Genomic DNA, 72089 nt, shown 5'->3' with positions numbered 1-72089 from the left:
AAGAAATGAGGTGACACTTGTTTACCTGATCAACATGCGATGATGTTCAATTTACAGTAAGATAAAACAGCAACAGTTTGATAAACTACTTTGGTTAAATGACGCTTTCAGAGCTATTGTTAATTTTCTTTCAATGCTGACCTTAAAAAGCCGCGGGAACACGTTGGCTGGTTGGCCCCTGATGACAAAAAGGCGGGAGTTGAGTTTCCGAAGGTTGGCATCCAGATCCTCCAAACACTGGAGGAGGAACCTGAAGGGGAAAAAGGGGAGAGACAAAGCAAAAGGAAAATGTCACAAAACATGTACAATTGATCTACAGTTTACACTTCAAAGTCATGAAGCAAACAAAGTTTTGCTACGCCTGCTTCACCGATGACTTATCTAACATTTTGCCAGAAACAAACATTTACTCAAACCAGATACTCAAAAACAAAACAAAAAAAAATAAATCTGAGCTTCTATGCCTTGTGAGAAGCCATTAAGTACTGGGCTGCAAGCAACAGTAATGTCCCAAAAATTCAGGGACTTTCTTGCCTAAACTGCTACCTGTGTTTGCACTGTGAAATAAAGGTGAAAGGAATTCAACTTTTGTTCATTTCTTACGATTTATGGCATTATAACTGTGTCATATTGGACAAAAGACATGTTTACGTCCTCTCTCCATCTATCCATGGGTCTACTGTTTCCATAGAGGTGCAAGTCTTTACACTGCAGTGAAAAAGAGCCCACACTGGTTAAAAAATGATGCTCTCTTTTGTGACATTATCACACATATGAAAGTTTTTGTGGTTTAATTTTTAATCTCAGATCATTCACTTTGTTGCATTTTCAATTTGCAGTTGTTTGTTTGGCACTAACTCGACGTCATACTCTAAAGGCCTGACAAAAAAGGAATATCACCTTGTTTTGTATGGTAACCGCTGGAATAGCGTATGCTGAAAATAGAATGTGGTAAGAGTGTGTGTCTGAAAATACAGGTTGTGTGTGTGTGTGTGTCTGTGTTTTGGGCTTTAATGACACAGATGACCACCCAGTAAGAACAAAGTTTTCAGACACATTTGAAGATTTAATGGATCTACCAACATCAGAATGACAAAATAAAACCTCAAAACTATCAAACTAATGATTCAACTCTGAAATAAAAACAAAAATGAAATAATCTGTCACTTGATATGTTGCTTTTAAGAACTCCAGGATGGGTGTGCAATTTAGTCTACAGTTCACCTTACATGAACACTTCCATTCGTGTATACTTTGACAAAATGTGTGGGACAATAACCACGACAATCTAAAATGTTAGAGTGTTGTTGTTGTCTCTGCAGAATTGTCGGAAGGTCATTTGTGACGCACGTTGTCATCTGCCATTCGAGCAGACCAATCACAGAGTGCTTACTGACGTTCCTGATGATACAGGCTGCAATCTGTGACCTCTTAATCTGTGTGTAAAAAATTTTATTTGACCTATTTTATATTCTGAGTGTTTTGTATTTTACAACCTGGTATAAGTTTTACTTCTCTAAATGAAGAATAATAGATCAACATGTTTTTTGCCTTTATTATTTTTCACTTTAACCATCTCAAGATTGGTTTTGCTGCATTACCATGTCAGTTTTAAATTCTCTTCATCTTGTTTGAAGTCTGGCAGTAATTCATTTTAGTTTTATTATACTGGCTCACATCAAATATCTGAATTGGTTTCTAGATTATTTGAGCACAATAAGGTGTCTGTCTATCAGACAAAAGTTTGTGACAAAGTCACAACAAAAGAACAGCATAGATCTGTTATGTATTTTGAAATATGAAATAGTTAATTATGCAAAGAAACACCAGCAGGTACAAAGTTCAAAATTGTTAGCTACAGAATAGCTGAAATATGAATAAAAAATACTGAATATTAAATGTAATCAGCTGCCACATTAGTTATTCCTTAATCTTTAACCCTTCTCACCCCAAGGCGTCTTCAAACTTTTGCCACATTCTTTCTCATTGTGGGTTCATTTTTTATGACAATATTAATTCATGCACTTCTGAGGAAATACCACAACCATGACTAGTACAGATCAAAACTCCAAAACGCATTTTTGTGTAGGTGTAATCAATACTGGAAAAAACAGTTCCTCTACATAAATATTTCATTGGTTTATTAATTTTTAAAATGTGTTTGCATACTTGTCTCTTGTCTGTTCAGCCCAGTTTAGGAAAAAAAAAACATCCCTGAATTTCTGTCATGTAAATATAGGTCAGAGTTGAGTCTGTCATGGCCTCACAGATAGAATTTCTTGTCTTTTTCAGAATTTAGTCATAGCAAACAGCTTATTTTGGGCATTTTTTTTTAGATGAGATAAGTAGAATAAAGTAATGTTGAATAAAGATCCGGTGGATTCAAAAGTCTGATGATTTTGGCTTTGATAAATTGTGGCGGTTTTGTAAAGCCAACATGTCTAGGGTTAACTAGAAGAAATGTGATTATGTAAAACACATCAAATATAAAGAATGAGGATGACTGATTAAGAGTGAAACAAAAATTAAAACTGTACGTGTTAACCCTCCTTAAAGTGTCAGTGCAGTCCTTCTATTTAAAACTACATCTCATCCAAACCTTTCAAATTGGATTAATCAGGTGACCGGTTCGCCTTCTGTGAGTTTCTATCCAGATGTCTGGTTTCCATTCACAGAAGGTTGCAGTCCATTCATACAGTTAACTGCCCTGTAGCCATCTGCCACTTACACCTGTGCAACTGTTCTAGTGACTGGCATAGTTTGAGTGTACACAGTTTATTCTTGACAAATTTCCATCAATGCATTAATACTTATGATTCTATTATATGACATATTATTCTGAAATATGCAGCTTTGTATAATGACTGTGTCTATCTTTGCTACTTTAAGTATGCCTTGGTGCTAGTTTTTTCCGTTTCCAAAGCAAAAATTTAGATGCATACCTTTAACTGGTATACCTATACTATGGTATCAGTGCTTTTACTCAAATAAAAGATCTGATTATCTGTTCAACCACTGCCCAAATCTCAAGGTTGGAATTAGGTCTTGCAACGTCTGGATTTTGCTGAAGGTAATATCAAGATGTTCTCTTTATCTTTCACCTACATTTTCTCCAAAGCAGTCATTCAACCTTAGGATGCACATTGTAGTTCAAAGTAGAAACATTTTCAATTTGTGCAGGTAGATAATTGACTGACTTTATGTTATTGACAAACTTTCATCTCTTTGCATTTTCTTGCATTCTTAACATGCTCTCAGAGGTTGTACAGCGATGTACTAATCTGAAGTTTCAACTTTGTTCCTGAGAAAGATAGTCTATTGTGCAAAGGCCTCTGGGTAGCACAATATTTCTATAATATTTTATGAGCCATTTCAAGTTCTGTAAAGCCATATTTTATTTAGATTTTTTATTTTATATTTATATGACTATGGAAAGAGCAAAGGCAGCGATGTATTCTGCTAGTTAAACAGCCTACTCTTATGGCAGGCTGACCGACATTACACTGGTATTTCCTACCTAATAGTACTGCCAAACTGTTTTTGGGTCATGGAGTGAGTGAGTGCGTGAGTGAGTGAGTGAGTGAGTGAGTGAGTGAGTGAGTGAGTGAGTGAGTGAGTGAGTGAGTGAGTGAGTGAGTGAGTGAGTGAGTGAGTGAGTGAGTGAGTGAGTGAGTGAGTGAGTGAGTGAGTGAGTGAGTGAGTGAGTGAGTGTGTTTCCTTGGCTGGTGGAAAATTACATTGACGAGGTAGGGCAAAGGAAGCATTCTGACTAAATTCTGAACTAAATTACTCAAAGCTTAAATGTCAACTGAGCATCGTCAGAACACTCTAATGCATCGTCTTTACGAGTCTTTACAAGCACCAGTCTAGATAGTGTTTCAGTCGTGTCTGACCCGCAGTTCGGATGTATTAACAAAATCAGGCAGGATCGCAGACAAAGCAGACAGTTGGCGAGCTGAACAGACAGCCAGTCAGTGACGCGATGTTCTGCTCAGTTCTGCTCCGTCCTGTCTGACCCCACTGGCCTAATCATTAAACCAGAAGAGTTCTCATGCACAGGCAAAGCTCCATTTGCTCTCAATCCGCACACAGACATGCAGAGCTGGGCGGCAAAGTCGTGCACACTTAGAGCACGTGCCTGCGTGTGCACGAGCTTCTCACAGTTGGCAATCCTGCGTAGACGCTTTCATAACTGACCGTCTGGGTGAGTCTTTTTGTTGACTAGTTCAGACTATGGCTCAACTCAGCGTTTCATCTGCTTGTTTGTAATGATTTTAGAAACTAAGAAGCTCATTATCAACTTCATCTTATCCAATGGTGTTTTCAAGAAAGATCTGAGAAGATTCACCGTTTCATGATTCAAACAAACACACAACTAAGGCCAAATAACCACAAGAGTCATAATAAGCACCAGACACTAAGGCTTCAAAGTTTGCCAGTGGTATGAAAGCATCTATGGTTCATCATATTTTGATGATATTGTAAACATTTGGTCAGAAAAACTAATTCTGATAAGAAAAAATTAATTTTTTGACAACACAAACACTAAAAACAATGGACTGAGGACTGATGTCAAAGCTGACACATTAAAGGGTCTATTTTCTATCAACAACTAGATGTGAAAGACTGACCTTATTTACTGCAAAATAAAAAAAATGAAACACTGAAAATCTAGTTCCAAATACATGAAGAGGTAGCAATCGGTTACAGTGTGATGACACAACAAATGGTTTTGTGGTTACACTGCTGCATTATTTTGCACGTACGCAGAACTCAAAGCAACACCGAATACTAATAAGTCATTTGTCTAAGTTACGGTTGCACGTAAACACTCAACAAATTTCTGAAATTGGACTACATCAATGCATCTCAAGTAGAACTATGCAACTGAGCTATGATTTTAGAAACACTGAGGTCAGGAGTCTAAACTCTCTCTCTTCGGAGAAAGATTTTAACAAGCCATAAAAAAAAAACTTTCCCAGGTTGATGCAAAGATATGAAAGCATTTCTGGTGTTTCCACAATTTAAATTTCTCAAGTCACTTTAACCCACAAATTCACAATTTATTTAGGGAATAACAACTACATCATAGCTACAGCCCTGAACTGAGCCAAACTGAGCAGTGATCCGACAATCAACCTAAGTGTGAAAAGGAAAGGCAACGTGATTTGTTGAGAGAGCCAGGTTTTTTTATTTCTTTGCTTTTAGTGATATAAGCATCATCAGTTGGTCCACAAATTATCCATTTTTCTCACTCTTTTTTGTTTGTGTCTGCCCTCCTTCTATCTCAGTGAACAAAAGCCATTAAGATAAAAGAAAGAAGCTCAAGTCATTCTGGGTGATGTGTTATCAGCTGTCATCTATGTGTGTGCATGTGTGCGCTTGTGAGCATGCACATGAATCCACACGTGCAATAGATCAGCGTGTATGCCCACGTGCACTCATGCAAATCTTTTTGTGTGTGCATGTGAGCCCACACGCACATACGTCCATGCGATTATGAGTGTGTATGTGTTCATGAGCGCGTATGTGAGCATTAGTGTGAGCTTCTCCACTGGAGGCCTGTTTGTGTCTGTGTGTTGCTAGGGTAGCTACTTCCTCATGATGTTTCTGGCTGCTTACCAGTTGGTGTGCGTGTGCATGCTTGTGTGTGTGTGTGTGTGTGAGTGTCGGTGTGTGTGTGTGTGTGTGTGTGTGTGCGCGTACACACACCCGTCCTTATATAACTGTTCTGCCCTACATCCGTTAGAACAGACACACTCCACTGCGACCGCACTACAACACAATCCCTTAGCCTAGTAACCTCATTCCTTTCCTTGTGCACACCCATACACAAACACTAAGAAGAACACACACATTTATCCTGTCTTTCTGTGTATATATATATATATATATATATATATATATATATATACACACACACACATACACATCTCAGGTAAGAGCAGACAGAACAATAACTGAACGTTCGCGTGTAAATGAGAAGCAGTAAACCTTTCAAAAAATCAGACGTTTTCTGACGTCACTGTACAAAAGCCTATTAAATTCAACTTTGATGTTATTTCTAATGGAAAAGTTTCTGTTATTTAACCCATATGACCCAAGAAGCCTGTAAGTACAAGCAAAGTTAAAAAAACAACATTAAAGTGTGAAACAACTCTTTAACTTTGGGTTTTACTTCATAGCTTCAGGATGAGTATTATATCTGAGGCTGACAAATACTGGGTTACGATGTGACTGAGTTTTTGCAAAGTTTCCAAATCATCTGAGGGGAAGTGATTGATTGAGTCTTTAGGCAATTTCAGGTCAGTGCTTGGAGTACTCTACCACCTCCAAATAGTCAAAGTTGGAGGTGCATTTATGTACATAACTGCTGCATCATATCTGAGTTTCAAAAACGATGAACCCTTTGATTCTTTAGATCAGGGGTGTCAAACATGTGGCTCGTGGGCCAAAACAGGCCCGCCAGAGTGTCCAATCTGGCGAGATGACTTTGTACAGTGTAAAAATGACAGAGAAGACATTAATTGGAATTTGTAAATTTGTAAAACTGTAAATTTAAAATAATTCCTAGATCTTGACAAGTTGTTTTAATCATAAAGTAAAATACTATATTGTTCATTGTTCTTTTGTCATTTTGTTTCTCATTTTTGTCTTTTTTTGTCTGACTTTTATCGTTTGTCTCACGTTTTTGTCGTTTTGTTTCTCGTTTTGTGTTTCCTTTTTGTCTCGCTTGTGTTTTTTGTCACATTTTTGTCATTTTGTTTTGCTTTATTCATTGTTTTGTGTATCATTTTTGTCATTTTGTTTCATATTTTTGTCTCATTTGTGTCATTTGTCCATTTTTTTTTGCTGCTTTGTAACCTGTGTCAATTTTTTTTGTTTTTTTTCATGTTGTTTGTCTCATTTTTTGTCATTTTATTTCTTGCTTTTGTCGTTTTGCGTCTCATGTTTGTAATATTTTGTCTTGTTCTGGGTTTTTTTGTCTTTTTTAAAGTAAAATAATATATCACTCATTTCCAGATACCTGTGACTGAATGTTTTGTGCTTTTGTAGACACTCTGTGATCTGTAAGTTGTAATGTGTAAATGACAAACTGAGGCATAATGTTGTTGAAATTGAATTTATTTGTCTTTAGAAATTTCAGGTTCTTCATAATGTTTTGTAAAAAGATAATTCCTTAAATGTGAATATTTTCAGAATGTACTTTTTTGTACTAAAACAAAGGAAAAAATTTGGAGTTGTCGTTATTTATTGGTTATTATGCTGTGATTTTACTGGTCTGGCCCCTGGACTAAAATGAGTTTAACACCCCTGCTTTAGATCATGTCATGTTCAATGCACTCTGTTAGGAATGTTAAGGATTAATGGTTTATTGATTACCTGCAGCTAACGGCCAGACATTGATGAACATGCATGTCAAAAAATAGAGTTTCTATTGTACCTGGTTGTGCCATTAGATGGGACCTCTTAATATTCAATACTGTAGCAAACTGAGGCAGCGGTAGCTCAGACTGCAGAAAGTTCTGGGTTGGCAAGCAGAGAGTATTGTGGAGCTGTAACTTAAATCAGATTAAGATTTTTTTTTCTTTTATGCCTACTAGCCCACATGTTCTGCATGAGCTAGGTTAAGCCAAAACAGTGGCCATTTCTCAATATGCTTACTAGTCCGTACTTGCGTTCTTGTAGACTTGTGAAATGTCATCAGTTGGAGACCAAGTACTGCTCCAATTCAAAGCACGCATCTGGCCAAGTACTGATGAAATACCCAGATGTGTTCTAATTCCACCCACATTATCAAGGATGCATCAGGATTGAACTTGTGTGGACTTGGGGCAGCCAGGTAACCCATAATATATTTTGTGTCGAACAGTGGCAAAGGCTGAGGAGAAAGCTTTGAGAGGTAACCCAAGCTTTTTTGGGAATACTGCTTTTAACCTACAGTAACAGTGCGCAAGTACAGACTTGTGTACTCGGTACTGAGAAATGGGCAGTGCTCCTGTAACCCACCAATACATGCAGCCAAGTTGTGGCAGCAACTTTTGTCAAATTTTCTCCTGATCATTCCTAGATCATATTCAGACATATTCTCACCAAGTAATTAGACTTTGACATATTGGTGACAAACTTGACATATGGACTTAGGATGCTTTCCTCAGGATGTTTGAATAATTTTGTCCCAACTTGTGTCTACATTTGTCTAATATCTGCTCTGTGTAAACACAACCTACAGCAAATGTGAATAGCACGTCACAGATGAGTAGTTCAAGGATGGCAGAAGAGTTCAAAATCCAACGATTCTTTCAGGTTTTATGGTAACTGGCTCCGATAAAAAGGCATAATTTTGTCCATTTTTGAAAAATAGCATGTCATTCAAACTCACTGATGGGTTTAGGGTTCAGAAGGTTAAATAAGATACTAGTAGGAAAAATATGAAATGCGCACTTACTGCACTGGAATTATAAGTTCTTGTGAATGGAATTATTTTGCTACATTATTATGAACAGGTATCCATCTCTTTATTAATACTATACAACATAACATGTTTTCCCTGGGATAAGACATATAATCAGTGTAACTCTCTAATGTGCGGGTGTGAATGTTTGGAGTAAGTGTTGGTAGTGGAACACGCATAGAGTGGAAGCAGAACTGAGAAAACAGTTCCATGCTATCTACCTGTTTGTTATTCAGTCAGCCACAGCGGGGTGTGTAAGTGTTTCAACCATCTAAAATTCTAAGATTCGACCATTTATTTGGAGGATGAGAGCTGTCTTTTCTCTGTATCACAGCCAGAAACAAAAACACTGCTTTCATAACCACATTGTCCTCTTTGGCCTCTGGGAAGTGGAAAGTGTGTCAGAACAGTCCTATTCGCCACCAAACAAGAGAGGCTGTTTATAATTCAGACCCCATTCATACAGAGTTGAGTAAATCTTAGGCTATCCTTGAAGCAATCGCGTTTGCTGCTAAACTATACGACTGCAGAAACTAAAATCTTGTATTAAGTCGAGAATTACTTCGAGTATTGTGATTTTTGCCAAACAAATGTCACTGTATAATACACAACAAACAACTGAAATCATATCCTGCTTTTACTGTAGAATAAACTCAACTCAAGCTCAAATGAACTTTTAAACCATGTACTTTTAAATCATTTTTCTGTAGTTTAGCCATTACACCATGTCATAAAGTCTAATTCTGATGTTATGATGTCAAAAACACTATGTGAAGTGTGAGAGCTTTAGAAGTGTTGCCTTGTGCAGAAACAAAGTGCAGTACAGTCTGTTAAGGGATTGCCAAGCCTGCATGCTTTCGCAGTCCAATAAATTTACTGATTCACAGTGTAGGTCTCAACAGAAAAGATAACTTGGTAACTTTTAAAACCCTGGCTCTTGAACTTCGTGTCGCTGGGAGAGACAGGACGTCGCTAGTGTTCAAAGTGAAAGGACAGCTGGTGGCCTTGGATGGAGGCAGAGAAAAATCTGACGACGTATATTACTCAGATTGTGCGTATTAGTAGATAATGAATGACGACTTGTGATATTTTCAAACAGGTATACTGCGCTGTATGGTTCTCATTTATCTTTGCCTGTACCTCCGCTGTCTTGCAGCAGTGTGCATCCGGTGGGTAACAGGCCATGCGGGAAAGCCTCCTCACAAGTAGGTCATGATCACATAACCGCTCAGAGGTTTCATGCACTGGCACACTAACCTACATCTTTTACAGAGATGTTTCTCACATGTTTCCATTAAATGTGAAAACAATTGATTATTCTCACGTATGCTGACTGTTGCCTGACTCCCGGTCTCTATACTCCTATGTAATGCATCACCACAGCAGAGTACGTCCTCCATCTGTTGCCTGCTCCCTGTGGCTCCGTCTCTTTAGTCATTTAAGCTATCCTGACTCAAATCTGGAGAATAATTTGTGATATATCACACTGACATTGCATATTTTTGACTTGTTCAATCACTGAATAAATGTATTTTGCTTACTTTGGTGAGGACATCAGTTGGAGATGTCAATAAAGATTAGATCTTGTTTTCCAGGCATGTAAGCAGAACCTACACCTTGAAGATTTCTCTCAAATTTCAGCAGATGGTTATCTGTTAATCATCTGGCCTTGATGCGAGATGCTTCAAAACACTGAGCATATGGGTCAAGAATGCACAGAGGTGCAGAGAACCAATGTGAAAACAACTACTCAATGCACAATTTACATCCGAAATATTTACAGACGTTAATAATAACCAGCTAAGTAGCATGTAATCTCTGAATTAGAAAAAAATACTTACTTGTTTGTAAGGCATGATTTTAAAAAGTATTTTTTAAAAAATGCCAAAATTACACCATTTATCATGTGAAGAAATTGTAACAAAACACACAAAAACATAAAAAACATCAGATTGTCCACTTATCATGGTTGACTTTCTTTTTTTCAGTTTTTAAAATATGTTTTATATGTACGGACATTTTTTTTCTAGTGTTGGTTACATTGGTAGGCAATTGGAATAATGTTGTACCTGAGAATTCGGTACAACATTCAGTTTTTTGTTTTTTTTGTGCCATTTTTGAGTTCTGCCTACTTATAGCTGTATATGATATATGATTTCACTAAGATGAAAAATAAATCCACTGTGAGTAAGAATGTGACTGCAAAAAAATGCCAAAATCTGCTTGGAGTCCAGACAGTTAAAACGAACATGTAGGAGTTGTGGTATTTATTTAAATAAGATGCAGGATTATAAAGGCTTATAGTGCAGTGACAATGGCTAAGTTGTTTTCATTTACTAGACTGCTGACTGACTGGACTACACATAGCAGTTGGTCAAAACAAGAGATGTGGTTTGCAACACTGACATCAAACTTTATCCCACCTTTAATCACACTCTGGATAATGGTAATGTGATGCTGCATACAAAAATTATATCTCCATTAAGTTCTTTTTTTTAAATTGGATTTAATTTTCTTCATTCTTTATAATCATGAGACCAGATGAAAAGGGAATACATTTAGCAAAAAAAAAATGCAGTAAAGAAAAGCCAAATTACAAATTATACATATTTTACAAAGCATCATCAGTTTACTGGGGAGCAATACCATTGATTTCAACTCATTATGAGTTTCATTCACAAAACGGAATGGTTCTGGGAGCATTTTAATCCCAGTGTGACAGACCTATGAGACATTGTAAGTCGCAGTTTAAGGTAAAAATAACAGTGCTAATCGGATGCTGCGCTGGTGAACACAGACCTGCAGGTGTCACGGCAGCTGTACAAGTGCCACTGACTGGACTTATGATGGCTATTTGTGCTGCAGACATCTGCTAGGTCTAATCTGAGTGCTGTGTGTGCTTTTAAACAGGGGACAAACCAAATGAGTTGCTAAACAATTTTAAATTTCCATCATACGGACATGAAAATCATGAAAAACATCTGTGTGTGCCTATCAAGAGATCAGTGACCTCCTTTCTGGTTGATTTGTCTTAATTGTAGTCTCAGTGGCTCATCTTGTGACCCATAACGCAGATTTCCAGCCACTTGCAGATACTAGATACTAGCCTTGAGTCTGACAGCTGTGTGTTCGCTGTATGTCACTGCCTTAGCTCAGATAAGTGGGTCACATTCTCCAATTTTCTGCCCGCTGCAATTGACGAAAATGAAAAAAGATGCCTTCTTTTCCTCAGACCAAGAACCTCAACATCACAAACTTTACACTTTAGATTCCACATTTCCTGAACTGAAACTTTTACAGCACAACACATTAAATAAATGAGTCATACTGTTTTTGTTTTTTTTTGTTTCATCCAAAGTGCTACTGAATCATTTAAAATTGCCTTGAGATATGTTCTTCCTCAACTGGCCTGGTCTCACTTATGAGTCCATTAAAAAGTCATGCTGCACAGACAGGTGGAAGAGTTCAGGCATACAGCAGCTTCATTCCAACAATGAGCTAGAAAAACCATCACTGCACATAGGCAAACTCTTTAAACCTGCCAGAACCGTTAGTTTTTAACTTTCCAACAATCATTGAAATACTGATCCAAAAAATTATCCAAATCTAAGCTTAAAGTCGTGAAATGTTATCAAAATCAGTTAATTCTACGTGTCTCATTTAAAAAAGTTGACAAAACCTAACAGTTTTCTCTAATAATATGAGTAACAATAAATTTTACACTCCTTGGTACAACTTTAGATACATTCTAAGCTGCAACCAACAGTCACATGACAAAAATGTAAGGACTTTCTGGCTGAAATCACAGCAGATCAGAGGAGCAGGTAAGTATAGAAACAACTTAAACATCCCAGTAGCAAAATATCTCTAGCATGCAGAGATAGATTTTTCTCCCAGTATTGGTAACAACTGTGCACACTTGGAAAACTATTGATTAAAGTTTTTTTTTTTGGACATTTGGGCACAACAAATAATCATTAAATTTTTTTCTTTTTTATGATTTACAGCAACTATAAAACTGTGTCATACTGCACACGAAACATTTTACTGTTCTCCTTACTTTCAGACATGACTGTGCTGTTTCCATGAAGGATTTTATATTGCAGTCCACATGTAGAAATGTGAGCAAATGAATTAACACACAGAAACCGGTGAGGGTTCAGAGGATTTAGATATGCTGACGAAAATAAAGAAATAGACCTTCTAGCCAGTGACTTAGACAATATGTTTTGGAATCTACTAGTGGCGAAGCGACATGTGCATCATTGATGTGTATTTCCTGCCTAGATACAGCCACCACAGCTGATCGGTTTACATTTTTAGTATCAAAATCAGCTGGATAGCACTGGCTCACTGCCCTCTGTATTGACTGGTCTGTCCACGGACTACAAATAGAACTTCAGAGCAAAAATGGGCCAGCGGGCAAAGAACAGTGGAGTGACATCCTCCCCTGCAGAGTATGGTACAATGACATACAAATAGCCTTCATGCTCACGTGAACTCACATGTGCTCAACATGGGGTTGAGCTTGATCTAACAGGGGACACACTACCAGTCTGCGGTTGCACACACATACACACACTGAGTTTATCACACACCATTTATCCCAGGAGTTGGTACACCTATTCCACTAACCTACTTCTAAGTGCCCTCCCACCCTGCAGCCTTCTTCATTTAAGGAAGGACAGACCCCTGCTGGAACCTATTCATCCAGCCACTGAGTCTTAAGTCTACCTGCAGGCTGACCTCTATAATGGGGATTATGTGTACAGAGACTAAAACAAAAAGGGCAACCTGTGGCTATGAAACCAGCTGAGCAGGTGCTTTCAGATCAAAGCTGTGAATCCTTATTTATTTTATCTGTTTAATCCACTTGAATGAAGGAGTCTTTTTTACTGTGATGCGTTAAAAATCGAGCACTTAAGGGCCAAAAAAAAAAAAAAAAAAGCCATTCCATTATCTGGTTGTATTTCATCTGACTCATGTAGCAGCAAAAGACAAGACTGAAAAGCAACAGTTTGCCACACAATAAACCCCTCTTAACAACACCATTTCAAATCTGAACACCTCACATACAACAAATAATGTTTCTATAGCAGAGAAATGCTGACATCATGTTGTGTGTTGATGCATTGCAGCTCTGTGGTTCCAATTCCCCCTCCTTTCTCCTCTCAGCAAGGCAGTTCCTTTTATGACTCACAGCTTGCAGCAGCTCCACTGTCACTGACTAGCTGTAATCTTCATTATACAAAAGAAGTAAAATCTGTGCAGTTCACAATTCCAAATCCGACTGCAGTTTCACGACGAGAAAAGATGTCACATATACTGAGCATGTGAGGTATTGTGTGGGAACATACACTGATAATTTTGCTGGTGCTCTCAAGACAATTCAAATTAACTACTATTAAACCAGTTGATTTATGAAGTTTTGCACCTTAGACCTAGATTCAGTATCAACATGCCAAATTGTATAATTTTATTTTATTTTAGTATTGATAACAGGCTGCAACTAACAATTATTAGCTTAGCATTTAATCTGTCCAATATTTTCTTTGGTCTTTATAATAGAGAACAGTAAACAGTAAAAAACATTGTTTTATTTGTTAGACCTAGAAGTATAACTAAGATAATTAATTGTATTTAGAAAATAATTGGTTAATTCTATGGTTCCAGATTCTCAGATGTAAATATTTGCTGTTGTCCCACAGTTTTTATGATATTCAACTGCATGTCTTTGGATTTCAGACTGTTTGTTTTTGACACTTGTAAGACTTTTGTGTTTAGAACATTATATAAGTATTTTAAATGCATAAAAATACTTTAGATAATATCTCTAATACCATAAACTACAAAAAATGATTTGCTTTGATTACTTAGTTTACAATAATTGGAATTTAAAAAAAGAAATCAACACATACAACATCGTTCCAGGTGCCAACAAGTGTTACACACACGGGAAAAAATGGTGACTGTACATGCTATAGATATTTTACTACTCACATTTTTAATTGGCTTCCACATTTTTCTCATTTCTGCTCAGTATAAACACCGCCAACATATCTAAATATTAAGTTTAGATTTGGCAAAGTTTCTTGATGGAATTACACATCACATATGAGTGATACAAGGACTGTAAAAAGATTCTGTGTTTGTTGCTGGGATAAATGGTGTAATGTGTCTTTGAAACCTGCTGACAAGATTTAGGGTTGGGACGATTAAGACAAAAGCATATTTACTTGCGACCCCGAAAAGAAAAGAAAAATCTAGCAGACATATGATAAAACCCAGATATATTTTCAGGCAGCAAAATATATTTTCCTCTTCTTTTCCTGTCCTGTGAATCTCACAAAAACCCTCATGTTTCTGATGTGTTTCTTTGCGGGATTTCTGAGGTCAGGAAACAGATTTAGAGGACACAACTTTGCAAAAATGATTGCATAATATGATCAAATCAACTATTAAACCAAAACAGATATATATATAAAAAAAATATCCTTACCTCCATCTGTTGACCCCTACGTTTGAGGAACCAGCAAACCACGGATCCAGGAAGTAAACACAGCGCACTGTGCCCGCCCCCCGGACCGCCTCCCGTAGTGCAGGGTTGTCATGGAGACGGAGGCCCTTCCGGAACCAGTGTATGGAATTTGGGGCCATTTTATTCTGAACGAAGCAAAAGAAGAAGATTTACTGAGCTGCTCGAACCAAATGGTGAAGAGCTGGAAATGACTGAATGGTGCCGAAATGGTTCAATTATCAAACTGAATGAAAACGACAGCCTTTTATGTGCAACACAAAATGTGATGCTACCTCCTCCTTTTTTTCTCTTTTACAGTTCAATAACTGCTAGTACAAAACTGAATGTCTCCCAGCGGGAAAGCGAAGTGATGCATCCAAGTTGTATCAGTTGCCAACAGCGAGGGAGGTACTGAGAATAGAACAAGACTTTTTGTGCTTTCTATTGCTGGCAGAACCACTTTTAGATGTTCGACTGTGGAAAGACACCAACAGTGAAGTGAAGCTCAACTCCCAGTTTGCAAACATTTCAAAGGGCAAAATTATATATTTTTTTATTCTTATGAACTGAATACTTTCGGGGTTTGGTCAGACAAAAGTTGGAAATGTCATCTTGTTCCTCTGTGAACTTTTAGATTTATTGCCTGAAGATAAAATAAGAAGAAATAGCGTGCATGTGCTGTGGTGGCTTGATTGGCCAAGACATACACAATGATCCTGATTCAAATCCAGCTTTGGACCATTCTGTTGCCCTTATCTGTACCTTCCAGTCTTTCCGGTCTTTCAGTTGTGTATTATATAGGCAAAAATCTGATAGGGGTTTTGTATAAAGCAAAGACATATTGTGTCTAGTGACGACCCTCTATGGCTGTTTCTTGGTTTACTCTGTTTCGCCTGGTGACGATTTGGAGATATATTTCTTTCTTTATGCATACTAATTTCATCTGCAGCAAACGCATTAAGAAGCACAACTAGCGCAGAATGTTAATGTATGTAATATAAGAAAAAAACTATGCAAAAGACAAATATAGTATTTACTCACAAAGAATGACTTTCAAAAACTACAATAATGAAGGATGACAACTTTCTCTAAAATATGTCAATGTAGTAACAGGAAACTTGAATTCATGATGCAAAGTTAGTGGACTACTGATTTGATTGGCTCACGGTCAGAGGGAACAAAACTAGTCAAGCGTCACCATGGACACGACATTCAAGCATTAAGGGCTTGATACTCTGAGCAGTCAGTGCAACAGGTGACACTTTGGGATTTGCCTGCAAATTACAGATCAACCTTTATTGCAGTTTTATGTCTACCAGGTGTTAATTTTGTATGCCTTTGTGAGGAACCTGTGTATTACTTCTTGAACCAATTTTTGTGTTTTTTTTCCCCCCGTGCAAAAGCCATATACTGTACATTCACTGTCTTATCTATATGGGGAGTGTGCCTCTAGACACCAATATGGATTTCAGGAGCTGGCTAGTAAACTGAACAGCTGATAGCATTGGAAGAGAGACAGAATGTCCCTGACAGACGGGCAGTCGCAGACTAATTTAAATGGCTAATTCGCTGAGTGGCAGGCTGACGTTTAGCTTGCCTGCAGCTTCTTTCATTAGAAAGAATCTGCTCTACATCTGCATGACTGACTGGATGAGTTGCAACTTAAATGAGACCTTGCTGGTCAGCAGGCTTCATTCAAAATCTCAAAAGCATTTAAATATAACTTCAAGCATTTTAGATTCATATATATATATAAAAAAAAACAACCAATACAGATGAAGCCAAATTGTATATTGTGTTCCATGAGACAGAATGCAGTCTCTGACAAATAACAATGCAATACAACCACTTCTTGGTATGTTTTGATGTGCGCCTCACTTTAGGGTTTTTCTGATTCAAAAAAAAAAGGACCCAAAAAGGACCAGATATGAACACCAGATTACACTGAATTTTAGTGATATTTCTTCACTGAAGCAGGTAAATGACAGGGATTGAGTAAGATTAGCATCAAAATGTTGTATCGTGTGCTTCAAAGTTCCACCTAGATCATGTGATGACAACTGGACCAACTTCCTTCATAAAATAACGCAAGACAGTTACTGATTTTATCCACTGAGAATATGCATGTTATTCACCAGGAATTCCTGAATGTCAGGGAAAATGTTCTCACGTTCACCAGGACACTGTACAGGATACAGCGCTACCATGACATCAGTTTTATGCACATTTATGGGTATTTATTTAGTGTGGAGGTTTACTGGTGGATTGGTTTTGGCCAGTATGGTCTCATAAACCAAATCAGGTCAGACAATCACTGGTGTAACTTTCATGAGGACAAAAGAGCTACACTAACAGCTTTCCAGGATTAATGTACTATTTTTGGCAGCAGGGGCAACAGACTACCTGTGAACACCCCCACATTTTCACAACTTCTAACTCGCTCAACGTAGAGACTGCTAGGTCTAACTTATTTCATGTTTACTGAACATTTACTTGGAATCGACTCCAAACTAACTGACATAATGTCAAAGAAGTCGTTGGTGTGGCTCAAACCGATGGCCAGAAAGTTGAGTGTAAACTTTGTAAAACAACAGTTTGTATACTACTGCTCAACAACCAAAATGACTGACCATCTAAAAACAGCAGCTAACTGGTCCGTATTACATTTCTAATTAGTTATTGTGCTGTAATCACCATGTGATATAATTCTGTGGTCAGAAATCATATGAATCTGGGCCGGTGCATGGTGGTCTGTCATTTCAGTATAAAATAACCAAATGACTGAATATGCAGCACATACCAGCTTGTTACTCTTATTTAGAATGTAGTTAGGCTAATAAGTAGTAGGCAGAGTTCACTCAGTGCACTCTGGCATGATTAGTTAATCTATAGAGAGTGTTTTTTTTCCCTGTGACCAAAAGATTGTTTGAACATTTCCGTCAGGTGACTGCAGTGCAAGATTTCTCTAAAATTCTACCACACATATCTAGTACCTTTGGAAACAAAAATGTGAGACAAACATAGAGAGTAGATAGCTAGAATGAACAAAGCAATCAGTGGTAAAATTGTGAATTAAGTCTTAATTAACTGTATAAACTGACTTTGAGAAGTTAAGCTGAAAGGTTAATTCAGAACTTTAATTATTTTTCTCACAGTGCAACTGGGTCACATTTGAAATCCACTTTACTTGGCACCAACCCAGCTGCCTCCCTCTATGAAGGAGGAAATAACTAACTTTTAAGGGCCTTAAAAATTAAAAAAATGTAAAAATTAGATGTGGACTGTGCGCCAATTTGCTCATAGCAACACATGATTGGTGACAATGTATTATGAGACTACTAAGCAATTACTGCTGTCTTTAAAAGCTCTTTGCTGGACCAAACCAACTGATGGTTTCACCCAATAAGGTTCAAGACATAGCAAGGGTTGTAGGGGGATTAGAATGTCAATTTAAATAAAGCACAGACGATGTATTATTGTTATTGAAGGCAAAATAAAGGCACAACAGTTGAAAGAGTTGGAAAGTTGTGGTTTGTTCAGAGCTGCTTCCTGAACTGATTCGGCTCCACAGCATCTGTGACTACATGTTGCATTACTTTTGATGTACCTGGTTTACAGCAGGACATGATCGTTGCAACCCAAATATAAACATAACGAATCACGATTTCCACCACAGTTCTAATTTTCGCAGTGTGACATCTAAAAATTTGCGCCGTCAATTCCTGGCACAGTACAACACAACCCAACAGACGGAGCCCAGACTTATGGGGAGCCTCGATGACACAAAGAAACGTTTGTCATCAGTGTGGAGAATACTCATGTCTGATCTGCAATTCACAAAAAAACCCCAAAACAGCTCCAGTTACAATTCCATGTAAAGAAAATAAAAATGCTAGCAGAACTTGAGTAAGCGAACATAACAATAATAGATCATAATAATAGCTTTTTGTGTGTGAAAAAATGGTAATGAAAAACTGATTTGAGGCTTTTTATTGTTCTGCAGTCGGGACAATAACAAATATCAATAGTGGGAAAAAAATGTTTAGCAAATCCAGGACTATTATAGGACAATAATATTTCACAGTCTTGACTCTCAAGAAGAATTATACTGAACAGTTTTAAATCAAATTGATTTCACCAGATTTCACACATAAAATCTACTTAATATGATTATATTACCCAGCTAAAATAACATTTCATTTATATACTTTACAATGTAGCACAATAAAATGTAAAAGGTGTTTAAAAAGGGTTGTTTGCTGTCAAATTCCAAGTGTCAAGTCCCTCTGGAGGGTCCTACGACTTCTCCAAATGGAAATTAGGTCACTCCGTCTATTCTCAACACTGATTCCACCTTATGGTGAATTTAACTCTGATTTAATACCAAACAGCAGCACAAACAAAGCGCTGCTGAGGATGTCAGAGAGGCATTTAGGAAGCTTAACATGTCTAGAAAACGTAAATATGCCTTAAAGTTGAACTCTTCTCAAAGGAAACAACATGTATGTGGAGCAAAACGGGGTCACCAGAACGATGCTTATGTAAGCAGTGGCGCTGTTTATAAAAGTACATCCGCTTTTCCTTTAAAACAAATCCCTGAAACCGGACAAAAACAGTCATCTTACCGTGTGCTGCCTCCCCGGAGGTTATATTTATGTCAAGCCCAAAGAAAGTAGCATTTCTTCCTCGGTTCTGGTGTGCTGGGTAGTGCTTTCTGCAGGGTCAGCTGCCGCTACCGGCGGATCCCTCTCGTCTCACTCTACCTGCTGCTGCACTACTTTGTTTCATAAGAGTTTCTCTCACTGCGCATGTCCCGCTTCTTATCCTCGTCTCATGCTGCGTTCACGGCGCTGTGGGTACAGATAACAAGTCGACAGCTCCTGTTGCTGAAAGGGTCAACGATGACAATAATAATGTCTCGGCGATCAAACGTCCTATTTTGAAGTGTTTTGATTTATTTAAAGTGATGCAGCTTTTTGTGTGCCCGTACATACATATTTCTATAACAGTGGAGACGGTTGAACATAAAACAAAAGCTATTTGTTGTATTTTTAGTCGTTTTAATGCGTATGTCAATATTGCACTGCACCTTAAGATTAGATTTAGTCAGATTGTTTGATATTTTATGTAATATTGCAGGATCTTAATTAAAATCCCATATATATTAATATTGTAGGGTACATAATTTAGCCTGGTGCATTTGTATTTTATATATTATTAAAGGGCCTGAACCATAATATTTAAAGTACTCAGGTGGCCTAATTATTAATGTTATAATGTCTTAACCTTGATATTTAAATGTCAGGTGAAATTGGTTTTATATTTTCAACTTTGTAGGGCTCTGATATTGTCTTTTTTCTTGTTCATTGGTTAGTTGGGTATATTTGCATAATTATGAATCATTTGGTGCCTGAGTAAATTTAGTTTCTATTTAATATTAATAAGTGTTATGTGACATTTTTGAGGTAAATATGCATGACAAAAAATATGTTGGGTTTTTAACCTACATATCCAGGCTTCATAAAGATCTGCGGGCAACTGAGAATATTGATTTCTTCAAAAGCAAATTCAAGACCTGCCTTTGTAGACTGTCTTTAGCAGATTTGATTTATTTTTCTAATTTATTTCTTTACTACTATTATTTTTAGTCTAGTTTATGTTTTTTTTCCGGGTCAGTTTTGGCTATTGTCTTATCTGTTATCTTGTGTTTTATTTTATCCATTTTGTTCTGTGGAACGTGTTGTGTTAGATTGCGTTTGTATGAAAATATTGTACACATATAGCCATATTGATTGATTGATAAACTGATTGACTGACTTGTTCTGGAAATTTGTAAAGTCAGTCTTACTTATATATTGTTGAGAACTTTGGCTCGACGGTTGTTGTTTTGAATGTGTTGTATAACTACCCATGATGTGGTTTGTATTTTGCCCCCTTAAACTTGATGAACTACAATCTAGCGAGTTAAAACAGAGTAGGCTTCTGTCCCACAGCACTAAAATGCAACACCAGCTCCCTCTAACGTGAACGGCGACGTGCAACAAAACAAGCTTCCCCATTGGTCAATTTTAAGTCACGTGACACACAGAGGGTCACGTTTAAGAGGCATGGAAATGCGGAAGTCCATTCATACGGCAGCAGCCAGGAGCAGATACGGTTCGGAAAGAGAGCAGCCGTATAATGCGACTCTTTTAGTGCAGGTTTTAGTACATGTTTCATTTAATGGATGAAATGAGCGTTATTCATTTTAAGCTATTCATATTTAAAATGTTGCAGACGGTGTCAAAAACTGAAGGAGCTCGTTTATTCATACGCACACCATTCCTATAAATCAACCCTTAAACATAATTTCTGTACACCTACTTTAGTGTCATATTGTCCCTTTATTGCTTGTTAAGATTTTGATTGCTTACTGCAGTATATAATAATTTAGATTCTTAATCTTAACATTTGATTTAGTCAGGTAAATCTGTATTTTATTTAATAGTCTAGTGTCGTAACCTTAATATTAAAACTTGTTTGGCAAATTATCTTATTTCTCTACTGGAGAGCATCTTGTCTCCTCCACTTCTTAGGAAAAAAAACAATGAGTTGTCTTTACAATTAAGATTTAACTTCTTGAAGTATTTTACTTGTATTCATTATTATTGACATATTGCCCTTTGTTCAATTTGTTGCTGTCTGTAGTTTTTGTTTTAACTTCATTTAAGTTGTCTTTATGTGGCTTTCTAGATATCCTGCTTTTGTGTTGTATGCCAAAGCACTTGTTTATGAAAGTGCTCTAGAAATTAAGTTATATTATTTATTCTTCCATTGAGAGACTTATGAGACAAATAATAGTGACCTATTTGTTTATTTGACAAGTTAATGTTACCACAGGGACTCAATTCAGCTCTCAGTGTGTATGAGCTGTATTTAGTGACAATCAGACAGCGGGTACATCCTGGACAGTCGGTACAAGTCACAGAGTCACATCATCCCAATTTACCCTGTGTGAAGTGTGTGAAGTGTGTGAGGAGCTCAGAATCTGAGTCTTACTTTGAGGCAACAGTGCCAACAGCCTTATTCTTACATGGCTCCCTCTTTTAGTATCAGCCACAATGACTTCATGACAAATGCTGACCACTTCACTTTTTGCACACACTACTGTGTTATCTATTGAACTGTAATTAGATTTCACTTGCAGTTAAATCTGCACATAATAATCCACAGTGGCAAAACCACAAAAACACATTTTTGCAAGTATTTGCAAATGAGTTACAGTTTATAAAGCATTTATGGAAGCATTTATTCAGTATTGTTAAAGAATGTTGGCAGTGATTGCAGCTTCATGTTTCCTTCTTGCAACTGTTTGCTTTGGTTTTTATGAAATAATGTGTAGTAGAGTAAACAGGTTTAGGATTTTGCCTCGAATGGCAGTGTCTTTTTTCTTTTCAAATATACAGTCTATATTTAATATCAATATAATATGTTTACAATAATCATGTTTAAGTGGACACATTTAGAGGGTTGCTCAGGAAAGAAGAACCTGAGGCTGAATCTAACCTTATAATTTTGATCAATAGAAACGTGTCATTTTGGAATGGTATTCACTTTATATATCAAATCTTGCTAGTTCTCTAATTACGACTGCACATACAGAAATGATTAATGTTTAATTATTGCCAAAAAACTTAGCATTGATAAACCATGTACAAGTTGCAATCAGAGAGATCATAACTTTATTTTTTATTGATATTTAAATAACAGACACAAAAATAGCACTTGTGAGAAATTTGAGCCACTCTGCTTTACTCCATATGATGTACAGTGCAATAAAGTGCAAACAATTATATTCTTTTTTTCTTACCTTCAGTGCCATTCATACAGTTGGCCTGATTTTGAGTTGTCAAAACAAGACACATTTGAATGGCAAATGAATGGCCGTCGTGTGGTAGATGTGCGACAGACTGATACCAGATGTTGCAATTTGGCTCATCATCTTCTATTCATTAGTCAACCTGCAAAATGACATTTTTTTCAAAGAATCAGGTGACTTTAACAGGTGCTGCAATGCACTCTGCTAAACTCGATCCTGCTTAACACAACAAGGCTTTCAGAATGGGAATATCTGAGGGTTACATTCACAAGTGCACGATCCATAAGGCCAAGCAACAGGGGATGATAACACCATCATCATTTGTTCCTGGCAATGCTGGGCTATTTGTATTCAGTGGTTCTTGACATTACTCCTCGTGCTTTTCTGCTGTCACTGCAATCTTTTACTGTTTCTCTTCTCTGTGATTACTGTCTCCTTTTCTCTTTGCCTGTTTATTGTACCTGCTCCACTCTCCATGCACCTCACATTGAATATATAAACTTTGATACTCTGCCATTAAAGTGACTTGCCGTTTCATTGCCGTCAGATGTTGAATTAAAAAATGTGTGTGTCATGTCCTACAAGGCCTTCATATATTTACATGTCCTATATGCTATCTAGGGTAGGAGTGCTATAACAGGTGAATTTTAACCAGGTTATGATGTGGGTCAGTCCAATACGTCTACTTGGCCTGGACTGTGTTCATTTCTGTCTTCTTTCTTTTTTTTTCCTGCTTCCATACACTGTCTGAGTTTATCTTGCTCTCTGTGACTATGTCAGCAGATGGTCGAGGATCTGTTGGTTGAAAAACCTCGACACGAACAATCTCTGAAATGAGTCTCCCTACATCTGCCATGTTTACAGCAGCGTCATCACACATGTTCCCATTCAGCCTACTCATTCACCTCAACCCCTCTGAGTAGTCATCAGACTCGTTTATCACAATTAATGCAGTGTTAAACATCATGAAGGAAATGAGTCAAACTAACTCATCTCTTCTAGATTGGCTAATGTAAATATGAGTTTTGCCAATTTCTAGTTAAATTAATTTAAACTGTTAGACCACTTTCAAATTTACAACATGAGATCTGACAACTTGAGGCATTTTAGGCTTAAAATGATGAGTTAAATGAATGAAAAGCTAAAAGCTCACTGAACTACTTAAATTCATAAGACACAAAACTGGCATATAAACAGACTTCCCATGATGCACTGTTACAGTGTTAAAACCATGGTTGAAACTCAACAGAGACTCTTACTTTTCATTGTTTAGGAAGACAGAAATTTGCTGTGATTCTTGAAAATGTGTTGAATTAAGTTATTTCATAATAATCAAAAGATGTCAAACCACGACAACGGTTTGTATTGAATTCATTCCCTACACCTGTAGACTTACAGTTTACTTCACTGAAACTGAGAGCAGTCACATAGACAGTGTTTTTACTGAGTCTAGTTAAAGATGATTTTAACATCTATGGATGTACGTTTTTAATCTTAAATGAAAAGAAACTCCTTAAACTTGCAAAATGTAAAACCAATGCCACTCAATCAGCAACCATTATGTGACTAGTTTATGTAACTCAGCTAATCATATGCTTTCATAACCCATAAGAATACTTTAAAATCATTCAAAGTGCAGTTGCCTCACATTTGATTTACAGTGATGAACGCTGTTAAGAAATGTGACCTCCATCACAGCCACAGGTGATGTAACTTCTCTATCAATATCCAACTCAGTCGTAGTTTCATCCGTCATGCAGTTGTTTGTTTTTTTCTCCAGAGGGGTCACATAACACCATATCTCTTTGTGTAACTCACTGAAGGTGCTGCTGGAGTGCTGACGTCTCGTCTCAAGGCTGCTCTTCATTTTGACATTGCTTCTGCAGAATCAACAAATTCTTTCACAGAGGTGTCGCAACTTCCATCCGTGGGGAAGCTTTGCCTTCATCTGCTGCCATGTGATCTTGACAAATGGTTGCGTGAAACTCTTGGAAAAGTGAAATTACTTTTCATAGTGTCCTTGACCTACAGTTGTTGAAATGTACTCCAGTAAAAGTAACCAAAATTGTCCTTCAACTAAAGAACAGAATAGTACAGGGTTTTCTTTGCAGTTAAAGCAAACTTTGTAACATACTTGCATGAATTCCTAATGAGACATTAAAAATATGTTAAATATACAGCAGCAGAAAAGGGTTTGGCCTCATCTTCTTACTCAAATTGTTTTTCTTTTAATATATCCAGTACCATTCAACAGTTTGTACACACTTTCTCATTCAATGGTTTTTATTTATTCTAATTATTTTCTACTTTGTAGATTAGTACTGAAGATATCAAAACTATGAAAGAACACATCTGGAATTGTGTAGTAAACAAAAAAGTGTTAAACAAGCCAGAATGCATTTGATAATTTAGATTCTTCAAAATAGCCACGCTTGGATTACTGCTTTGCACACTCTTAGCATTCTCTCCATGAGCTTCATGAGGTAGTCACCTGAAATGGTTTTCCAACAGGCTTGAAGGAGTTTCCAGAGATGCTGAGCACTTGCTGGCTGCTTTTCCTTCACTCTTTGGTCCATCTCATCCCAAACCATCTCGACTGGGTTTAGGTCAGGTGAGTGTGGAGGCCAGGTCATCTGATGCAGCACTCCATCACTCTCTTTCTTGGTCAAATAGCCCTTATACAGCCTGGAGGTGTGTTTGGGGTCATTGGCCTGTTCACAAACAAAGGATGGTCCCATTAAACGCAAACCAAATGGGATGGCATGGTGCTACAGGATGCTGTGGTAGCCATGCTGGTTAAGTGTGCCTAGAATTTTGAATGAATTGCCAACAGTGTCACCAGCAAAGCACCCCTAAACCATCACACCTCCTCCTACCTGCTTCTTCTCCCTGTGGGAAACATGCATGTAGAGTCTATCCGTTCACCTTTTCTGCATCTCACAAAGACACGGCGGTTGGAACCAAACAGCTCAAATTTGGGCTCATAAGACCAAAGTACAGATTTCCACTGGTTGAATGTCCATTCCTTTTGTTTCTTGGCCCAAACAATTCTCTTCTTCTTCATCCTCAGTAGTGGGTTCTTAGCAGCTATTTGACCATAAAGGCCTGATTCATGCAGTCCCCTCTGAGCAGTTGATGTTGAGGAAGAATTTATGTGGGCTCTGAGGTGCTGTTAATTTGCAGTTTCTGAGGCTGGGGACTAATAAACTTATCCTCTGCAGCAGACTCTTGGTCTTCCTTTCTTGGGGCGGTCCTCACGAGAGCCAATTTCATCATAGTGTTTGATGATTCATCCAATCCAGTGAGGTGAGGCTAGTTAAATTTTTTTTAAGTTAAGCTTTTAGATGGAATTTGTGAAATCAAAAGCAGATATGCTCTTCGTATTGTACTTTTCAGAAATTTTAGTTTCAATTACCTCAATTATTATACCAAAACAAACTCATTTAAGTAATGCTTGTAACATTAAAGGTTTATCTAAGTCTCTAAAATAGAAATTTTATCTTGCACCTTTGTATTTAAATAGTGGCAACAAGTCCCTTGTATTGCTAAGTTTATAATAGACATCAGGGAAAAAGGTAAAGCACATGAAAACCATGTTAAAACCAGAATGCAATTTACAGGCAGTGATCTGGCAGTACAGCTATTTCTGGTGGACTTGAGTGGTGTTCGTGGTCACGACACAGGCGGAGCACTTTCTTCTATTCTGGCATTCTTGTATCAAGCAGAAAAAGCTTTGACACGAGTGGGAGCACTGAGTCCGCCTGCCCACACGAACTGGTGGGAGGCCTCCTACGCTGCTGCTTCCGAACGTCGCATCTCATAAACAGTGAGGCAGGACGGGATGGAGAGATGTGCTGATGCCAGGCTGCATCGTCATCATCCATTCTGTTGGTCGGAAAGAAAAGAATCTCTAAATAGATGTGGAACGATATTTTTTTTCTGTTTGTGCTAATTTGTACTTGGCAAAAGGAAAATAACACAATGCCCAGGCTGTAAATTTTGTATTTTAATTAAATAATAGCTATCTTAACATTGATCCTCAAACCACACGGTCATCTTCATCTAGTGAGTCTGCATGCTAATTTGGCAATAATGTCTGGAGACAGTGACTGTTATCACTCTCTGATTCCATTGTCCTTTTGTTCTTATTAACTGTCTCCTCAACCCCGTAATCTTATCACCCCTTTGCTGTCCAACAAACCCGTTGTTCTCTTACCTTCTGTCATAGATTAGCACCTATTTGCAAACCAACTCCTGGTCACTACTGTTACATGCTGCCCCCCAACTGTTTCATTTTCACTGTCTTGTGAAGCATCTTTTAACTTGGATTTTGAAAAGATTGTTGATATTAATATTATCTGTGAAAAATCTAAACTTTAAAACACTGATATTGATGACATGTACCAAAATAAGAACCTGATAATCATCTGCCTACAGGAATACAAATTCAGTGTAAGCAAATCTATGCTCCAAACACAAATTTGCATAAACCACAGCAGAACATGCACAAATTGATGCACTAAGAGGTGCTGAAAAGCTCCACTGAGAAAACAGTGAGGAGAGCATTAGATGCTTAATCATCAGACCAAATCAGTGAGGACACTTGATTAGACTGTGGGGAGGCCTTTATGCAGGCAGTGCTGCTCCTTTCCATTCACTGAATCATGAATGAATGAATGACAATTGTCAACACTCTCTCGAATTGTATCTACTCTAAGATATGCGTTGCTTTGGATAAAAGCATCTGCTGAATGAAACTGTAAATTGTAAACACTGCCACTGGAGCTACAGACAATGATAATAAATACTCAGAGATTGAAATGTGTGCAAAAATAGGGTTTGAAAACTCTATCTTCATTATTTGGTATCAAGCAGTAAAAACAGCTTGATTTTTGAATACTTATAGCCCAATTTCTGTCCAACTCTAAAGGCTACTACAGTGCTCATCAGAAAGTAGCCATGTTATATCTGAACTTGGGAAATTAGTTTTACAATTGATGCAATATTAGAGGTTCTGCTTTTCCTAGAAATCTTTTGCATCCCAGAAACACACATCTGTCAGGCTGGTTGAACTGTCCACAAAAAAACAGTGATCAATCATCTGCATGACCATTTAATGTGGAGAACAACCAGAATTTTTATCTCTGAAAAAGGTTCCAGTACAGAAAATATGCAGATTGTTGTTTTGCAAATGCAAATGCATCCATTAACAGCTTAGAGGCCACAGTGAAAGGTTCTTGTACAGCTCCTGAGCCATGAACTTATGCACACAGTCTAAAAAGTAATTCAACTAACCTACTCCCACTTCTAAATTAATTGCATGGTTGCATGGAGTTGGGATGACATAATATTGTCAGTAACTGCATTAACTTAATACTGTGTCTAATTTGAAGTCACATTTCTGTGTTAGTTGGTGAAACTGAATTCAGGTTTTGGTAACTTAATGAAACTGGCCTAATAACTTAATTTTTCTGGACCTTATCTTCAGGATTTCAAATCATCTCCTCTTTCTTAACATGCCTGGATAGTTTTCAAAAAGTTAAAACTGGCAATTAAAAATTATATATAGCTAATTCCCCTAGTCTATGATGATCTATGGTCCTTCATGATAAACGATGACTGATGTATGATATATGTGTGGTGATTGCTGCACTCTGACAAACGGACACTTTGACAACGTCTTCATCTGTCCAACATTTATCCGTCCCACTGAGGGTTTTCCGGGATTGTACTGAGTGGATGCCTGAGTCAGAGCTCAGAGCTTCTGCCTTCCTGCCTCCAGCTTGCTGACAAGAATAGAATCCTGTAAATACAGAGACAGAGAAATCCACACAGTGCAAACACTCACACTACACAAGCCAAACTGAGTTTTTACCTTTAATCTGAAGCCAGGAACAAACAATCACCTGAGGATCTGAGGCTGCCCTGTGGCTCATAGGGGATTCAGTTCAGCGATACAGCTGTATTTTACAGGTTAGCTCTGAAAATGAACAGTAGCAATAGGATCTTGTCTTTTGACTCAAAAATCTGAATGACTTGACATCAAAACATAAACAAGCTTCATGAGAGCTAAATAATTGATTTTTTAGATGCTTATTTACTGAAATTTGCTGTTGTTCCAAAATAGTAAGAGTCTGATGCCAGTTTTGTCAAATTTGGACAGACTTAGGACCTCGGAGTGAACCACGGGGGACTAATAAGACATAAATGCTGCTGGTATCACGATTTGTGAAATTTTGGGGGGTTTCATAAATATTGACAGTATCTCATCATCATCATGATCACGGCTCATGTGTGAAATCAGGCTATTTTTGATATATGATTCATGCATGAGGGCGGTTCATTAATAATGATACTGATATGCATGCCACACTTTCATAACCTTCACTCACTTTAACACAAACATCAGAAAACAAACCAAGTCTATTGATTTTAAGGCAAACTGCTGTAAAACAAACAAAATGATCATATGCTTAGTCATAGCAATAATTATAAATGAAAGATAAAAATATGCTTCATAGATGTTGTAGTCCACACACGGACTTTTGAAGACAAAATAAAATTAAAAAAAATAAATAAATAAATAAATAAAAAAATAAAAATCAGTACCTTATTTCTAACAGAGAAAATAACAGGTTGGCTTCACTGATCAACAGGTCTGTGCAACAATGTGCATGGGTTGTTGGAGGCGTTTCCGTCTCTATTCAGTCGTCTGTTCAACATTTTTCTTCAGTGCAATTCTTAACTACTACTGACCCATCAAAAAAGAATTTATGAACACCCATATTTCCCATAGGACAAATCCTAATGTGCTTTTTCATCCCAGTCATTCCTTTAGTGTCACTGAGCTTAAAATACAACCCCAAGACTTTATATTGCAGTGAAAAATGAACCCACAGTGAGTAAAAATGTGACCGGAGCAAAGAAAAAAAAAGGCAAGAAATTGCTTGGAATTCACAGCCTTGAAAACCCTTCATTCTATAAAAACTAGCGTGCTTGCCCCAGTGCAGCAATCCCTGTCTGTTTCTTGGTAAAAGATAGAATTGAATGTGATCCAACACTTAACAGGGATAAGGGAAAAACACATTTTTAGGCTTAACAACCACAACAACAACAACAAAAAAATCACAATCTTCTTTCAGGTATGACAACATCTGAGGAGATTATGTTCAACCAATGAGCAATATTGGGTTAAGGGAATTATTCCTCCTCACTCAGAAATATTTTAAATGACGAGTTGCTTAATAAGTGGTAGCATAAACACACGATTTTGAGAAAAAATATTACTCAGCTTTTATTTACATTAAAAGTAACTTTAAGTTAAAATTTGCTAGGGTATGAATAATTTTGGGCTTGACTGTATATCTATTTTTATTATGTCAACACAACTTAAAAGATTTATCTACATCAGGAAAATAGAATTTTTAGATTGTAACCATTTGTCAACCAAACCCATGATCACATTCAAACAGTCAGGAGTAAAATGTTACACCAGGCTTACAAGGAGAAAAAAGACCATGTTTATAATACTGGCAAAGGTGGTCCAAACCTGTTGTTTTTTGTTTTCTTTTTCTTGGCTCAAATGTGTTTCATGACCTCTTTCATAACAATGTCAACAGCACCAATCACATGGAATCTGATCTTTTCATTTTCTGATTTAGGCCACTTCTACATGTGGACAGATCAGAGTTTTGCGATGCGATCTCAGGATCCATGTGAATTTTACATCGCTGCTTCTCAGTCACCTGGTGACTACAAACATGGAAGACAGCAGCGGTGGAGGTTGTCAATGGAGGGACAGTGAAGTGTTGGACCTCAAAAATATCTGGGACAGCATTTCTGAGAGATGGTATTGCAACTGATCTGTCAAAACGACATTTACCCTGCACATCAGCTGATGAATTAACCTGTAAACGTCCATCCATGTCTACTTCCATATGACACTGTGCTGTGTGTTGGATTTATTACTCTTTTGCGCATGCAGGTCCAGTTCACACTAGAATCTAATACCGGCTACAAACAAAACATCTCATCTAAACAATATTTCTAAATTCAACGCTGAGGCTCGCAGTGTGAGCAACTTATTCAAACTAAGAGCACAATCTTTGAAAGAAATGTGTGTGTGTGTGAGAGCTCTTGACGTCTTTATCATTCACATAAAAGCCACTCACGTCTGGGTGATACAAAGCTGTCACTTCCACCGTTTGACAAAGCCAGAAATGCTAATTATTGCAAGTCAGAAAAGATCTCGAGGCACATGCATATCCATGTGAGGAGCACACACTCAGCAGCACCTACTCACCATTTGTCTCACTGGCACGCACACACACACACACGCACACGCGCGCGCGCGCGCACACACACACACACACACACACACACACACACACAAGCATTTTAATATGAGTGATTCTCTAAGCTTCTCTGTGTTGTTTCACTGTAAATAGTTAAAAGTTCAGAAATATTATACAATCACAGTGGATCTTTTTGTCAAATTGAGATGGTATTTGTTTGTTTTTGTACTTTGTATCTTTCTCTTTCATGTGGAGTATAATAGGCCATATAGATAATAAACATTTCATATCATGTATGTTTTGTACATTAGGAATTCATTTTACACATAATTTTACATTATTTTTTTGGTAATAAATTTATTTAAGCAACAGAAAACCTGAGGAGCCACTTGGGAGCTGTTTCTAGTGAGTCGAGCCGTAAGAAGCAGCTCTATTAATTATTATCTCTATTTTGTGTCTTTATACCGTGGATTACCTGGTGGCATTAATCTGATCTGTAGTTCGCCTGTGAAGTAGAAACATTTCAGTACGACATCCATGCAGTATTGAACCTCTACGTTTTTGTTTTTAAGTGTCATAGAGCTGCTGGTTCGAGTTAAATTTCACTGGAAATCTGCAGAAACAGACTATTGAATCACTGGATATATAAATAACTGTACATATTCTAAATATTTCTATCAGGAGAAAACAAATGAGAGAAAACCTTAAAGTGTGCTCGATTGAAAGGAATAACAGGAATAACCTAATAATAATGTGTGCAGCTCTGACATTTATTGAACTGCCTCTGCTCATTCATTGAAACAGCTTCAAACTCAGCCGTAAACCATCGACTCTGACAAATATGTTTGGATAAAACGTTCACACATACATGAAAACCAGTGCATAATCACAGCTACACATAAACAGATTTTTTTTAACAGCGCGCTGCAGCTGTTTTTTATCATCGTTCTGGGTCCAGACAGGTGGAGGTTGAGGGGAAGAGGGTCGACCTGGATCAGGACTCAGGCTGAGCTCTGTTCCCACCAGGTCTCCTGAAGAAACAAACTACCCTCTTCCAGGACTTCTTTTTTTCTTTTTTGACCTCCACCTCCTGGACACATTCTTCTTGGCTCTTTTCTGCAAGTGCCGTCTCTAGTTTCGATGTCAGGAGACACTTTGCTATTTCCCACCGGCACTGTCTTTCTTCAAAGTCCAGCTGAATTTTTTGCAGCTGATCTTTCATCTTCGAGTTTTCCTCCACCCATTTGGCCAAACAGGTTTCGGCCTCCTCTTTTTGTCTTGTCACGTCTGCTAAAGATGCTTCCATTTTTTCAATTTTGAGTGAAGCATCTCTATTTTTTTGTTTTTCTTTTTTGAGATCCACAGACAGATCACCTATCTTTCTCAAGGACTCTGCCTCTCGAATATCTAGCAAATGTTTCAAACGTACGATTTGCTGTTGGGCAGACAGAGTCTCTTCGGCTACAGGTCCAGGCTCGGGTCCGTCTGTGGACTCTGGCTTTGGTCCGTCTTCGGACTCCAGCTCTGGTCAGTCTCTGGGCTCCAGCTCCGGTCTGTCTGTGGGCTCCAGTTTGGGTTCCTCTCTGGGCTCTGACTCTGTCTTTATTTCCACGGTTTCAAGGTCCTCATCACTGTCAGGGTTGATCGGCCAATCAGGGACAGCTTGTGGCAGCGTCAACCCAAATCTGATTTTGAGACCAGAGTTCTTGTTTCTCTTCCATCTCTTCCGTGCGTTACACTGGACCTCATCTTGAGGAGTTTGAATGAAGAATGTTCCATGACTTACCAGAATGTCACATGACTTATTTAGAATGTCACATGACACTGAATGTTGGGGATATTGCCTAGTAACAGGGTTTTCAACCACAGGCAGCAAAGGTTCAGGCTGTGAGCCACTTAAAGACCCTTATCCATCTGCTTTAATCTCAGCACTGCCTTTCCTCACATTTCCAACAATACACCGCCACACACACACACACACACACACACACACACACACACACACACACAGGCCTCGTTGTTAGCATGGAGACGCCATGTGTCTGACTGACTCAGTGTGTTGGAGGAGCTGATTTGGCGGCAGTATTGAGCACGCTCCACACCTCGTTCTGTCACTGAGAGGCCTTCCCTTTAACGATCACACAGACACCTTCTCTGTGCTCCTTCTGTTCCTCTTCATTCCTCCTTCTCCTCTCTGTTGCCTCGTTACCGCCCAAAAGATAGCAGGCAGTCGCTTTGCTGTGTACTGTAGTTGTTAATGAATGTATAAACTCTCCATAATTATTGTCGTTATCAGACTTTTTGGCCGTTAAAACAAGGATTACAAACCAGTGATTCAATGTAACTGAAAGTATTTTTTCATGTGTTCTTAAATACAAATTTGACTTTTTGTTAATGTCGCTTTCTACTTCTACTCCACAGCGTGCCAGAGGAGAAAAAGATGTTTTTTACTTCACTACATTTATCTGGCAGCTACAGTTACTTCACAAATTCAGACACATAAAACGCATGAAAAGCTTATCAAACATTTTTGTTTTTACGTACTCACAGTTTTTTTAAAACTAAACTAACTAGTCACCATTAAAATCTGACTTTTTCCTTCATTTTAAAGTCTAAAAAGTAAAATACAGAAAATGCTTTGACATTGTCTTGTTTTTTTAATTTTATTTTTTAATAAGATACACTGTTAATTAAATAAACAGAAAATTTCCACGATTACATGACAGAGTGTTGGTAAAGAGCTGCCAGTATATTTTACAGATTTATTTTTTTTAGACTGTGGACAAAACAAGCAGATGAATCCATAATGAAATTAATTATTAGTTGCAGTTTTATAGCAAATAATTGAAAATGAGATCCACTTCCATAACTACAACAGCAAAAATCTGCTTTTACACGAATGTGTGAGTAGAAATAATCTACTGATCTATACAATATAGCATAATAATATAAAAGTCACAAGGGGTCATATTTCTGCGCTGACTACATTTACTTGTAATATTTTAAACCTGTTTTTACGTTTAACAGCTTTAACAGCCCAGAAAAAGCAAACAAACAAATCAGATTCTTCTCGGCTTAATCATCTTCACTGAGAATTTCTTACTGTAAGTTGCCCTTTTAGTGTCTGACGCCAATATGTTAGTACTAGTGTCCATTTATAAAGTGTACTCTGTCTGAGATCCATACAGACCCACACATCAACACTGAAGAGCCTCCCAGCACAAATAACTGAAATTATTGTTGTAGTCATTCAGTCAACAAAACATTTTAGAGTTGGAAAACTGTTCTACCTGTTTACTGTAATACTTTTTCTAAGTTTAACTCTCAGTTATCCAGTGAAAACTATTTTGCTGTAGACTAACAAGCAACATGCACTTCGTTAAATTAGCACCTAAACTGGCAGCCTCCTGTCATTTTTCTGTCCTTTTTCACCTTTGGACAGACAGATTGAAAACTAAATTGCACTTCAGAAAAATAACAAAAACTTGGCTATGTAAAGAAAATTTCTTGGCTCTGCGGTTGAACATGCAGAGTTTCAGCAGCATCTTCTTCCTGTGTCGAGCTCTGAGTCCAGTTCAGGATGAACAGTGTCTCCAGATCTGGGCTCTAGTGGGTCCAGATTGGACTGAACTGACAGAATCTCCTTCACCAAAATCCTGAAACACAACAGATTCAGAAATGTCAGGGGTATGTAGGATGCACTAACAACTTTCATAAACATCCCAAGCTGCGCTCTTAAAAGTGTACTTCTTTACTGTACAAAGCAGAGGCAGAATACAGAATATATGCAAGGCCACAGGTGAATTAGAAAGCCTTTCATCTACTCTAGGAACTAATGCAGATGCCACGCAGAGCAATTATTGTAATTTGCAGCACATGAAAGAAAAATTGCATTTTAAAGAAGAATAGAATCAAGCAACATGTCCTGGATGCTTTGGTGTAAGAAACTGGAGGAAAAACAATTGAAAAGAGCCATGAATGCTTTATTCCTGTGTGGAACCTGTGGTCAGCTTTTCCAGCAGCCCCTTGTCATCACTATTTGACTTCTCTGCTGGTCCCCTAATATCACTTTGGAAAAAAGGACAAACTAAAACCTGCCTGTTTGATGCTTTTACCAGCCCACAAGAAACATTTTCAGTTATTTTAATCTGATTTCTTTTTTTTGTGTCAGTCATGTGAGTTCTTGATAGAAAACTCAGAATGCAAAACATCCTTGAATTGCATTATGCATGCTTTTTTGATTTAGCTAAACCAACGCTTTTAAAAAACAGGAGTGAGGCTGCTTGTATTGGGAGACATTTGACAAATGTGGGAGAAGAGCTCACTGACCCAACTCCAACACTGTAAAAACGCTCCACGCGACATAACGGTAAGTTGAATTACTGTAGTATTTCAGCCATACATGTTAGAACTGGAAACCAATTTCAAACGCGAAAAATGATATAACAACTTTGGTTCGTTCTTGAGACTGTGATTGGCACACTTGAGTTACAAGGTGAAAGACTCAGTCTTTGTGTTGTTTGCTTATTTCTCTCTGGAAATGTCTTCCAGCTTTTTAAAAACATCATATGAACATGTTAACAAGGTAAAAAACATAATTTTAACCATAGTGAAGAGATAGGAACAGCTAGTCCTACATAAACTCCAGATAGTAGCAGTACTCTCCCCCTCCCTTCCTGAGTAATCAGCAGGTGCAGCTGGAGCAGGAGGCGGCAGGTGTTTGACATCAGCAATCAGCTGACCTGGAGCGAGCAGGTGGGAGTGGTTCAATCATCTACTCACTGGGCCATAAAAGCAGACCTCACTCACCACTTGATGCTGGACCATGAACAAGCAGTTACTTGTCATTCTTTAGTTCTGCTCTCTGTGGTTTTTGCCATTTTCGCTCTGTGCTCTTTCCCACCTGCTCCTGTCAAACCCTGGATCCTTTCCCCGCAAGCCTCAGCCATCCATAGCCACTCCATCCCCTGGATTCATCCACGCCTCACCTGGTTCTGGCCACCACATGCCACCTCACGCCGTCTCCTGCTCCACTCCACACCACACCACCGTCTACTTCTGTACCTGCTGATGACTTCCCCAGTTCCCCACTCGGTTCCCTGTCATTCAAGTTTCTCAATCCTGAGCCAGGCTGGTAGCTTATTTTGTGTACTGTTAGATTCAGGTTTTTGTATTTGCCTTTGTATGCTTCATGTAATCGTGTAGTGCTTTGCCACTTGTACAGCTTCCATTCTATTACATATTTCTGGGTTAGTATTGTCATTGGTTGGTTTTTCTCTGCTAGGATATTCCTAGAGTTGCTCGTTTAGTGGAGCAATTCGAGTCCTGATTAATTCTACGTAGTGTAGATTTTGCCGTAGTATTTCCTTGTTGTATTTTCCTGTGTACTTCTCTCTCCTGCCTAGGTTGTACTTTCCATGGGTTAGCTACTTCGTTTCTGTTTGTGTATTTGTTCCACCTGCCTGTTAGAGGATTTGGTTTTCCCTGTAGCCGGTGTTCGGTGTGACACCCATCACTTCAGGTTGTAGTCCTTGGTTCAGATTTGTAGTTCACTTAGTTTTCTATTGTTAAAAAAAACCCTTAAACTGCTCCTTGAGGAGTTTCTCATTCCCTGCACTTGAGCCTCCTTGAGAACCCTAACATAAACAACCAACAGAGAATCTTTGACTTTCATTTATCTCAATTATTTTTCATTCAGTTTATTCTACCTTCTGTGGAAGCACCACTCAATTGGTCTTATTGCAGAATGTAGGCACACTGTCTCAGGAGTGAAACCGGGGGATAACAGTTACATAACAGATCTGAATAAAGTTAACATAAATGTTTGGTCTATAAAATAGTAGCTAACAGTCTTTCTGGCCATACAAGTGGCAGTGACCCTGGTTACAAAGCCCAGCAGACTTATTGTATCACATCTGGTTGCTGGATGAATGCACCAGAATCACCCCAAGGACTTGGACCAGTTCTAGGGACTAACAATGGCTCACGCTGTGCTAAACTGAGCTGATTCTCAGCTGGAATACGGCCCTTCTCAAGACCTTTAAGATTCCCAACATGTTCAGGTTCACTGTGGGCTTTACTTAGTGAATAATTACTCTGCTAAAGAGCGTGGTGGAGTTATGTGATGATCGGTGTTGGTTTGTCTATTAACAACCTTCTCAAAAATGGATTTGGATGATATTTTCAAGGAAGGTCAGAAATGACAGCAGGACCAAATGATCAGATTTTGGCAGTGATGTGGCTTATAGTTTGGATTCATGGATTTGTTAAAGATTTCTATATCATTGTGAAAGTGTCACTGTAACTATGACTACAAGTGAACACTACATCAGCTGCCTGCTGATGATCACACGATTGTGATCCTACTACAAATTGACCGCTGCCCACCATGAATTTTTTGAAGATTTCATCCGTTGGAATCATTCGACTGAGCAGTCTTGGTGGAGTTCTGTGTATCTGAGTGCTTTTCTTGTAGGGAAAATTGCAAGTTTGGTAACACAGACCAAGAAAGCATAATATAAACTAAGATGGTTAGCACCTTAAGGTGATTTTTTTTTTCCATCTCCACCAGATGCTTTGTGTCAGATTTAAAATTTTTATAGCATCCATCAGCAGATTTTATTCTGACCTGTTATTTAATAATATTGAATGTAAACTGAGACTGTCACAGATTATTCTTCCCATCTTGTGGCCCAGTGTGATACAACCAGTTTCTATCCACCTTCTGGTTTTTGCAGTTTATTCCATCTTATCCCTGTTTGCGTACTCCCACCTTAAAATAAACTCTTCAGCCACATTTCATCATTAGAGGCTGCATCAGATTTATGATCTCTTCTTCTCTTACCTCATAGCTTCTCCAATGTTCTTGTTCTCTTTGACTGAAGTCTCCATCCAAGCGATGAAGCCGTTGTCCTTACTGAACTTCTCGATGCTGTCTGCTGACACAACTCGCTGGGATAGATCACACTGCAGAGAGACAGGTATGTGATGATGCAGTAAAACATGTGGTTGATGCAAGGTGAGACCTTGCTTTTTACTCATTTTTCTTCTTGTCAGTTAGGAATTGTGTCTTTTACACTTACATTTCTGCTCTGAAGGTTGCATGTTTGATATTTACAGTGCAGAAATGTTAGAGGTACTTATAGAAACTATTACAGACATGTAAGTCTAAACTCCTGCTCATAACGTTGCAGCAATCTAATCATATAAAAGCCTACAGAGTCCATCAAGCGATCACCCAAACAAGTGGATCATTGCTCATTTATAAATACTCTGCCTGAGGGGTTTCATTGTGTATCATTCATTAGTTAAATGCACTGAATCACCTTGTTGGCCAGCAGGATACAGGGGATAGAGTCTCCATTGGGCAGCATGACCTTGTCGTCCAGGTCCCGTTTCCAATAGAGACAATTGAGGAAGCTGGATGAACTGGTGACGTCAAACATCACAACACAGCCCAGTGCACCTTTGTAATAGATCCTGGTCATGGATATGAAACGCTCCTGGCCTGAAGGGAGGACACAAACCTCACTGCACCATCCATTTATCTATTCATGTACTGAACTCCTAAAAATGTTTTGTACCTGCAATATCCCACAGATGCAGTCTGACTTTTTCTTTATCCGACCAGTGCAGCACTTTCACAGAAAACTCCACTAAATCAGTAAATAAAATACAAATTAGAAGTACAGAAGGAGAACTGAATGTGAAATAAGTGAGAAATAAGAGAAATGAAACAACAGTGAAGACAAATCTAATTTTGTAGAGAATATTCCAAATATGAGAAAAAAATCCCAACATTACACACTTTCGTTGGCCTCCTCTAAGAGGAGAGCTCTTAGAGGGTTCATGTAGCACTACTGACACAACAATAACTGTTTGATAAATACAACAAGATCAGTAAATCAAATGTGCATGTTTTACACATGGCCATGCACAGCATTTTCTCTAGGATTCATCCTTTGGAGACCATGAATGTTTGTACAAAATATAATTAAAATTGATCCAGTAGTTGTTAAGATGGTATGACTTGGACTAAAGTAGGGTAAAGATCATATTATCATCCATAAAACCCTCTGGCTATTATATTCTCTCAGCAGATTTAATTTAAACTTCTCAGTAGAGACTGTGATCGACTGAAAACTACTATTTTTCCTGGATCTGCAAAAGCAACTTTAAAGGGGAAGAGTTTCTTGGCCCCAAGAGATAAGAGAACTTTGTTGGCATGTTGTAGTATTCTGACAGCCTGAAAATTACAGTGAACAGTTTTCATGTTACCATAAAAGTCTCACAGCATACACACTCAGGACTGTGCTGTTGTTGCTTTAGAGGTTGTTCCATTAACCTACACTGAATTCTTGGAGATATACTCCACCACTTAATCCCCATCCCCACCCCAACCTCAAACCAATTCGTCCTGAAGGACGGCACGTCTCTACAATGCAATTATGTGAACAGATTAATGTCCCCACAACATTAGCACTACAAGTGTACACAAACACCCAAGATAAGGATCCTGCACTGGCACATTTTTTTAAACGAACATGGTAAACTAAAGCTGTCATACCTCCCATTGTCATCTTGTACATGCTGTTGAACTGCCCGTTGACATAGCGATGAACAAAGGAAGATTTCCCGACATAGCCATCACCAACAATCAGTATTTTCATCAGGTGCTCGGTCATTGTTTTCCTCCTTCAGGTAGTATGTGAGAAACTTCAGCATGAAACAACAGCTCAAAGTTCAAACTTTATGTCAGGAAATTTGATTTATGAGACAGGCAGCTTTTCTTTGCATTCCAAATATTTTTCAGTCTTCAGAGCTGAATTAATGTAACCATAAATATAAAATTTCCTGCCTCAAGCCCAGAAAGATTAAGCAGTCGGTTTTGTTTCGCTGTACTCCGTCAAGTCTAAACTTGAAGTGTGCCGTGTGATCCGTAACTCTGCAAAATGTGCCGTCTCTGTGTGTAGTGAAGCACTGAGTGACTAGTTTTGCTTTCTGTAAGGAAGTTGCAACAGATCATAAATACTTCAGAGGCATAAACCACACCTTCATGCAACAGGAAATGGTCACTGAATCTCTGCAAACTCAGACTTAAGATCTAGCACCAGAAAGAGGTCGCTATTACACCACTTTTCCCATTTTTTATGGATGCCATCAACCATCTCCAGATTTCACTTGAACTCCACGATATTACAAGAAAAACATTATACTATGTTAGTAATTATTTAACCTGCTGAACTCCAAGCAGTTTCTGTTTTTTGTTTTTTTTTTGTGCTCCTGTCACATTTTTGCTCATTGTGGGCTCATTTTACAGTGCAAAATAGGTGGGTGTGGGGTCAGCACATTCACTGTCTTTTCAAAATGGCGGGAATTTCAGCTTCCACATTTTATGCCAATGACAGAGGTGATAAATCACAGCTGACAGGTTAGGGGAACTTTTAGGATCAGGTGTAATTATTGCGAGTACACAGGAGCCAGTCCTTGCCATGAGACTGTAGAAATCAGTTTACACGTGTGAAACAAGGTTCACCACCCAGAAGGAATGCACTGGCCATTGTCCCTGGACGTAAATCTTGAAGTGAGGAATCTTCAAGCATGGATATAGTTCCTGTTCTTATGCACTGTTCTCCTGTCCACCACCACTTCTCCTCCATCTGTTTACCTTCCTCCACTGTCTTCCGGCTCCACCTCACTTCTTGTTGTCCTTTGTCCCATCCCACCTCCGCATCATCTTGTATGTTTCTCTCTTCTTGGTGGTACTCTACATATGCACGCAAACCGAAGCATGTGGTGTTGACTACATTGTGAGTTTAACTGGTTTGCCAACTAGGCCAGTGATATTAGCTACTGGAGAGGTTTCAAACTCCTACTTATACGGAGTCATCATCTCTTTGTGAATGTTTCTCCTGTTGGTGTGACTCCAGGTCTTGGGTCTCTTCCCAGTATCAGTTGCAGTATCACTCAGGATATAAAAAGAATTTAACCAATCGCGCCCATACATTACCGTTCAAAAATTTGCAGTCACTTAGAAATGTCTGTGTTGTTGAAAGAAAAAACAGTGTTTTTCAATGAAGATAACATGCAATTAATCTGAAATTCAATACAGGCATTGTTAATGTTGTAAATGAGTATTCTGGCTGGAAATGGCTGATTTTTAATGGAATATCTACATAGGGGTACAGAGGAACATTTCCAGCAACCATCATTCCTGTGTTCTAATGCTACATTGTGTCAGCTAATCATGGTGCTGGTGTAAGTCTAACAGAGGACTTACACTTAGGAGACCGAGCTTCGTGTTTGCTTTTGAGCTTTGGAATCATTATGTTTAGACCTAAGTTTTGTTTTCACTCACTGTGTGATTAGATTTAGGCACAAAGACAGAAAATACAAGGGTTTAGGATAAAATATAGCTTTTAATACACAGAAGAAACTAAATCTAAGTTGCTTGCAGTTTTAATAAACTTTATATTCATTTTGAGGCATTTAATTGTCCATTGCCATTTTCAAATTGTTCTTATTTTTAAAAAACTGTCACCCATGACTGTTCATAAAGCATTTGGGGCTATAGTTCACACAACCAGGCCTCACGATGGCATGATGGATTGATACACAAAGAGAAACATCTGACGTGATGATGTGAGATCTTGCAAAAAATGCAATCTAATTATAATGTTCTAAGACTACAAAAATGACAAAGAAAGTAACCTTACACTGAATGGATGATATATCTCTTAGATTGTGTATGTTTTGCCAAGCAGTGGAGTATTTTACCAGACCACTTCCACATTAACTTTTTCACTTGTGTATTTATTTTCCTCTGGCACATTTAGTGAAATGTAATCTCCAAGGCAGCTGTTTAAATCACAGAAACCTTGTGTTGTTTATAGGTTTTTATTCTCTGTATAATGACTGATAAAAGCTCCTGTACCATGGAGCTTCTCTGTGCCACTGTAGCCAGATTCCCCCTGCCCCCTAGTGGACACTGCATAATAATTATTCGTTTCTTCTGTAATTTTCTGAAAGCATTTAAATAAAGTTTAAAATATTCCCTCTTCTCTCTCTAAATTTGAATTACATTATTCATAGAATTTATGCAACAGAGAGTGATGCCACAGTCCTGTTTACTCTCTACTGTTCTGGTTGGATGGTGCTGGTTTTGTCTATTTTTGAACTTGAAAGAACCTACAGTTTCATTTTTTCCCCTCATATTTCTGATGTATTCCATTGTTAAAAAGGTGGAAATACAGTACTCATGTAGTCAATTTGTTTATTTGTTTGTTGTTGTTGTTTTTGCATGATTCAGGACACACTTCTAAAGCCTGAAAGTTGAACTGCATTACAAGAGAGTTTTGCTGGGTTGACATTTTAGGTTTTTAAGACAAAAAAAAAAAAAGAAAAAAGATTGATGTCACTGGTCATGTATCAGTTGACCGTATTTGCTGCAAGATGATTCACAATTAACATAAAATTTGACTCACTGATTATTTATTAATTCCTAAACCTACACTGTAATCACAAAACTGAGGGGTAAAACAAACTTACAGTTCAACACTGTGTCTGCAGTGTTTGTCTGACATCTGGTGGTCGTGTTAGAAAATGCAACATCTTTTATGTTCAAATAGAAGTATATGTGCAAGTGATGAATAAATAAATCAATAAATAAATCTAGCTCCAGAGAGTGGTTGAAGCACCATGGAACCAAATGCAACCACTCTTTATTTTTTTTTAATTTGTTTCGGCTGTGCTAAACAGTTTCATTTGTTATAATTTATTTAAAATCCCACTGGGGGTGGTCGGTGAAGGACACACACACACAGCAGGCATGTGATCATTGGCATTTGATTTAAAAAAAAAAATGTAACTTTAATAAGACTTACTAAGGGGGTGGGAAGCTTAAAAAAAAGGATCAATTTAAACACTCACTTAAAGCCCAAATGATTATTGAAAGAGAAAGATCTTAAAAGGTACAAAACCAGAAATAATCACACTTTTTTGTCTAACTACAATCTACATTTCTCTGGCATCAAGTGCTGGAAATGATCTTTAAATAATCTCTTGAGTGCAGAGCACTATTAATAGCTGCTCACTGTTACTCAGTGTTCCCTCCAAAAAATGTGAAACGGTCCAGAGCCAAATCCTCTCACAAGTCACTTGTCTTTTCTCTGATGTGTGAAAGGATGTTGTCCTCTCAAAGAAAACTATTTGATTTGATCTCAACAGTCAACCTGAGGTCAATGAACTGAGCTTGTAAATGATGCATGTGTCGCCACTGAATCTGCCCATAAAGAATAGCTTATTCACAAAAATGTCTGATACTGATCTGTAAACAAGAGGATCAGTAGAGGTTGCAGGTTCTTCTGTGGCCTGATGTAAGACAAATGGCATGATGACTGAAGAGCCCAGAAGCACCGTCATGACAATGAATGCAAACGACATGGTGGATGACCAAGATGTTCAATCTACAGGTGAACTGTTGTGAAGTCAGACTGATGGTGAACGTTGGTTCTGTACGTCTACTTGGATGAGATGGGAGTGTTGAAGCAGGGATGCTGCTCTAGGTGATGTTTGTTGCGGCCTGGGAACTTGAGTTTTTATCTTCTAGTAGCACAACATGGCCTTGAGATACTTAACATTGTTGTTTTGTCCCCTGAAGTGTATGAAAGAGCATGCAAGATGATGTAGCACAGAAAGAAAGAGACACAGAAAATATTCAGGAATCAGAGGTGGGAGGGAGACACAAACAGGGTGCATTTCCATCTTAATGTATTAAAATATATATGTGTGAAAATACCACTTCCAGCAAAATCCTTGACTCAAGATATTACTTCTGCTGTTACACCTTTCACCCTCTACATGACACTGTGGGGGCTTCAGCAACTCCTTCAGCTGCATCCAGAATGGCATGTCCAGGACATAACACTGCTACTCGTATACATTTACATATTGTAACACTGTTCTCCTTAAAAGTACAATAATACAACTCTTCTAGCTCTTCAAGTGCAACAACAAGATGTAACACTTTCTTTTACAGCTTTTCAGGTGCAATAACATAAGTCGGTGCAAATCTTTTTTCTCCATTAGTTTTTGTGTGCAATAACACACATGTATCACTGGTACAGGTGTACATAGTCTGTATTGGTTCATATTTATAAAGCACCCTCTTGTCTTCTCTTCTCTTCTCTTCTCTTCTCTTCTCTTCTCTTCTCTTCTCTTCTCTTCTCTTCTCTTCTCTTCTCTTCTCTTCTCTTCTCTTCTCTTCTCACTTTTCACTTCTCACTGAACGCTCAAATATTCTTTTACGGGTTGAGAAAACCCTCTTTCTTCTTATGCTGAACAAATGCTACAGAATTTGTCACAAAGCTGCAAATGGGGCTGTTTTTTGGAAAATGCAAAACATGCACATTAATGCAGCTGCAATATTTATCCAGAGAGATCAGATATAATATTTTTAAAAAATCTGACTTTTGATAGAAAGTAAAATCTTTTTCTAATGTTTGGAATGCAGGAACTTATCTTTTTTGGACTGGTCTAAAAATGTAGACTTCATCTATAAAAAGGGCCAGAGCCGACCTTTTTGCCTCAGAAGACTTCGATCATTAGACATCTGCAGTAAGATGCTGCAGATGTTTTATCAGTCTGTGGTGGCAAGTGTCCTGTTTTATGCTGCAGTCTGCAGGGGAGGCAGTATAAAACACAAGGATGCAAGGTGTCTGAACAAACTAATTAAAAAAGCTGGCTCTGTGGTTGGAATCAGACTGAACTCATTGGAGGATGAGGTGGAGAGACAGGCACTTAGAAAGATGGAGGCCATTTTGATAACCCTGGATCATCCACTTCACATCTGCCTCAGTGAACAACTAAACATCGGTGGATGGCTCCTATCCCTGCGCTGCAGGACTGAAAGATTCAAAAAGTCTTTCTTGCCATCAGCAATCAGACTATTTAATTCAATAGTAAACAGATGAGACCAGACAATTGAATTTCCCTTTGGGGATTAATAAAGTCATTGTAATGTATTGTATTGTACATAATTTGCAGACAGATACTTCTTTAATAATTCTCTCGTATCTTTTCAATTGAGTTTAAAATATTGTGTCTTGCCCCTTTAATTGTGGCAGGTATGCCATCCCACAGTCCTCTTTAGATGCCAAAACTGATTGTTTTTGACAGGAAACTCAAATATTACCTTTCTCTTAACACTGATGCGTTCCAGCACAGCTAGGACAGTGTTCATTGTGACTTTCTAAATCAAAACATGATTAACAGCTATTTCCATGGTACACATGACAACAGTAAAGAACAGTAACATCACCATGGAAACCTCAGTAGCCCTTTTTTCAAATAACTGCTGAAAAAGCTTCCCTTCAGACTGACAATTTGTGTACCATGCATTGTATATTTTTATCCTAACTTTGACAAGGAAATCTAGACTATAATGCACAGACATAAGTGTATAGCATTTTTAAATTAGCTGCTTTTTTAGCTGCACATATAAGGATGAAGTTTCTTCCTTCTGGAATTCTGATTTTCACAACAAAATTTTCAGTTCAAAAGAAAATACAATTGAGAAAGAAAGCCAGGATTTTGGAGTTATAATCACAGCATTTCTACAGTCTGTATCTGATTTCAGCTTTGCAAAGAGGGTAAGTAGCTGTCAAAAGATCCACTGTATGTCATGCAGTTTGGCTTAGAAATAGAGGGATCAAACTTATGGTCACAGAATTGTTGCCATATATTGTTAGGCTTTACTCGCACTTGCAGGGCCTAATTTATATTAAAGCTGCATTGTTGGAACTGTGAAAATGTCACTTGTAATTGCAGAGAATTACCCTTCATTTTAACACAATATCCGTTTTAACTTTACAGTGTTATGAGAAATATTGTGTTTTAGCTTGTTTCACTGCTCCAAAGTGCCAGAAAAGAAAAGTTAATTCATGTCTACTTTAATAGTAAAATATTAAACTTAACCCACCATTGTTTTGTCCATATAACTTTTCAAATATTGTAATTATGGGCAGATTTTTTAAAATAACAACTTAGCTTTTCATGATATAGATTTAAAATGGCTAGATTACCAACTGAAGTTTTTCAAGCTCAACAATAAAACTTGTACCACATGTTGCAAACCTGCATATAAATCAACCAAACCACCCAAATTTCTTGACCGTAGTGACAGCAATTTAAAAAAAAAACTAAATTAAATAAGAAAAAAAAGAAACAAAAAAGCAACTGTAAACTATGAATTCATTAATGCTTTTTAAAAATATTTAACAGTTACTGACGTTTAGCTTATTGGATGTAAAACTTTTCTGTCTTTTCTGCAGTTTTACCATCGTACTTCACTATGCACCTTGGCTCTGTTGGGTTTTACCTCCACGTCCTCCTCCTCTTCCATCGTCTGAGCTCAGCTGCCCTGCAGGACGTGGATGAAGTAACAGTGGAGGTTATTACTAACAGCAGCCCCTGCAGCAGCACCTGTGGACTGGGGGTTAAAACTCAAACCTTGTGCTTAATGGAAGATGGCAAGACAGCAATCGAGGAAACGAAAGAGGGAACACAGGTAAGACACCTTAAACATGAGAAACGTAAAAAGGAAAATAGCTGACAATAGCAATAATACTTAGCATTTTAATTTGGAAATGTCGGAATCAAAGGTGTCGGAGGTGTGTCGTGTCCGTAAGGTGAGGTGTCTGGATTCGTGGCAGTGTGGACTCAGGACGATGACTGTGACTTCAGGACAGAAAGTGGAGATCGACTGTCTGGGAGAAGTGATGAAGGCAATCAGGAGGTTCTCCTGGAGGTGAAGGCTGAGGATATGAAGATTGCAGGATGATTCATGTTGCTTCGATTATATTGACACTGTATGTTCGAGTGTCTTACTTGAAGAAACTAGATATATGTTCAAGTGTGCTTTAGCCAGTCTCCTGGAGCTGGATGTGGGTTGAATTGTTGTCACCTGATTGTTGGGTGCAGCTGAGTCACTTCTTGTTTCACAGCTGCAACAAGATGTGCAAAAACATTCGCTTTTCGCATAATTTGCTTTGTCAGATGTTTGCATTTGGGCAAATTTCACAATCAGACCTGCAGAATAAATTGATTTTGATGAAGTATCACAATTTTAAGCTTATGTTTGGTAATTTTTTCCAATCGAACTGGACAGGCAAGTAGGTGAAGGACTGCCAAAGAGCTGAAAATCAGATATATGGTGTAATTCAGGCTTTTTTAAAAATTAGAAATACATTTTCAAGAGAGTCCAGAGGGCTAAGTCACAAAGGGATCATGTTCATCGAAAGAAACTTCTAAATATTTAACTTTAAAGGACTTGAATTTTTAAGGGTTTAATAAATGTCTAGAAAAAGGAAGGGCAGGGAAACGGAGGAAGTGTTTTCCAATACAATCCGAAATTGGACATTACTTTAAGAATGACTGTTTTGTAACATTATCTTCATGTTTATTTCTGTAACTGCTAAAAAGAATAGATTTTCCATTGTGACCTTGACCCAAACCTAACCAGAGGTAAAAAAAAATCCTGCAACACAAAGTGAAACCATCACAAGTCTTTACAAGCACAGCACATACGCTTAATATCTCTGTCGATCCATTATCTATACACCACTTAATCCTCATTGGGGTCACAGGGAGGCTGGAGTCTATCCCAGCTGACTTAAAGTGAAGGCAGAGGACACTCTGGACAGATCACCAGTCCATCGCAGGGTCACATATACAGACAAACAATCACACTCACATTCACACCTAAGGACAATTTAGAATGATCAATTAACCTGAGCATGTTTATGGGCTGTGGGAGAACATGCAAACTCCATGCAGAAAGATCCTGGGAAGGCAGGGATCTTCTAGCTGCAAGGAGAAAGCGCTAACCATCAAGACACTGTGCAGTTCTGTTTAAAAGCAGAATAAAATTAATACGCAGACTCTTAGATTATTATTGTTTTTGTAACTTTGCCTGTCTTTTAATATGTTTGGGGTTTTTTTGTTTGTTTGTTTTTTTTTTTTTTTACACAAGGAACTGTCATTAAAAACTGAGCTAACAACACTGCTATTGGCCACCAGTATGTGGAGCTCCACTACTAAAACCATCAGGAAGAATGGTGGTTCTGTATCAGTTTACTTTATTTATTATGATGGAGGCTACAGGTAATCATGACCTCTTGTTTTATGGCTCAGGGTGTCGTGGCGCTACGCCCGAGGAATTATCAGCTCTGACGACTCTCTCTTTGCTCACTGGGAAGCTCCTCAGCTGTACCGAGTGGTTCTGGACCCTGTCAGAGAGGAAGATGCAGGTAAACACACCTGCACATGAGCTCATTTATAGTGTCACACCACTGGCAGGGAGCAAGTTCAAACTCCACTTTAATGGTGAAGTAGGTTTGGGGCAGAATGTGGTTGGAAAAATCTTTAAGCTGAAGTGGTAATAATGAGTAAAGGTTCTCCTGTTATGTCTGTGGGAATTGGAAAAAGGATTCATTAGACTAAACATATAATGCAGCCTGTAAGTCCTTTCATGCTGCCTTTGGCCTTAGTTGAAGGCCTCTGTATAACTGTAGTCACTAGCTAAGTAGCTGACTATTACGATGATGACCTAAAAATTGCTGTAATCGTGTCTATTCTACATTTAAGGTAGCAGGCTATTAACTGCACTGTTAAAACATCTGTTAAAAAAATTGTTACAAACAAAAATTAAATACAATAATTTAAAACATCAATAGATAACTGTAAACTAATGACATTTTTAGTTGATTTGAATACAGGAAAACTGTGAAATTTTACAGTCACATGTTGTGAAAGAAAATATTAGTCTGTAATAATACAGGTTTTTGAGGTGACCAGTGTTGGCCTGATTTTTTTTAGAACATAAGTTTTCATTCTGTGATTATACTAGATTCTATGTGTAATTTCACACAACAGGGAAAATCTGTAAAATATCTGTTAAGAATTATTAACATTTTTCAGTCCTTCATATACATAATATTTCTTTTCAATAAAGACAATCATCTGTAAAAAAAAAGAAAGAAGAGAAAGAAAAGAAAAAAGTAATCCTAAAAAAAGTAATGTAATTTTATTCTCACATGTAAAAGAGCAAATTACAGTTTTTAAAAACACACATATTTGATGTGAATGTTATTTAAAGTTTTGGGATGTTTATTTCTGTGATTTTACTTATTAATTGTGATTTAAAGCCAATTGACGCAGGCACATACAACTCCATGGATGTAGATTCATACAGAGACAGAAAACACATACACTTCCTGCACTGTCAACAAACTAACTATACATGTCATTGTCAGGTACATATCGCTGCGACGTCCAGGATGCCAGCTTCCGCAGGGTGAAGAGGGCTTACTGGGGCATTCGAGTTTTGCCTGTTGGGATTCTCAACCTGGACTATGAAAGCTCTCAGGCTCAGCAGGAGTCGACTGGAAACCGGCAGAGCCAGACTGTGCCATGCCAAAGCCCACTTCTTCTTCTCATGGTACATTTTGGTGCAATGTTTTGTTTTATGGAATAACAAAACATTACTGTGTAACTATCATTGTAAAGAATAAATAGATATTAAAATGCTTCCTGTGTAATCAAGAATAGTAATAAAGGTGGCAGATAGCTCTTAATTACACCCTATAAAGTAATGCAAGTGACCTATTTCCACCACTTACTTAAATACATGGTGCAAAAATTAACACGTTAAATGTTAATGCTGCCAATCTTTTTAAATAAGTTGCAATTTAAAATACCTTTTGTAGCAATTTCAAACCACAAGCAAATATTTATTAAAGAATGTTTTTAATAAGATGTGCTGATAACAAGCTGAAACAATGTCATCTACACTACCGGTTAAAAGTTTTAGAACACCCTAGTTTTTGTTTTTGTTATTCAGAGGATTAAATTATGCTGGCTGATGGGATGGAGTCTCATACGAGTCAAGCTATCCTGGAAGTGTGTGATGTATCTAAGCTCTAATAAATATCTAAGTTATGAGTTTTCCTTCCAAAATACAGACATTGAAACAAGTCTTGAGTGTTGACACAGGCAGAATCTCCACTTTCATGGACTTTAAGGTGTGTTCCCACTAAGTGTGTGAGGGCTCAGGGTTGTCCCATTGTCACACTGTAAACCAAATACAGGTTCTCATGCACTTTTTAAATGCCACAATTCTCATTTTCTGTGATTCTGCATGTCTGTACACTATCATGAAGGACTTGCCTACAGTTTGTAATATTTTTTTAAGTACCTTTTCAAATTCAAAGCACTACAGCTGTGCACACAGGTGGCAACAGTGAAGGACCCATTTGTTAAGTTGTTATCCAAATGTGTTCCTGTAGATGGCAGTGTTGTTTCATGAAAGAGTTTGGAAGTACAGTATGGGCTGTGATCACCAAACTAGGACCATACTGGCAAATGTGTAACAGCCGGTTTGCATGATGGGACTCAGCTGTCACAGTGGAACCAACCTGATTAAGAGGAAGAAACAGAAAAGAACCCTCTCAAAAACAGCATGATGCATCTCAGATGGCTTATGCTCATTTCACAACGCAACACAAACCTGTTGGACCTGATGGATGAAACATGACGGCGTTGCTAATTTTAGATTCTTACCACCTGTTTACCAATGCTCGAAAGATCAGTTATAACACATTATGAAGGAAAATGGTCACAGATGGTGCAAGCAAACTACAGTCTATTTGCTTCCATCCACATGTTATTATGTAACTTATACATAGATAAGGTTGAAAGCCAACAAGTCATCCAAATAAAACAAATATATGCTGTAATGGCCCAAAGAGTCATTTTCTGACCTGAAACTCCTGGTCAATGTCATCGGTCTGCACCAATACAAGTCCCAGCTGAAAAGATAAATCTGTTCTGTGATGTGGAAATGCTGTGGTTAAGGTTTGGCTCAAAAGTGACTTGGATTTTGTTGCTTTATTAAATAAGTCTAGTTTAAAATGAAAGCACAAGGGGCAGGTGAATGTTAAGTATGTATTAAGTATGGGAGACAAATGTAAGTAAAAACCAACGTCAAAGAAAAGGGTTCAAAAAATGAAATACACATACCAGCACAAGGAACACAGCGAGAAATGACAGAAACTGAGGAGAGTAATAGGAAGCAATTTTGATGTCATGTCGCTTACTTCAAAGCTGTTAAGTTACTATATTTATCTAGGTACCCATTCAGTGCAGCTGCTGTACATGATGGCTGCCCATCAGGCTTTGTAACTTTAAACTTAAGTGATTTAAAAGGATATTAAAGAAACACATTTTGGTCTGACACTGTCCAAAAATGAAGATTATGAGTAAATCACTTTAGTTTATGTCCAATTCAAAGTGAAATTAATGTTACTGATTGAATATTCTCTGTGAAAACAACAATCAACTGATCAATTTTCTAATCTGGGCTCTGTTAGCTGCAGTAAAAACAATGTAAAACACATTCGACAGCAAATCAGGACCAAACATAAAAACACATTTTTGCATTTTGTGCATCACCAACTGAATGCACGTAGGTTCCCATGGCAATACAACAAATACAGATTGTACTGCTGTAACTCAGCGTCAGTCAGTGACATCACTAATACGGGGGGATGGTGAACGTGAAAGATGAATGTCTTCATATTTTAACACCTCTAACTGTAAATATGGATTTTCACCATATGGGACTTTCAAGGAAACGTTTGATATCATGGTAAGAATGATAAATAAGGTTGGGTATCAACTGTCTTAACAATGAATAAAAAAATGGAAACAAGCAACATACAGTGCACTTTCATTAAAGTGCTTTGTTAACTGACTTCCTCCATCATTTTTGCATAAGATGTAATTTAAATCATTTTTGTAAAAATGTTCCACTTGAAGAAACAAGACGCTTCCTGGTGGGAAATAATCAAATACAAAGTCATTTGTTGGTCTTTTTTTTTCACTAATCCAGGTGCCATACGAAGTCCTTGCAGTGTTTAAAAAAAAAGGCTACAGCCTTGTTTATGATCAACTTAAAAAACTTGCCAACAGTGGATGGAAGTGTTAAAATTAGCTCCACCTCAGCTAGCTCCAATAATATAACACTTCCACACTAATGAATCCAAGATAACATTCCAGAGTAAATGCTGTTCTGCACAATAACTAGGCTACTTTTAAAGGTTATGCTTCTGTGTTGTTATTTACGTTACACTCCGGATGCTGGATCTTTATATGGATCTGATTTCACACTGCAGCACTGCTGATTCTGCTTTCTTAAGAAAAAAATGCAATAACGAGGCCAATTCTAGCACAAATCACAGTAATATCAGCTGTTGACATCTTCCGTGTGGTTTCAGACTTCGGCAGTGAGTGAAAAAGGCTATGATGATAGAGTATCTTTGCTTCTGTTTGATCACCGTGTTTGTGTTATTTTGGGAGGAGCCAAAGCACACAAGGGACCCTGGGGAAATAACAGAAATGCAATTATGCTGATATGCTTACAGTAATTCATTCATTTCCTCATGGAACTTGGCCCACTAAGCCCCGAAGAACGTCATTTCCCTCCATATGCTTATTTCCAACATCAGTCTGACAGATGTAACTGCTTTCCCAGCGCTCAGTGCTCAGACAATTCAATTACTGCTCCACTGTAGCATCATTAGGACACATGATATTAACATATGGTAATGCTGTGAGTGAATCAGGTGATAGAACCAAACAAGCCCCTAAATAGTCCTGAATAGTAATGAAGAGCTCATATAATAGATATTCATTATGGTGAATCCTGGTAATCACTTTTATTGTTTACGGCTTTCTGAACGGAAAACAAATTAAATGTCACAGTCTTTATTTTCATTTGAGTTAATTTTCATGTTTATTTGCTGCTTCTGCCTCAGTTCATTACCAAAGATCAACAGACATCAATCCACAAACTGTATGTAAAGGACGTGCTCAGAGTTTACCTTTCAGGAGTATTTTTTAGGAGTTTTCAGGGGGTAAAAAATTCAAAGTCTCGGAGGACTGGATCAGTAAATAACTTTTGTGAGGAGAGTTGACAGAAAGGGCTACACAGTAGCTCGGTGGTTAGCACTGTTGCCTTGCAGCTAGAAGATCCCTGGTTTGGGATCTTTCTGCATGGAGTTTCAATGTTCTCCCTGTGCATGTATGGGTTTTCTCTGGGTACTCTGGCTTCCCTCCCGCAGTCCAAAAGCATGCTCAGGTTAACTGGTCATTCTAAATTGTCCATAGATGTGAATGTGAGTGTGATTGTTTATCTCGATGTGTAGCCCTGTGATAGACTGGTGACCTGTCCAGGGTTTCCCCCTCCTTCACCCGAAGTCAGCTGGGATAGACTCCAGTGACCCTAAGGAGGATTAAGCCGTGTATAGATAATGGATGGATGGAGTTGACAGAAAGTGGACTGTCTCAGTAACTCAGTCTTCTAAGGATTGCACCCATATATAACTACTTAACTCAGTTTAAAAATGCCTTGTTCAGGCCTGATCTTTGAGTTTGGATTGGGCAATCTCAAGTGGGTATATTGAGTATTACTGTTGAAACCAGACACACTTATATTAGATACGAATACAAGATTGACCAGTGACTACAAAGAGACACAGCAATCTGATTACACAGAGATGATAGTAATATCCTACCTCTTGATCATTCTGCTGCAGGGGGAAAATAGTAATATGTGTCTGCAGTAGAGGAGGTTGGAATTGTAAGGCTGTCACAACAGCACGGTCTACCAAACTGGATCATTGCTGAAGTGTACGACTTATCATTTGTGGCTTTCTGTCCATTTGTATATAGTATCAAAGTTTGTCACCTAAAATGCCACTGCCTGTCTAAGTAATTGTAATTTTAAAGGTTTATTCCATTCAAAAAAGTAACTAGTAATATTTTGAGTAAAATAAATCTTCAAACCCATAACCTTTCTGGACAGTACCTAAAGTTTTAAGGATTTATTCCACAGACATAGTCATTTCTAATGAATTAATTATGTTGTTACTATGGTTTTAAAGGTTTCCATAGTACTTTTTAGTGTGACAGGTTGTTAGCTCGAGGGCTTAAGCGCATTTTGAAAACCGTAACACATAAACGGCGAAGGAGGAGGAGAAAGCTGCATGAAATGTGGCAAGCCTATACCTGCTAGATTAGATTTAAGGAAGCATGTAATCCATGTTGAGTTCAGTCAGCTACTTCACTCAGCCCTTTCCCATTAAAAGTGTGGAGGTCAGACAGAAGTGGCAGGATCATATTTCCTTCCAAAGCCTGTATCATGACGTGTTTCAGACTGCTGTTTAGAGGCCGAATAACACCTTCATCTGACAGAGGTGACGAGTCCTGACCCAATCATCACTCACGTAACTGTCAATGTGAAATACCTTCAGGTTCGCTCACCTCATTAATGGCAGCTTTGCTGGAGAGAACAGCACATAAATGAGGCATCAGATCCCTTGTAAATGTGGGTTTTGTACTAGTTGATTGGGCGTGCTGACAGTTTAACCTGGGCCTGGTTAAGCAGCAGAAAAGAAATGATTTTATACTTTGTGTCTATTTCTGAGCTAACAGCTCTTCTTGCCTCTTCATTTTATATTTGAACACAGACACACAGTGACAGACAGCTTCCCTTCCTTTCATCACTCTTTCTCAATCGCTGTTCTCGTCTCTTTTGATTCCTCCCATCGTTATTTGAGATCTCTTCCCAGTAGTTCACAGTCAGTCCTCACTCTGTCATTCACTGTCACTGATATGATTTGGTCTTCGCTCTTTCCCACAGATTCTCCTTCACTTTTATCATTAGCTCACACTTCCATGCTTGCTCTGCCTTTCACTCAGCAGTTCTTTAATAAAATGTAGTTGTGGTTCCTGAATAAACCATGATAGAATGTACAAGGTCTTTTAATAAATACTTTTTTCTTCTGCATATGCTTGCTTTGTATCATCTTTATATGAACTTGAAAGTGTTCCGCTTACATGCAAAATTATGGCTTTCAAGCAATGCCATTATAAAGAAAATTAAGAGAAAATGGTTGGCAGGTGCAGCCTAACTGTCTGCTATCAGTCTAGACTATTAAAAGCAAAAATTAAATTTTCCCTCTAGCAAGAATGAATATATATTTACAGGCTAACATGAAGTGCAGGGATGCCGCTTGAACACGTCACTGAAAAGTATTACATTGCTTCTGGTGGTTTTAATTATATGAATCTCATTTAGAGACATTAAGCTGCTCCCAAGTTATGAACCTGAGATGAGAGAGTGGGAGAAATCTGCAGAAAGCTTTCATCATGTCCAGCTGGTTAAATGATCATTTATTCAAGCCTCAGGAAAGAATATTTTTGCACAAAATAATTTTCAATCTCTACCTATCTCTGCCAGTTACTCTTTCCATGTGTTAAACGCAGGAAAGGCAAAAATGTGACATAAGATAAGAACCAGTAATAGTAGAGGACATTAAGTTACAGGGAACAAGACAAGGTGCTGCTCACACAATTAAAAAGATCTTCTGAAGGTCTTGAGGGAAGCATGAAAATGTTCCAGACACTTAGTTCACCTTTTGAACATTATTGTTGCAGCTCTTTTAGCATGAGCCAAACAAGCCAGACTGCAGTTAACCCTTAGATGCACTAGTGATTGGGTCAAAAATGACTCTTATAAGAATCAATGTGTTTTTATGCCATCTTTGGCATTTTTGTTAAGAATAATCATTTGTATTATAGTTTGTATTGTATTTTTGTCCACACAAGAATAATTTAATGTTTGAAATATGCTTATTTTTCACTTTGTAACATATTTTGAACATTTTTATAATTGAAAAAGAATATTACACAGAACAGCAATAGAATTTTGCAGACATTTTTGCAGTCTTTTCCTCCAGCTGTTGCTATTCTCTGTCCCTCCAAGTCTGTGCACTGCATCACCTCTTGTACGATATGATCAGTAATAAAGAGCTATAATGCATGTTTTTGTGAGACGGTGGTGGTAAGCCCCGGTGCAGGCCCTGACCGACTTCTCAGGATATTATGGTGTGGTGTTCTGCTCTGGATGGAAGGTAACTTGCACCAGTAAGAGTCCTTACGGCTCATTCTGTTGGACGTGATTTGGACTTCACTCTCCTCTTAAGAGGACTCATCAGAGGAATCTTCTGTGTCTGATTGATCCTGTTCAGGTATGAGAGATGGATTTCCAGGTGGACGACCGACACCTCCAGTTGGACGATAATCTGTGTCCTCATCATCTGAGATGTCAGAGATTTCAGATCCTGAGTCCAACACCATAACTGCCTCTCCATTATCCAGCATCTGGATGACCATTGCTCTTGTAAACTTAGCAGTCATGACACCCTAGATGAGGAAACATAAAGGAACAGAATGTTTTAAATGACACACAAACTTATCAATCAGTATGTAGCTACATACATACAGTTTAGTTAACTAGCTAGTGTTAGCCAACTATAAAGTAGGCTAATTTGATGACACATAACACATACTCTTTCACACAAGAGTCATGAATGTCCAAGTATGTTGAAAAATATCAATTTGATGACATCATTTTTTCTGAGGTAAAAAATGCAGATAATATTTGCATGTATCAGGTCTGGTCTTGCTGTGTAAAATATTCTTCCTGATTGTTGACACTTGTGATATAGTGTGTGTGGTCCACAGTAAATATATTCCTGACAGTCACAATTGATAAGAATCACAGGTTTACATGAAATCCTATAGTAAATGAATGCGGGTCATTTTTGACCCACTTATGGAAGCTTGAGGTCGTAATACAAATTTTATAGTTTCTTTAAAAGTAGAAAAGGTGACTTTAAATTTTAAATGGAATGATATCAAAAACATTTTTTGAGGAATACTTTGAATATGAAATGAAAGCAACTTTTCATTACAAAGATATTCCAAGAAAACGACCTCATCGGTTCATTTTTAATCCACTTTTGCATCTAAGGGTTAAATCAAACATGAGGATAGTACTCTCAGGCTTTTTCATAAAAAAGATTGCTTCCCATTTCCTAACCTTTCAACTGCTGCCTACAAATGTAGAAATGTCAGAAAAAGTGTCATTAAAAGTCATTGTTTTACAACGTGACATATTTAGTATTACTCTTGTTTGTGCTCATCTTATGCAGGTTCTGAATATCCCAGACAATCTAGCTTCTAGTGTCTGAAAAAACTGTGAATGCGTAAACAAACCGGCCAAAGATAAATGTGCAAAGGTTCATTTTCGATCACAGGATACTCAAGAAATCTTTTTTTTTTTTATGCTGTAAAAGGGAACTGCACCCATTTTATATGTCAAAATGTGATTACAGGTCTCCAGGGAATTAATCATACATTTGAGAAAAAAATAACTCTTTTCATAGGTCCACAGGGAGCTAGTGAAGTGAAGTCTGATGAATGTCATTAAGTGAAATCACTCAAGATCTTTCAAGGCTCGAGGTCTGCATTTTGATTTTGACAGTCTCTATATTAACAAGTCACTCTAAAGCCAACTTTCTCCTTCTCAGCTCTACAAAACTTCTTGTACTGAATTTTAATACATCCTCTCTTAAACAGAACAAAATTACAGAATCTTTCCATAGTGAAAAACATCTGTAAAAAGAACAGTACATTTTTCCAGATAAAAATGCTCAAACATGTACCTGCAGAACCTACAAGTCCACAAGCATACACAAAATGTCAGTGTGACCGGAAAACGCTACTTGAATCTTAAAAAAAAAAACACTAAAGAATCCTTGTCTGTAAGCCCTTAACCTTTCTTGCTTCAGCACATTCATTGTTTGTTTTGCTGCTGTCCTCTTCTCTCCCATTCCCTCTGCCAAAGTATCACTGACCTTTTTCTGAAACACTTCCATTCTTTTGTGTGCGAGAGCACCATTTTTTCCCCCCATTGTTAATGTGTCCAAATGTGTTATCTCCAGAGCAGAAAACCCTGGGAGGAAGTCATCTGTGATCCAGCACTGGTTGTGCAACATAATCTGACGTTTGTATCCTGCCAAGAATTAGGGGAAATTTTGATAATCTGTGGACAGAGGAAATGAGGGAAGGAACTGACATAATGATTTCACGGCATCACTGCCCCTTGAAAACACAGCTGTTAGTCTGCTGCTTGCTGACTGACAATCTCTATTTTAACTGTCAGGTTATTATTGCTTCAGTAACATTACTCTAATGATTCCACAGAATGAATGATGAGGAAATTTCAACATACACACTTTTTCTGATTCTTTCTTACTTACTAGTCACAACAACCTATGTGTTTTTTTTTGGGTTTTTTTGGCAGCTGCTACATTATCTGCGTGAATGAACAAATTAATTTCCAGTGACAAGCATTCAGGGTGGGCACTGTCTGCTTGAGGCTCTTTGCAAAAGCACTAGCGGGACGTACCTAACCAACAAAGGATGGCCCCTCAAACCACAGGACCCAAATCGCTTCCAACATCCTGGTGCCAGACACCACAGGACACCCCCAGAGGGCCCATGTTCATACCTCCACAATAGTAGACTCTCAAAATTTGCTATTATGCCTCAAAATAGACTGTAAACATTTGTCAGGCCCACAGATCTTCAGCTTGTTTGGTGGTCCCACTAATGGTGGAGGAGCCCTAAGACTTTTTTAGTTCACTTCTGGTTCAGCCTAGGTCGGGGTCACCATAACAATCTCACTTTTTCTGAGTTTCTTTCATCCTACGCATTCTCTCTGGCGCTCTTTCTGTCTGTCTCTGAGTTTATCCTTCCATCTCTGCCTGCCTCTTGCTGGCCTTTCACATTGTTAGCGTGTTTTGTGGAATTGCTTTTTGTTTGAGTCTGTGACTTCAGGTCAACTTGTTTATAAGGCAATGGCGAAGCTATTCACATTAAATGTCAGTAAATGTCCGACAGGTTTGTATCTCTGACACGCCCACACAGGCTCAGTGCTGTAATTGTGTCCGAAAGTGCATCTACTAAACAATGACTTGAAGGGGGTGAATTAGCACATAAATGGAAATGCGTCCATGCTTGAATAACTTTATGCATTGTAGATTTGTGGTTCAATATACTTGAGCTCTGCAGGCTTATAAGTCTATTTGTGATCCACTATTGGCAAGTTGTCTAAAAAAATGAATGGTGTGTGCCGTGCTGTTGATGCACTTCACATAACAGGTTGCCCGGATAAATGTTGTCCCTTTCTCTGTTAGTGGTTTACAGGTTACCAAACAGTTAAAATGTCTGAAAATAAATCAACATGCACCCCTCCTCCAGCTGAATTTTTTATTTCAAGGAAGAGGACAGTGTGACACACACACAAAAAAGACTGTGTCCCCCTCCTTCAGCATAATCCATTTCTTAACAGATCATGCATTTTTTTGCATGTTTCAAAGTCTTTTTTTTGGTTGTCATTTTTGCATCTGTGTCATCACTGTAATCAACATTAATTTGAACGGGCCTCAGCTGCCTCTTTTAAACTCTTTAAAAGTTCACCTCTGTGAAAAGCTCAAACAATTTGGACTGATGAAGAGGCAGGCAGGAAATTATGTCAAGAGTCTTGATAATCAAATCCTTCTTAGTTCATGCCTTTGTGAATTCTGTATTAATCTTTGCATCCTGGACTGGCTGAACACAGCGAATAATGTGAGTTATTATAAGTCTTTAGGTGTAGCCATAGATCCAAGCTCAAGCAGTGAAAATGAAAGATTTACTTCAGCTGGCCATGTTTTAGGCTCTATTTTTATCTCTTGTCCACTGTGGCAGAAACAGACATCTTGGATGTGACTGAGCATTAAAACAAGTACGCTCATCAGATTGTGTGGCTCTGTGTCTTTGTACATTATGCAAACTCACAAACCAAACAGCTGAGTAACTATCACTAGCATTTGCCTGATTCAACATAAAATAATAGGAAAGGTGATAGATCATTGGTGATGACACTAATGTTACACAAAACACACGCACGCACGCACGCACACACACACACACACACACGCAAGCATTAAATGACACATGTAGTGGATGACCTTTTCACAAAGATCTGCTTGGGTGCACCTGCTCAGTAATTGGAGGCAGTCACAGAGGGGCGTATGTGGGTGTGCATTTTATGCGTGACGAAGAGCACTTTAAATTAACTTCACTTGAGGTCTGACATTTATATATTGGAGCTACTGGTGAGAGCTGACCGCTTGAGAGAAAGAGGGATGACAGTATGTGTGCAGCATGAAGTGCAGACATGAGGACTGGTGACTGTCACCGCTGTGGACCCAGTGACCTTTAGGGCGACCTGTGGTGTATTGTTCCTTTTAAAAACAGCTGGAATTTTTGGCCTGAAACAGCTCAAAAGGATGTTGATATATTTTTATAGACTGCTGGATGATGCTGCAGTGACTTGGTGGTTAGCACTTTCGCCTTGCAGCCAGAAGATTCTCGGTTACTCCCACAGTCCAAAAACATGCTCAGGTTAGTTAGAGTTCTAAATTGTTCATAGGTGTGAATGTGAGTGTGATTGTCTCTATATGTAGCTCTGTGAAAGACTGGTGACCTGTGTAGAGTGTCCCCTGCCTTCATCCTAAGTCAGCTCCTAGGGTCAACCGCCCGCGACCCTAATTAAGGATTAAGCAGTGTATAGATAATCGATGGATGGATGGATATTTATGCTACTATTGTTACGTTTGCCATTTTTACTCAATCCTTCATAACACCAAAGTGCTTCAGGAGTAATGTCTGTGTAGAATCTCAGTGATCCAGGTCATGGTGATTTTAAATCCTTTAGCACGAGGCGCTTTCACTTAAGAGGCTTCCTACAATTTAGCCATCTGGTGTCAGATCCCAGCCATTTAGTCTCACCTCCAAATCATGTGGTTCACACCCCATTAATGACCCAAGACTTGCAAGGCTTTATTTTTTAAAAATAAATCACAGGTAATTTGTTTTTACAAATGTAAATATTCTTTATCGAACACTAAAAAGCCACAATTTTCACATGATGTCAGTATAAGTTGAGTATTTTCCATTATTGACAGCATTTTTGTTTCACTTGACTGTGTATGCCTTGATGATATACTCTATATACTTGTCATCGTATAGACTATATCTATCTCTCAATATATACATACAGTATACAGGTCCATGAGTTTGTATGCATATATGTACACATATGTATTTGTGTTTTCTCACCATGTTTTTCCTATGTGTTTTGATTTTTTTAATTCTTAATTTTTTTTTCATTCTTGTCTCTCCTTCTTCCCTCAGGTCACAGTGAACATGCATTGTTATGAATAATAATGATACTACTGGTACTACTAATATTAATAATAAACAACAACAACAACAACAATTTATTACATTTTCTTTTGCATTTTTATCTGTTAGATATGAGTTTTGTTGAACGTCATTGTTATATTATATTGAGGTGCTGACTATTATTGCTGTTAAGGTTATGAAACTCGTAAATCACTTGCTTTTATTACATGCTTTATCACTTTTTTTCTTCCTTCTTGTGCCCAATGTCCGGGTGCTTTTGTGGTTTGTCATAAAGGATCAAAAATGTGATCCCGACAGAACAGGGCCTCTCCTTAGGGAGTTGGCAGACAAAACTATTTTTTTTTAACATCATGAGATGAACAGCCTGACCTTTGTCCAGAAATGCGCCTGTTAACTGTGGCAGGTGCTAAAGTCGCCCACAGCACCCTTGTACTCCAGATAGTTTACCACAGTGTGATTTAGGTTACATCTTTCTCAGATTAAAGCTCCTTTGTCTAAAACTCATTTGCTTTCACTGCCTTACCAATATACAATCTTGAATCTTTTGATTACATGGATTTAATGTTTAAAAACGTTTTAGCATCTGCTTCCAAGTGTCCTCATCCTTGAAAACCAAAATGTGATCACCTTGTAACTGTGTCACCAAGACTTAATGTTACCTGTGTAATGTGGTACAACTGAGTTAGTATATGTTGCTAGAACAACTTAAAAACTTTCACCTGGAGACTGCATGTCATGCCCCATGTGGGAGATGCCTTAGCATTCCTTTTTTTAAATTGTTATTTTTGTTTTCATTCACTGTTTGGTCGGGTTTAGGCAACTACAGCACTCGGTTAGATTTACACTTAAAAGTACCTCTCTGAATGAACTCAATGTAAATGTATGCAGTATTTCGATTCAATACAGAGACCCATCTCAAACTAAGCACATCACAAGATATAAAATTATGACAATATAATATAATATAATATAATATAATATAATATAATATAATATAATACAATACAATACAATACAATACAATACAATACAATACAATACAATACAATACAATACAATACAATACAATACAATACAATACAATACAATATAATATAACACAATATAATATAATATAATATAATATAATATAATATAATATAATATAATATAATATAATATAATATAATATAATATAATATAATATAATATAATATAATATAATATAATATAATATAAACAATACAATACAATATAAACAATACAATACAATACAATATATATTTAAAATATATAATCTATTTTAAAATATAACAATTGCAAAATAATTTCATTGACTACGTCTAACACATTTGTATCAAAGACACCTAAAATAATATACTTACATTAATTAACTGAAAATAATTTATATTTGTCACACTCAAACTTATATAATTTGTTAAATAAAAATAATAATCAACCTCAAATTTAATTTGATCAACTAATAAGACACACATGAGACAAAAAAAGATCATGATTTGAGTTAAGATAACCCTTTTCACAATGTTAACCTCATAATAAAGGGCAAACTTCTCCCATTTATAACAAGCTTCTCCTCTGTCAGTTACCACGGCGACAAGTCTCATCTCATGTAATATGTGACTGACAGTGCTGACAACACTTACTCACATGGCTCTTAAACAACTGAATGCTGTCATTTTTCTGGTGAAGTAGGTCTGTCTTCATCAGCACAATTTCTTTAAGGATAGCTCATTTTTGGTGGATATGCAGCAAAACACAAATTATTTTAAACCAATCAAATGTTATCATTTTCTTGTCCTGTTCGCATGTATTGATTATATCTTTAGTTTAATGAAACTGTGTAGGAGGAAAAAATGTCAGAGATACAGCCAGAGCAAAATCACATCTAACCTCGGGACCTGCAGTGTAATTGTGTCAGCTTGAAGGGGGAGATGAAAGACAAATGGCAGAGGGAGAGGAGGAGAATGATGTGCAAAAGAGAGAGACAGAGTGGAGGATGATGAGTAAACAGTACTGAAGAGGGCATCACAAGGTCTGACACAGACACAGCTGACAGAGCATTACATAATGAAGATAAGTGCTGTTAGGTGACATTGGGTTGAAATGCATTCATATTTGACAGAGTACAGGAAATTAAATGCCTGAAGCTGTAATTTTGAACTTTAATCAGTTTCTGGTTTTTTTTGTTTTGTTTTTTCACCGCAATAAAAAAAATGTCCTGCACCTCTGTAGAAACGGCACAAATCTGATAGAAATAAAGACACAGAAACAAAAGTTTGATTTCTTTAATCATTTATTTTACAAAAAAAATTAAAAACCATCCACATGTGATACTAATACTGGGTAAAAAAAAATGCCTCTACAAATATTTTACTTTCTAAAAAAAAATGCAGGATTTTGCCACACAGTTGTTGGTCACGGCTGAGTCACTAGTGGCTTGTTGTCGTACCAAGGAGCGCGTAATTTTTACTTTTTTATGGAATCTGTTTGATGTAAAGGCTTTGTTTTTGGAGAATTTTAAATGTGACGTACAGATTCAAGTGATTTTGCCCAAAAATTACAGGTTTAAGCTTAGGATCGTTATCTTTTTTTTTTTTTGAATGGGGGGAAGACATGCAGTAAAGTGTGAGCTGGAATCGAAGCCACATCACTGCGTTGGGGACTATAGCCCCTGATTATGGGTCACCTGCTCAACCAGTTGAGCTACCTGGGCACCCTCGGATCATTATTTTGGAGAAACGCTGCAGCATAGATTAGTACAATGACCACTGTAGAGTTGATAATTCTTTATTATTTTGTAGTTTTTGGCTCTAATAAATGGTGTAATTCTGGTGATTTTTTTTTTTAAAAAAAGCGATAACATGCCTTTCAAATCCACTAAAATCAACCCACTCCACTTAAGCAGCTGGACTTTGCTTTAAAAAAAAATTTCCTGTCTACGTAATTGCTTTGCTCCTGGTTGCTGTTTCACATTAACTTGTCTGGTTTATGGTGATTCCTGTTCCCATTTGCCTGCTGCCTGCTGCCATCATGCCTGTAAGCATTTACGCTGCATTTTAAAATTAGCCACCAAAAAATGTTCCTGCCAAGTCTGAACTTCGGTCTTCCTTTCTGTTCTCCTGGCACTAACTGTAACATTTACTGTTCATTGAGTACTTTTCTGGAAAAAAATACCACATGTTGTGTTTGTGTGGGCAGAAAATTCTAGAGAGACATAATTGGAAACAAGTTGTTGCTGGAACACAGTGCTGACATATCACCTTCAGGTCGACATAGCAAACAATTATTTCCAGAAGTCATTATACATTTGTCTCAGGTCTGGTCTTCATTACTCTTCAGGGAAATATCTGGCTCTTGAGCACTTAAATGCTCCACTGTGTTTGCCTGCTTGTTACAAGCTGTGTCTTTTCCCTGACAACACCTACTGCAGCTGAAAACAACAGAGAAGCAGCAAAGCACACAGTTAATAAATGTACTGACAATGAAATGATTTAAATGTGTAAAATCTGATGATGATAAACCTTCAATACTATGCCTATCACTACGAGCTCTGTGCTTGAAAAGGGAGTCTAACAAATAACATGTGCATGATTACTCTTCACATTATGCAATTACTGTTAATATGAATACACACCTCACATATAATAAGTTTTACTCAAGCTTAGCATCAGCTAAAGGACTCTTCAATTTATTTCTGCTGCCTCCCTCTTTTGTTCTTCATTTTATTTAATTTATCCCTTTGTTCTCTTGTCATTTATCACATTTACCCCTCTATTCTGTCAGTCCTTGCCTTTATCTGGCAAAACTATAGAAAAATGAGATCTGTGCAGAAAATGCGTCAGGAGAATTGCAGCATGATGACTTATTTGCATAATTTGTTTCAGTAGTGAGGCTGTTGTCCCTTCTTCCTCATCATTAATATCTTTTGATGTGGTATTCAAGAGCAGCTGTCACAATATCCACTTAATCCACAAATGCATCTGTTGTCTAATGGAGGAGAACATACATGAACTTGTTTTGACCCACCATTGTTTCGGTTTTCAGCAAGGTCTTTTGTATTCTGATCACGACCACTCTTATGTGAATGAACTTAAAAGAGACCAATTAAAGAACAGAAATGTTAAGTATCCGAGACACCACACAGTGTAATGTCTGAATCCTTCCACTCTTTCCTTTTTTCCTTTTCCCTTTCCATTTCTTAACTCATCTCAGGCTCCATGTTTGTTTTCTTTTGTTTTTTTTTTTTGTATTGTTTGCTATTTTACACTTTTGTATGAATGCACCCTTATGTGTTTAATATCCGAGAAGTTCTTTCAATTATGCCCTGATAACTTCATCATAAAACTGCTATTTTGCTATTTTTGTCCATAAACATGGTCTCCATTTCCACTGCTACGCCGACGACATACTGATCTACATTTCAACTAAATTCGTCACCCCAACAACCTGCTTCATCCTGACCAACTGTCTCAGTGAAATAAAAATATGGATGCAGAACAACTTTCTACAACTAAACTACGACAAATTGGACATAATGATCATCAGCCCAAAATCCCTCACAAAAAACACTGACAACTTCACCCTGATCATTGATAACTTCATTCTGTCCCCATCACCTCACATCCGTAATCTGGGAATCATCCTTGACAGCAACCTCACCTTCGAACAACACATCAATCAGATCACCTGGACCCCCTTCATTCACTTCAAAAGCATCGCCTGCCTCCGCAACTCACTCTCCTTCCCTCATCCATGCATTCATCACATCCCGAACTGACTACCGCGACAGCATTCTCTATGGTTCATCTTCAAAAGTCCTCAATATACTTCAGTTTATCTAGAACTCTGCTGCACGCCTCCTCACCCACTCCCACTCCTGTGAAGAAATCACCCTTGTCCTCCAAAACCTCCACTGGCTCCCTGTCCCACAATACATCCAGTTCAGAGTCCTCCATCTGACCCACAAAGCCCTCCATAGCCAAGCCCCTCCATATATCAGAGACCAGAGCCTTCTCCATATCTGCCCCCATACTCTGGAACTCCCTACTCCAACACATCTGTGACCACACCAACCTCTTAACTTTCAAATCTCTCATCAAGACCCACCTGTTCAGAACTGCTTTTAAAATATAATATTAATTTATTTGTATGATGTTTTTTATGACTTGTTTAATGATGTTCCTCTGTTTCAATGTTTGCTGATTTTATAATGTAACTATGTAAAGTGTCTGAGTATTGTGAAAAGTGCTATACAAATAAATTATTATTATTATTGAATACATTTGACTTGAAGATAATGCTGTGTGTTTTTAAGAAGCTTAGATCTTTGGGCTGAGTCCCCCACCTACTGAGATGCTTTGATTTATATTCTTAAATTAAAAAGCAGCATTTTAGGGCGCCCGGATAGCTCAACTGGTTGTGCGAGCAAGCTATGAACATTGGTTAGTCCCCGATGCAGTGGCCTGGCTTCGATTCCTGCTCGTGGCCCTTGACTGCATGTCTTCTCGTTACTTTCCTGTCTGCCCCTACGCTGTACCTATCTAAAAAGGCAGGAAAAAAAAGTCTATAAAAAAAGAAGCAATTTATGTGCCAGTTGCAAAGGACATAAAACCCAACATTTTAAAAAATCTACTGGCCTTTAGCTCTATTGCACCTGTAAACATGCTGTGAACCCCATGGTTCAAACCTAATCTCAGAACTATCGAGACTAAAAGTCTTTTATCAACTTGCTTTCTCCTTTGAGCAATGAATACTATTATCTGCAAGGTTAGAGTGGTACTCTTTATTTCACAGTAAAGACAGGGTTGTATTTGGTCACTTGAGGGTGATCAGTTCACACTTCTGTGTACAAAATTAGTTGTGAGCAGCACAGGAACTGAGCTTTAGACTTGTGTCCTTGTGTCTCAGAGTTTAAAAACAAATATAACACACACAATAAAACAGAATTCTATGTCAGACACAACAATACCTCCTCTCAATTCCTCACATGTATTCATTTCTGTTGAAAAGTGGTGAGATCGCTACCTATAAACAGCCAAAAGCAGTTACGGGAAGTAACATTTTCCAAAGTACTGTGCATCAATACAACTTTGAGGTACATGTACATAAGTATTTCCATTGTATGCTATTTTATACTTTCACTCTACTGCATTTCAGTGAGAACTATTGTATTTTATACTCCACTGAATTCTCTAATCGTCTTAGCTTCTCACATGATTAATTTTTGATAAATTCAATCATTATTCAAATAAACATAAATATTAAAGAAAATTGAAAAATAACTTCTCTCCTAGGACTTAAACTTTAATACATTCATTACATCCTGCTGTTAATATGTATTCTCTTTTCCTTATGTAGGATTTTCATGCAGGGCTTTTATGTTGTAATGGAGTATTTTCCTGGTGGTGTAGTTTCTTTTATTTGAGAAATGGATCTGTATAATTATATACTACTTCTACCTCTGGCCAAAAGGTCATTATTTTTGATGACTGCAGTCATGCGTCTTGGCATGCTCTCCACCAGCTTCTGACATTGTTCTGTCACAGCAGTCCATTCCTGTTGCACAAATTCAAACAAATCTGCTTTGTTTTTGGACTTGTGGTTCTCCATTTTGCATTTGATGATTTTCCACAGGTTTTCAATTGGATTTAGATCTGGTGGTTGAGCAGGTCAAGGCAGGGTTCGAATGTTCTGGTTCTTCATCCAGGCTTTAACTGACCTTGCCGTGTGGAAAGAGGCACTGTCTTGTTGGAAAATCCAGTCATTCAAGGCAGGAAATACTTTTCCAGCTGATGGAAGAAGGCTGTTTTCAAGAGTAGCCCTGAAATAAACAATGTGCTTTCAGCTGCTTCAAACCTCCTCTTTCTGATTCATTCTTGAGTGCAAAGTGAGAGAGAAACTAGAGCATTACACTGTCGGGTTTAAAGGGTGAATTGCCTTACTTTCAGACAAATGGGTCCATCAGTTGTATCTGATTTTGTAATCTTATGTGTCAATCACTGGATAATGGTTTTTACTCAGACTCAGCCTTTTAATTTACTTGTAAGCAGCGTGTACCTTTCTGACAACAATAAATGTATCTGTGTGCAGCTTCTCCTTCTTTCTCTGCCTGTTTCTCTCGCTCTTTAAAAAAATAAAAACTTTTACACCCACTCCCTGGCTGTCCATCACCTCCTGTTATTTTTTGCATAGCAGCTTGTCCATTAGGAGCCCCACTCCCTTTACTGCCAAAATCTTATTGTTTTTCTAAGTGGCACTGGGTACACTGCCACTTTTACACAACAGCGCTGAGTGGTCTGTAGCATTTTCAAAGGTAGAAAAAGAGGAAACCATTGTTGTGTTAGAATTTTTGAAATAAGTGTGTATTTGAAACTCAGCGTGTAGGTTCCAGCGGTTGCTTTCTGAGCCTAACTTCTCCTAACTGACGACTTGTCCCCCCATAGCATAATGATAAGGAAGTGCCACCACACAGTTATGAACTACAGAATGAGTTGGCCAAGCAGTACTAATTACTGTACATCTGTTGCCATATATTAGATAGGGCAGACTCATCACCCTGGCAACTGGCAACCAGAAAAATGGAGGAGAAGCTTCAAAGTTGTTAAAGGGTCATGTTTTAATCAAACTGTTGCTAAACATCACTGACCAGTAGTTATCGTTGTGACATCCACAGTGTGACATTTTCCTAAACCTAACCTAGCCAAATAGAGAGTAGTGAAAACAAAATGTAAACAAGTAAAATGGTAATTAGGAATAACAGTCCTACACAGGATGCAAAACCTTCTTCTGGGTCAAAGTTCTGCTGACCTTTGCCTCCATCCTTATGAAGATGTTATGGCTCTTTCAGATTGGACATCTATCCAACTACATCACAAGTGAAAAAAATGTTTGTTTTTTTCCAAAATGTAAATAAGAATATAGCACCCACCAGTCACTCAGAGCAACCATGCCCTTAATTATTCATAATTTTAAGGTTTAGTACATTTCCATCCATCCATTATCTATACACCATTTAGTTCTCATTAGGGTCACAGGGGGCTGGAGTCTATCCCAGCTGACTTAGGGCGAAGGCAGGGGACACCCTGAATAGGTCACCAGTCTATCACAGGGATACATATAGAGATAAACAATCACATTCACATTTGCGCCTACTTACAATTTAGAATCGGCAATTAACCTGAGCTTGATTTTGGACTGTGGGAGGAAGCTGGAATACCTGAAGAAAACCCACAGAAAGATCCCAGGCTGGGACACGAACCGGAGCTGCTAATTTTGGAAAGAAAAGCTTTTATTTCAATGAAGATAACATTAAATTAATTAGAAATACAGTCTAGACCAGGAGTGCCCAACCGGTCGATCGCGGTCTACTGGTCGACCGCGGGCTGATCCCAAGTCGACTGCAAGGGTTGTAGGAAACTTTTTTTTTTTTTTTTTTTAAATAATGTTGTTTTTTTTTTATGTGTGACTGTATGTTTTGTTGCGCACCCTATCAGTCTCTTAAACACTTCCACATAAAAAAAGTATTTTAAAAAAGGAGAAAAAGAAAAAAAAGTAGGTCATGTTTATCCTATTGTAGCGCGTGACATGCATGACAGGAAGTTGACAGCTGTCAACAGTAGCTAGCAGCTAGCAGCTAGCCATCAGAGCGGTCAGTACTCCTAAACGTGAACATGGCCGAAGGGAAACGAGCCAAGACCTAACATGCAATGCAACGGTGGCGCTGGCAAAGAAAGGCAATCTGGAGAGGCATTTTAAAACAGTACACGGGAGCTACGAGAGTGATTTCCCGACAAAAACGTCTTTGTGCGCCGCAAAAGTGCGAGACTTGAAAGCGCAGCACGGCAGTCAGTGTTGACCAAACCGAAGACCCAGGGTGATATAAGGCCGAAACTATTGCTTCATATCGCGTCAGTCACGAGCGAGACAAAACTGCCCTCTTCAAGCTGATCTCCATCACACCTGATGGGGCGCCTGGTATGATGGGCCGCACCGGTGGGTTTACTGCACTGTGCAAAGAACGTGAATCTTTCCCGGATATCCTGAATTATCATTGTATAATTCACCAGCAAGCGTTGTGTGGAAAGATTTTAAATATGAAAGAAGTGATGGATATTGCGATGAAGACTGTGTTTAGTTCGAGCCAGGAGTCTGCAGAGAAGGCTTTTCCGTGCTCACTTGGAGGAGAATGATGCTGAGCACACAGACCTGCTACTTCACACGGATGTTAGGTGGTTAAGCAGAGGTACATTTTTGGCCAGATTTACGGAGCTGTTGCCTGAAATCAAGGACTTCCTGAAGCTTTCAAAACATGTGGATCGCCATAGAAAGCTACAGGACCACCAGTGGCTTTTAGATTTATCTTTCCTCACTGATCTGACTGGTGAGCTCAATGAATCTAATTTAGAGCTGCAGGGTAAAGATGTTGTCAACATGATGAGTTCAGTGAACACGTTTAAAAGCAAGCTACAGCTGATGTCCAGCAGGCTGCAGCGTGGTAACCTGCACAACTTCCCTCACATGCAAGCAGAACTACAACGTCCAGGTAAAGGTGTGACACAGCTTGACAGTGCACGTTATGAAGAGCATGTTCAGAGCATCTCCTCAGCGTTTCAGAGACGTTTTACTGACTTTGCATCCATCAAGCCTGTAGCCAGCTATATGTGTTATCCATTTGGTGCAAGTATTGATGTTGGTGACATTGCCGCCAAAGTCAAATCACTTTTTGACTTGGAAAGCTCCGCTCTTGAGGATGAGATTCTGACATTGCAAAATGACATTGAGATCAAAGCCAGATCAACATCCACTCAACCTGGAGAGCATGTGGTGTTCTGGAAACTACTGGTGGAGGAGAAATATCCCAATCTCAGAAGATGTGCCTTGAACCTGACAGCTCTTTTTGGATCAACTTATTTGTGCGAGTCTGCTTTCTCGCACATGAAAATCATCAAGTCCAAGCACAGATCAGCAATGACAGATGACCACCTTGCAGCCTGCCTACGCCTTGCAACCAGCTCCTACACTCCTGACTATGAGAAGCTGGCCTCCTCCTCCCAGTGCCAGGTCTCCCACTAAGGTAGGAAGGGATTTCCTTTTTTCAGACTCAGAGATCTACTTGTTTTGTATCTTGTTTATTTTTCTGTTTAGTTCATATTAAGGTCAGTTATGGCTATTGCTCACCATGTAGATTGGCATATGTGTGTGTGAGAAAGAGGAGCAGAGAGAGTGGGTTTGTGCTACAGCGCACTATGCAAACTGGCAACTGTGTGAGAGGAATTTGTGTCTGTGTGTGTTTGAGAGAGGAAGGATTTGTGATGTGATGTCGAGTGGTCTTGTGACAACAAGAAAAATGTTGTTCGGTTCTTTACTGCAGGCTGGAAATGATGTGTGTGGGTTTGCGATGTTGACATTGGACTGGTAGATCTCGGGCGGTTGGCTACTTGAAAAGTAGATCTTGGGTCAAAAAAGGTTGGGCACCCCTGATCTAGACATTGTTAATGTGGTAAATGACTATTCTAGCTGGAAACGACTGATTATCAATGGAATATTTACATAGGAGTACAGAGGCCTGTTTCGAACAGCCATCACTCCTGTGTTCTAATGATATATTGTGTTATCTAATCGTGTTGAAAGGCTAATTGCTGATTAGAAAACCCTTGTGCAATTAGGTTAGTACATGAATAAAAGTTTGAGTTTTTATGGAAAACATGAAATTGTCTGCATGACTCTAAATCTATCTATCTATCTATC

The 72089-nt window shown here is 38.1% G+C and overlaps 3 protein-coding genes across 3 annotated transcripts in view; 2 read left to right on the top strand and 1 right to left on the bottom strand.

The window, feature by feature from the left end:
- Nucleotides 1-34389: 34389 nt before the first annotated feature.
- Nucleotides 34390-40117, bottom strand: LOC111570257 (ras-related protein Rab-7L1-like). Its single transcript, XM_023272909.3, has 5 exons — nt 39691-40117; nt 38708-38779; nt 38450-38631; nt 37969-38090; nt 34390-34780 (listed from the first exon to the last, which is right to left on the bottom strand). The coding sequence occupies exons 1-5, from the start codon at nt 39806-39808 to the stop codon at nt 34660-34662; spliced, it is 615 nt and encodes a 204-aa protein (XP_023128677.1). The 5' UTR covers nt 39809-40117; the 3' UTR covers nt 34390-34659.
- A 5393-nt stretch (nt 40118-45510) lies between these two features.
- Nucleotides 45511-49711, top strand: tmem81 (transmembrane protein 81). Its single transcript, XM_023272908.2, has 5 exons — nt 45511-45772; nt 46454-46689; nt 46784-46929; nt 48315-48430; nt 49436-49711. The coding sequence occupies exons 2-5, from the start codon at nt 46474-46476 to the stop codon at nt 49654-49656; spliced, it is 699 nt and encodes a 232-aa protein (XP_023128676.2). The 5' UTR covers nt 45511-45772; nt 46454-46473; the 3' UTR covers nt 49657-49711.
- A 20256-nt stretch (nt 49712-69967) lies between these two features.
- Nucleotides 69968-72089, top strand: part of LOC129349400 (EPM2A-interacting protein 1-like) — a 108003-nt gene continuing 105881 nt past the window's right edge. The window contains exon 1 of the mRNA XM_055012583.1: nt 69968-71415. Within this exon, the coding sequence (XP_054868558.1) occupies nt 70773-71414 (642 nt within the window). The 5' untranslated portion in view covers nt 69968-70772 and the 3' untranslated portion in view covers nt 71415. The remainder of the gene's footprint in view (nt 71416-72089) is intronic.

This window comes from Amphiprion ocellaris, chromosome 8, assembly GCF_022539595.1.
Source record: "Amphiprion ocellaris isolate individual 3 ecotype Okinawa chromosome 8, ASM2253959v1, whole genome shotgun sequence".
In the NCBI taxonomy this organism is placed as follows: domain Eukaryota; kingdom Metazoa; phylum Chordata; class Actinopteri; family Pomacentridae; genus Amphiprion; species Amphiprion ocellaris.
This window is presented reverse-complemented; position numbering and strand designations above follow the sequence as displayed.

Coding starts and splice junctions, on each gene's coding strand:
- LOC111570257 (XM_023272909.3), bottom strand. CDS start 39,808: ATGACCGAGCACCTGATGAAAATACTGATTGTTGGTGATGGCTATGTC. Junction 38,780..39,690: donor GTACAAGATGACAATGGGAG/GTATGACAGCTT, acceptor TTACTGATTTAG/TGGAGTTTTCTGTGAAAGTG. Junction 38,091..38,449: donor GTATCCTGCTGGCCAACAAG/GTGATTCAGTGC, acceptor GTCTCTCTGCAG/TGTGATCTATCCCAGCGAGT.
- tmem81 (XM_023272908.2), top strand. CDS start 46,474: ATGCACCTTGGCTCTGTTGGGTTTTACCTCCACGTCCTCCTCCTCTTC. Junction 46,690..46,783: donor AAACGAAAGAGGGAACACAG/GTAAGACACCTT, acceptor TCGGAATCAAAG/GTGTCGGAGGTGTGTCGTGT. Junction 48,431..49,435: donor TGTCAGAGAGGAAGATGCAG/GTAAACACACCT, acceptor TGTCATTGTCAG/GTACATATCGCTGCGACGTC.